This window comes from Scyliorhinus torazame, chromosome 5 (assembly GCF_047496885.1).
Source record: "Scyliorhinus torazame isolate Kashiwa2021f chromosome 5, sScyTor2.1, whole genome shotgun sequence".
Classification (NCBI taxonomy): Eukaryota; Metazoa; Chordata; class Chondrichthyes; order Carcharhiniformes; family Scyliorhinidae; genus Scyliorhinus; species Scyliorhinus torazame.
In genome coordinates, this window is record NC_092711.1 from 13,125,819 (window position 1) to 13,188,178 (window position 62,360).

The 62,360-nt window shown below is 54.9% G+C and overlaps 1 protein-coding gene across 2 annotated transcripts; it reads right to left on the bottom strand.

Moving 5' to 3' along the window:
• Positions 1 to 25,721: 25,721 nt before the first annotated feature.
• On the bottom strand, positions 25,722 to 37,340 carry LOC140422632 (large ribosomal subunit protein mL52-like). 2 transcript variants are annotated; one of them, XM_072507635.1, is made up of 5 exons: positions 37,173 to 37,337; positions 36,982 to 37,075; positions 32,843 to 32,910; positions 26,100 to 26,164; positions 25,722 to 25,923 (listed from the first exon to the last, which is right to left on the bottom strand). In XM_072507635.1, exons 1-5 carry the CDS (start codon positions 37,180 to 37,182, stop codon positions 25,753 to 25,755), a joined length of 408 nt encoding a protein of 135 aa, XP_072363736.1. In that variant the 5' UTR covers positions 37,183 to 37,337; the 3' UTR covers positions 25,722 to 25,752. The 2 variants fall into 2 exon arrangements, with proteins under 2 accessions (XP_072363736.1, XP_072363737.1); XM_072507636.1 differs by having other exon boundaries at positions 25,866 to 25,923; positions 26,100 to 26,198; positions 37,173 to 37,340.
• Positions 37,341 to 62,360: the final 25,020 nt, after the last annotated feature.

Consider the following 62,360-nt stretch of genomic DNA (forward strand, 5'->3'; position numbering starts at 1 on the left):
AGCGGCGCACTGTCAGAGGGTCAGTAGTGAGGGAGTGCCGCACTGTCAGAGGGTCAGTACTGAGGGAGCGCCGCACTGTCTGAGGGTCAGTACTGAGGGAGCGCTGCACTGTCAGAGGGTCAGTACTGAGGGAGCGCTGCACTGTCAGAGGGTCAGTACTGAAGGAGTGCTGCACTGTCATGGGGTCAGTACTGAGGGAGTGCCGCACTGTCAGAGGGTCAGTACTGAGGGTGTGCCGCACTGTCAGAGGGTCAGTACTGAGGGAGTGCCGTACTGTCAGAGGGTCAGTACTGAAGGACTACTGCACTGTCAGAAGGTCAGTACCGAGGGAGTGCCGCATTGTCAGAGGGTCTGTACTGAGGGAGTGCTGCACTGTCAGAGGGTCAGTACTGAGGGAGTGCCGCACTGTCAGAGTGTCAGTACTGAGGGAGTTCCGCACTGTCACAGGGTCAGTACTGAGGGAGTGGGGCACTGTCAGAGGGTCAGTACTGAGGGAGTGCTGCACTGTCAGAGGGTCAGTACTGAGGGAGTGCCGCACTGTCACAGGGTCAGTACTGAGGGAGTGCCGCACTGTCACAGGGTCAGTACTGAGGGAGGGCCGCACTGTGAGAGGGTCAGTACTGAGGGAGCGGCGCACTGTGAGAGGGTCAGTACTGAGGGAGTGCCGCACTGTGAGAGGGTCAGTACTGAGGGAGCGGCGCACTGTCAGAGGTTCAGTACTGAGGGAGTGCCGCACTGTCAGATGGTCAGTACTGAGGGAGTGCGGCACTGTCAGAGGGTCAGAACTGAGGGAGTGCTGCACTGTCAGAGGGTCAGTACTGAGGGAGTGCCGCACTGTCAGAGGGTCAGTACTGAGGGAGTGCCGCACTGTCAGAGGGTCAGTACTGAGGGAGTGCCGCACTGTCAGAGGGTCAGTACTGAGGGAGTGCTGATCTGTCAGAGGGTCAGTACTGAAGGAGTGCTGCACTGTCAGAGGGTCAGTACTGAGGGAGCGCCGCACTGTCAGGGGGTCAGTACTGAGGGAGTGCTGATCTGTCAGAGGGTCAGTACTGAAGGAGTGCTGCACTGTCAGAGGGTCAGTACTGAGGGAGCGCCGCACTGTCAGAGAGTCAGTACTGAGGGAGTGCCGCACTGTCAGAGGGTCAGTACTGAAGGAGTGCTGCACTGTCATGGGGTCAGTACTGAGGGAGCACCGCACTGCCAGAGAGTCAGAACTGAGGGAGCACCGCACTGTCAGAGAGTCAGTACTGAGGGAGTGCTGCACTGTCAGAGGGTCAGTACCGAGGGAGTGCCGCACTGTTGGAGGTTCAGTACTGAGGGAGCGCAGCACTGTCAGAGGGTCAGTACTGAGGAAGTGCCGCACTGTCAGAGGGTCTGTACTGAGGGAGTGCCGCACTGTCAGAGGGTCTGTACTGAGGGAGTGCCGCACTGTCAGAGAGTCAGTACTGAGGGAGTGCCGCACTGTCAGAGGGTCAATACTGAAGGAGTGCTGCACTGTCAAGGGGTCAGTACTGAGGGAGCACCGCACTGCCAGAGGGTCAGTACAGAAGGTGCGCCGCACTGTCAGAGGCTCAGTACTGAGGGAGTGTAGCACTGTCAGAGGGTCAGTACTGAGGGAGTGCCGCACTGTCAGAGGGTCAATACTGAGGGAGCGCCGTACTGCCAGAGGGTCAGTACTGAGGAAGCGCCGCACTGTCAGAGGGTCAGTACTGAGGGAGCGCCGCACTGTAGATGGTCAGTACTGAGGGAGTGCCGTACTGTCAGAGGGTCAGTACCGAGGGAGTGCCGCACTGTTGGAGGTTCAGTACTGAGGGAGCGCAGCACTGTCAGAGGGTCAGTACTGAGGGAGTGCCGCACTGTCAGAGGGTCTGTACTGAGGCTGTGCCGCACTTTCAGACGGTCAGTACTGAGGGAGTGCCGCACTCTCAGAGGGTCAGTACTGGGGGCGTGCTGCACTGTCAGAGGGTCAGTACTGAGGGAGCGCCGCAATGTCAGAGGGTCAGTACTGAGGGAGAGCCGCAATGTCTGAGGGTCAGTACTGAGGGAGACCCGCACTGTCAGAGGGTCAGTACTGAGGGAGTGCCGTACTGTCAGAGGCTCAGTACTGAAGGAGTGCTGCACTGTCATGGGGTCAGTACTGAGGGAGTGCAGCACTGTCAGAGAGTCAGTACTGAGGGAGTGCTGCACTGTCAGAGGGTCAGTACTGAGGGCGTGCTGCACTGTCAGAGGGTCAGTACTGAGGGAGAGCCGCAATGTCTGAGGGTCAGTACTGAGGGAGACCCGCACTGTCAGAGGGTCAGTACTGAGGGAGTGCCGTACTGTCAGAGGCTCAGTACTGAAGGAGTGCTGCACTGTCATGGGGTCAGTACTGAGGGAGTGCAGCACTGTCAGAGAGTCAGTACTGAGGGAGTGCTGCACTGTCAGAGGGTCAGTACTGAGGGCGTGCTGCACTGTCAGAGGGTCCGTACTGAGCGAGCGCCGCAATGTCAGAGGGTCAGTACTGAGGGAGAGCCGCAATGTCTGAGGGTCAGTACTGAGGGAGACCCGCTCTGTCAGAGTGTCAGTACTGAGGGAGTGCCGCACTGTGAGAGGGTCAGTACTGAGGGAGCGGCGCACTGTCAGAGGGTCAGTACTGAGGGAGTGCCGCACTGTCAGAGGGTCAGTACTGAGGGAGCGCCGCACTGTCTGAGGGTCAGTACTGAGGGAGCGCTGCACTGTCAGAGGGTCAGTACTGAGGGAGCGCTGCACTGTCATGGGGTCAGTACTGAGGGAGTGCCGCACTGTCAGAGGGTCAGTACTGAGGGTGTGCCGCACTGTCAGAGGGTCAGTACTGAGGGAGTGCCGTACTGTCAGAGGGTCAGTACTGAAGGACTACTGCACTGTCAGAAGGTCAGTACCGAGGGAGTGCCGCATTGTCAGAGGGTCTGTACTGAGGGAGTGCTGCACTGTCAGAGGGTCAGTACTGAGGGAGTGCCGCACTGTCAGAGGGTCAGTACTGAGGGAGTTCCGCACTGTCACAGGGTCAGTACTGAGGGAGTGGGGCACTGTCAGAGGGTCAGTACTGAGGGAGTGCTGCACTGTCAGAGGGTCAGTACTGAGGGAGTGCCGCACTGTCACAGGGTCAGTACTGAGGGAGTGCCGCACTGTCACAGGGTCAGTACTGAGGGAGGGCCGCACTGTGAGAGGGTCAGTACTGAGGGAGCGGCGCACTGTGAGAGGGTCAGAACTGAGGGAGTGCCGCACTGTGAGATGGTCAGTACTGAGGGAGCGGCGCACTGTCAGAGAGTCAGTACTGAGGGAGTGCCGCACTGTCAGAGGGTCAGTACTGAAGGAGTGCTGCACTGTCATGGGGTCAGTACTGAGGGAGCACCGCACTGTCAGAGGGTCAGTACTGAGGGAGCACCGCACTGTCAGAGAGTCAGTCCTGAGGGAGTGCTGCACTGTCAGAGCGTCAGTACTGAGGGAGTTCCGCACTGTCACAGGGTCAGTACTGAGGGAGTGGGGCACTGTCACAGGCCAGTACTGAGGGAGTGCTGCACTGTCACAGGTTCAGTACTGAGGGAGCGGCGCACTGTGAGAGGGTCAGTACTGAGGGAGTGCCGCACTGTGAGAGGGTCAGTACTGAGGGAGCGGCGCACTGTGAGAGGGTCAGTACTGAGGGAGTGCCGCACTGTCAGATGGTCAGTACTGAGGGAGTGCTGCACTGTCAGAGGGTCAGTACTGAGGGAGTGCCGCACTGTCAGAGGGTCAGTACTGAGGAAGCACCGCACTGTCAGTGGGTCAGTAATGAGGGAGCGCCGCACTGTCAGGGGGTCAGTACTGAGGGAGTGCTGATCTGTCAGAGGGTCAGTACTGAAGGAGTGCTGCACTGTCAGAGGGTCAGTACTGAGGGAGCGCCGCACTGTCAGAGAGTCAGTACTGAGGGAGTGCCGCACTGTCAGAGGGTCAGTACTGAAGGAGTGCCGCACTGTCATGGGGTCAGTACTGAGGGAGCACCGCACTGCCAGAGAGTCAGAACTGAGGGAGCACCGCACTGTCAGAGAGTCAGTACTGAGGGTGTGCTGCACTGTCAGAGGGTCAGTACTGAGGGAGTGCCGCACTGTTCGAGGATCAGTACTGAGGGAGCGCCACACTGTCGGAGAGTCAGTACTGAGGGAGTGCCGCACTGTCAGAGAGTCAGTACTGAGGGAGTGCCGCACTGTCAGACGGTCAGTACTGAAGGAGTGCTGCACTGTCAGAGGGTCAGTACTGAGGGAGCGCCGCACTGTCAGAGAGTCAGTACTGAGGGAGTGCCGCACTGTCAGAGGGTCAATACTGAAGGAGTGCTGCACTGTCAAGGGGTCAGTACTGAGGGAGCACCGCACTGCCAGAGGGTCAGTACAGAAGGTGCGCCGCACTGTCAGAGGCTCAGTACTGAGGGAGTGTAGCACTGTCAGAGGGTCAGTACTGAGGGAGTGCGGCACTGTCAGAGGATCAATACTGAGGGACTGCTGCACTGCCAGAGGGTCAGTACTGAGGGCGTGCTGCACTGTCAGAGGGTCAGTACTGAGGGAGTGCCGCACTGTCAGAGGGTCAGTACTGAGGGAGTGCCGCACTGTCAGAGGGTCAGTACTGAGCGAGTGCTGCACTGTCAGAGGCTCAGTACTGAAGGAGTGCTGCACTGTCATGGGGTCAGTACTGAGGGAGTGCAGCACTGTCAGAGAGTCAGTACTGAGGGAGTGCTGCACTGTCAGAGGGTCAGTACTGAGGGCGTGCTGCACTGTCAGAGGGTCAGTACTGAGGGAGCGCCGCAATGTCAGAGGGTCAGTACTGAGGGAGAGCCGCAATGTCTGAGGGTCAGTACTGAGGGAGACCCGCACTGTCAGAGGGTCAGTACTGAGGGAGTGCCGTACTGTCAGAGGCTCAGTACTGAAGGAGTGCTGCACTGTCATGGGGTCAGTACTGAGGGAGTGCAGCACTGTCAGAGAGTCAGTACTGAGGGAGTGCTGCACTGTCAGAGGGTCAGTACTGAGGGCGTGCTGCACTGTCAGAGGGTCAGTACTGAGGGAGTGCTGTACTGTCAGAGGGTCATTACTGAGGGCGTGCTGCACTGTCAGAGGGTCCCTACTGAGCGAGCGCCGCAATGTCAGAGGGTCAGTACTGAGGGAGAGCCGCAATGTCTGAGGGTCAGTACTGAGGGAGACCCGCTCTGTCAGAGTGTCAGTACTGAGGGAGTGCCGCACTGTCAGAGGGTCAGTACTGAGGGAGCGGCGCACTGTCAGAGGGTCAGTACTGAGGGAGTGCCGCACTGTTAGAGGGTCAGTACTGAGGGAGCGCCGCACTGTCTGAGGGTCAGTACTGAGGGAGCGCTGCACTGTCAGAGGGTCAGTACTGAGGGAGCGCTGCACTGTCAGAGGGTCAGTACTGAAGGAGTGCTGCACTGTCATGGGGTCAGTACTGAGGGAGTGCCGCACTGTCAGAGGGTCAGTACTGAGGGTGTGCCGCACTGTCAGAGGGTCAGTACTGAGGGAGTGCCGTACTGTCAGAGGGTCAGTACTGAAGGACTACTGCACTGTCAGAAGGTCAGTACCGAGGGAGTGCCGCATTGTCAGAGGATCTGTACTGAGGGAGTGCTGCACTGTCAGAGGGTCAGTACTGAGGGAGTGCCGCACTGTCAGAGGGTCAGTACTGAGGGAGTTCCGCACTGTCACAGGGTCAGTACTAAGGGAGTGGGGCACTGTCAGAGGGTCAGTACTGAGGGAGTGCTGCACTGTCAGAGGGTCAGTACTGAGGGAGTGCCGCACTGTCACAGGGTCAGTACTGAGGGAGTGCCGCACTGTCACAGGGTCAGTACTGAGGGAGGGCCGCACTGTGAGAGGGTCAGTACTGAGGGAGCGGCGCACTGTGAGAGGGTCAGTACTGAGGGAGTGCCGCACTGTGAGAGGGTCAGTACTGAGGGAGCGGCGCACTGTCAGAGGTTCAGTACTGAGGGAGTGCGGCACTGTCAGAGGGTCAGAACTGAGGGAGTGCTGCACTGTCAGAGGGTCAGTACTGAGGGAGTGCCGCACTGTCAGAGGGTCAATACTGAGGGACTGCTGCACTGCCAGAGGGTCAGTACTGAGGGAGCGCCGTACTGCCAGAGGGTCAGTACTGAGGAAGCGCCGCACTGTCAGAGGGTCAGTACTGAGGGAGTGCAGCACTGTCAGAGAGTCAGTACTGAGGGAGTGCTGCACTGTCAGAGGGTCAGTACTGAGGGCGTGCTGCACTGTCAGAGGGTCAGTACTGAGGGAGCGCCGCAATGTCATAGGGTCAGTACTGAGGGAGAGCCGCAATGTCTGAGGGTCAGTACTGAGGGAGACCCGCACTGTCAGAGGGTCAGTACTGAGGGAGTGCCGTACTGTCAGAGGCTCAGTACTGAAGGAGTGCTGCACTGTCATGGGGTCAGTACTGAGGGAGTGCAGCACTGTCAGAGAGTCAGTACTGAGGGAGTGCTGCACTGTCAGAGGGTCAGTACTGAGGGTGTGCTGCACTGTCAGAGGGTCCGTCCTGAGCGAGCGCCGCAATGTCAGAGGGTCAGTACTGAGGGAGAGCCGCAATGTCTGAGGGTCAGTACTGAGGGAGACCCGCTCTGTCAGAGTGTCAGTACTGAGGGAGTGCCGCACTGTGAGAGGGACAGTACTGAGGGAGCGGCGCACTGTCAGAGGGTCAGTACTGAGGGAGTGCCGCACTGTCAGAGGGTCAGTACTGAGGGAGCGCCGCACTGTCTGAGGGTCAGTACTGAGGGAGCGCTGCACTGTCAGAGGGTCAGTACTGAGGGAGCGCTGCACTGTCATGGGGTCAGTACTGAGGGAGTGCCGCACTGTCAGAGGGTCAGTACTGAGGGTGTGCCGCACTGTCAGAGGGTCAGTACTGAGGGAGTGCCGTACTGTCAGAGGGTCAGTACTGAAGGACTACTGCACTGTCAGAAGGTCAGTACCGAGGGAGTGCCGCATTGTCAGAGGGTCTGTACTGAGGGAGTGCTGCACTGTCAGAGGGTCAGTACTGAGGGAGTGCCGCACTGTCAGAGGGTCAGTACTGAGGGAGTTCCGCACTGTCACAGGGTCAGTACTGAGGGAGTGGGGCACTGTCAGAGGGTCAGTACTGAGGGAGTGCTGCACTGTCAGAGGGTCAGTACTGAGGGAGTGCCGCACTGTCACAGGGTCAGTACTGAGGGAGTGCCGCACTGTCACAGGGTCAGTACTGAGGGAGGGCCGCACTGTCAGAGGGTCTGTACTGAGGCTGTGCCGCACTGTCAGAGGCTCAGTACTGAAGGAGTGCTGCACTGTCATGGGGTCAGTACTGAGGGAGTGCAGCACTGTCAGAGAGTCAGTACTGAGGGAGTGCTGCACTGTCAGAGGGTCAGTACTGAGGGCGTGCTGCACTGTCAGAGGGTCAGTACTGAGGGAGCGCCGCAATGTCAGAGGGTCAGTACTGAGGGAGAGCCGCAATGTCTGAGGGTCAGTACTGAGGGAGACCCGCACTGTCAGAGGGTCAGTACTGAGGGAGTGCCGTACTGTCAGAGGCTCAGTACTGAAGGAGTGCTGCACTGTCATGGGGTCAGTACTGAGGGAGTGCAGCACTGTCAGAGAGTCAGTACTGAGGGAGTGCTGCACTGTCAGAGGGTCAGTACTGAGGGCGTGCTGCACTGTCAGAGGGTCCGTACTGAGCGAGCGCCGCAATGTCAGAGGGTCAGTACTGAGGGAGAGCCGCAATGTCTGAGGGTCAGTACTGAGGGAGACCCGCTCTGTCAGAGTGTCAGTACTGAGGGAGTGCCGCACTGTGAGAGGGACAGTACTGAGGGAGCGGCGCACTGTCAGAGGGTCAGTACTGAGGGAGTGCCGCACTGTCAGAGGGTCAGTACTGAGGGAGCGCCGCACTGTCTGAGGGTCAGTACTGAGGGAGCGCTGCACTGTCAGAGGGTCAGTACTGAGGGAGCGCTGCACTGTCATGGGGTCAGTACTGAGGGAGTGCCGCACTGTCAGAGGGTCAGTACTGAGGGTGTGCCGCACTGTCAGAGGGTCAGTACTGAGGGAGTGCCGTACTGTCAGAGGGTCAGTACTGAAGGACTACTGCACTGTCAGAAGGTCAGTACCGAGGGAGTGCCGCATTGTCAGAGGGTCTGTACTGAGGGAGTGCTGCACTGTCAGAGGGTCAGTACTGAGGGAGTGCCGCACTGTCAGAGGGTCAGTACTGAGGGAGTTCCGCACTGTCACAGGGTCAGTACTGAGGGAGTGGGGCACTGTCAGAGGGTCAGTACTGAGGGAGTGCTGCACTGTCAGAGGGTCAGTACTGAGGGAGTGCCGCACTGTCACAGGGTCAGTACTGAGGGAGTGCCGCACTGTCACAGGGTCAGTACTGAGGGAGGGCCGCACTGTGAGAGGGTCAGTACTGAGGGAGCGGCGCACTGTGAGAGGGTCAGTACTGAGGGAGTGCCGCACTGTGAGATGGTCAGTACTGAGGGAGCGGCGCACTGTCAGAGAGTCAGTACTGAGGGAGTGCCGCACTGTCAGAGAGTCAGTACTGAGGGAGTGCTGCACTGTCATGGGGTCAGTACTGAGGGAGCACCGCACTGTCAGAGAGTCAGTACTGAGGGAGTGCTGCACTGTCAGAGGGTCAGTACTGAGGGAGTTCCGCACTGTCACAGGGTCAGTACTGAGGGAGTGGGGCACTGTCAGAGGGTCAGTACTGAGGGAGTGCCGCACTGTCACAGGGTCAGTACTGAGGGAGTGCCGCACTGTGAGAGGGTCAGTACTGAGGGAGCGGCGCACTGTCAGAGGGTCAGTACTGAGGGAGTGCCGCACTGTCAGATGGTCAGTACTGAGGGAGTGCGGCACTGTCAGAGGGTCAGAACTGAGGGAGTGCTGCACTGTCAGAGGGTCAGTACTGAGGGAGTGCCGCACTGTCAGAGGGTCAGTACTGAGGGAGTGCCGCACTGTCAGAGGGTCAGTACTGAGGGAGTGCCGCACTGTCAGAGGGTCAGTACTGAGGGAGTGCTGATCTGTCAGAGGGTCAGTACTGAAGCAGTGCTGCACTGTCAGAGGGTCAGTACTGAGGGAGCGCCGCACTGTCAGGGGGTCAGTACTGAGGGAGTGCTGATCTGTCAGAGGGTCAGTACTGAAGGAGTGCTGCACTGTCAGAGGGTCAGTACTGAGGGAGCGCCGCACTGTCAGAGAGTCAGTACTGAGGGAGTGCCGCACTGTCAGAGGGTCAGTACTGAAGGAGTGCTGCACTGTCATGGGGTCAGTACTGAGGGAGCACCGCACTGCCAGAGAGTCAGAACTGAGGGAGCACCGCACTGTCAGAGAGTCAGTACTGAGGGAGTGCTGCACTGTCAGAGGGTCAGTACTGAGGGAGTGCCGCACTGTTCGAGGATCAGTACTGAGGGAGCGCCACACTGTCGGAGAGTCAGTACTGAGGGAGTGCCGCACTGTCAGAGAGTCAGTACTGAGGGAGTGCCGCACTGTCAGACGGTCAGTACTGAAGGAGTGCTGCACTGTCAGAGGGTCAGTACTGAGGGAGCGCCGCACTGTCAGAGAGTCAGTACTGAGGGAGTGCCGCACTGTCAGAGGGTCAATACTGAAGGAGTGCTGCACTGTCAAGGGGTCAGTACTGAGGGAGCACCGCACTGCCAGAGGGTCAGTACAGAAGGTGCGCCGCACTGTCAGAGGCTCAGTACTGAGGGAGTGTAGCACTGTCAGAGGGTCAGTACTGAGGGAGTGCGGCACTGTCAGAGGGTCAATACTGAGGGACTGCTGCACTGCCAGAGGGTCAGTACTGAGGGAGCGCCGTACTGCCAGAGGGTCAGTACTGAGGAAGCGCCGCACTGTCAGAGGGTCAGTACTGAGGGAGCGCCGCACTGTAGAGGGTCAGTACTGAGGGAGTGCCGTACTGTCAGAGGGTCAGTACCGAGGGAGTGCCGCACTGTTGGAGGTTCAGTACTGAGGGAGCGCAGCACTGTCAGAGGGTCAGTACTGAGGGAGACCCGCTCTGTCAGAGTGTCAGTACTGAGGGAGTGCCGCACTGTGAGAGTGTCAGTACTGAGGGAGCGGCGCACTGTCAGAGGGTCAGTACTGAGGGAGTGCCGCACTGTCAGAGGGTCAGTACTGAGGGAGCGCCGCACTGTCTGAGGGTCAGTACTGAGGGAGCGCTGCACTGTCAGAGGGTCAGTACTGAGGGAGCGCTGCACTGTCATGGGGTCAGTACTGAGGGAGTGCCGCACTGTCAGAGGGTCAGTACTGAGGGTGTGCCGCACTGTCAGAGGGTCAGTACTGAGGGAGTGCCGTACTGTCAGAGGGTCAGTACTGAAGGACTACTGCACTGTCAGAAGGTCAGTACCGAGGGAGTGCCGCATTGTCAGAGGGTCTGTACTGAGGGAGTGCTGCACTGTCAGAGGGTCAGTACTGAGGGAGTGCCGCACTGTCAGAGGGTCAGTACTGAGGGAGTTCCGCACTGTCACAGGGTCAGTACTGAGGGAGTGGGGCACTGTCAGAGGGTCAGTACTGAGGGAGTGCTGCACTGTCAGAGGGTCAGTACTGAGGGAGTGCCGCACTGTCACAGGGTCAGTACTGAGGGAGTGCCGCACTGTCACAGGGTCAGTACTGAGGGAGGGCCGCACTGTGAGAGGGTCAGTACTGATGGAGCGGCGCACTGTGAGAGGGTCAGTACTGAGGGAGTGCCGCACTGTGAGAGGGTCAGTACTGAGGGAGCGGCGCACTGTCAGAGAGTCAGTACTGAGGGAGTGCCGCACTGTCAGAGGGTCAGTACTGAAGGAGTGCTGCACTGTCATGGGGTCAGTACTGAGGGAGCACCGCACTGCCAGAGAGTCAGAACTGAGGAAGCACCGCACTGTCAGAGAGTCAGTACTGAGGGAGTGCTGCACTGTCAGAGTGTCAGTACTGAGGGAGTTCCGCACTGTCACAGGGTCAGTACTGAGGGAGTGGGGCACTGTCAGAGGGTCAGTACTGAGGGAGTGCCGCACTGTCACAGGGTCAGTACTGAGGGAGCGGCGCACTGTGAGAGGGTCAGTACTGAGGGAGTGCCGCACTGTGAGAGGGTCAGTGCTGAGGGAGCGGCGCACTGTCAGAGGGTCAGTACTGAGGGAGCGGCGCACTGTCAGAGGGTCAGTACTGAGGGAGTGCCGCACTGTCAGATGGTCAGTACTGAGGGAGTGCCGCACTGTCAGAGGGTCAGTACTGAGGGAGTGCCGCACTGTCAGATGGTCAGTACTGAGGGAGTGCGGCACTGTCAGAGGGTCAGAACTGAGGGAGTGCTGCACTGTCAGAGGGTCAGTACTGAGGGAGTGCCGCACTGTCAGAGGGTCAGTACTGAGGGAGTGCCGCACTGTCAGAGGGTCAGTACTGAGGGAGTGCCGCACTGTCAGAGGGTCAGTACTGAGGGAGTGCTGATCTGTCAGAGGGTCAGTACTGAAGGAGTGCTGCACTGTCAGAGGGTCAGTACTGAGGGAGCGCCGCACTGTCAGGGGGTCAGTACTGAGGGAGTGCTGATCTGTCAGAGGGTCAGTACTGAAGGAGTGCTGCACTGTCAGAGGGTCAGTACTGAGGGAGCGCCGCACTGTCAGAGAGTCAGTACTGAGGGAGTGCCGCACTGTCAGAGGGTCAGTACTGAAGGAGTGCTGCACTGTCATGGGGTCAGTACTGAGGGAGCACCGCACTGCCAGAGAGTCAGAACTGAGGGAGCACCGCACTGTCAGAGAGTCAGTACTGAGGGAGTGCTGCACTGTCAGAGGGTCAGTACTGAGGGAGTGCCGCACTGTTCGAGGATCAGTACTGAGGGAGCGCCACACTGTCGGAGAGTCAGTACTGAGGGAGTGCCGCACTGTCAGAGAGTCAGTACTGAGGGAGTGCCGCACTGTCAGACGGTCAGTACTGAAGGAGTGCTGCACTGTCAGAGGGTCAGTACTGAGGGAGCGCCGCACTGTCAGAGAGTCAGTACTGAGGGAGTGCCGCACTGTCAGAGGGTCAATACTGAAGGAGTGCTGCACTGTCAAGGGGTCAGTACTGAGGGAGCACCGCACTGCCAGAGGGTCAGTACAGAAGGTGCGCCGCACTGTCAGAGGCTCAGTACTGAGGGAGTGTAGCACTGTCAGAGGGTCAGTACTGAGGGAGTGCGGCACTGTCAGAGGGTCAATACTGAGGGACTGCTGCACTGCCAGAGGGTCAGTACTGAGGGAGCGCCGTACTGCCAGAGGGTCAGTACTGAGGAAGCGCCGCACTGTCAGAGGGTCAGTACTGAGGGAGCGCCGCACTGTAGAGGGTCAGTACTGAGGGAGTGCCGTACTGTCAGAGGGTCAGTACCGAGGGAGTGCAGCACTGTTGGAGGTTCAGTACTGAGGGAGCGCAGCACTGTCAGAGGGTCAGTACTGAGGGAGTGCCGCACTGTCAGAGGGTCTGTACTGAGGGAGTGCCGCACTGTCAGAGGGTCTGTACTGAGGGAGTGCCGCACTGTCAGAGAGTCAGTACTGAGGGAGTGCCGCACTGTCAGAGGGTCAATACTGAAGGAGTGCTGCACTGTCAAGGGGTCAGTACTGAGGGAGCACCGCACTGCCAGAGGGTCAGTACAGAAGGTGCGCCGCACTGTCAGAGGCTCAGTACTGAGGGAGTGTAGCACTGTCAGAGGGTCAGTACTGAGGGAGTGCCGCACTGTCAGAGGGTCAATACTGAGGGACTGCTGCACTGCCAGAGGGTCAGTACTGAGGGAGCGCCGTACTGCCAGAGGGTCAGTACTGAGGAAGCGCCGCACTGTCAGAGGGTCAGTACTGAGGGAGCGCCGCACTGTACAGGGTCAGTACTGAGGGAGTGCCGTACTGTCAGAGGGTCAGTACCGAGGGAGTGCCGCACTGTTGGAGGTTCAGTACTGAGGGAGTGCCGCACTGTCAGAGGGTCTGTACTGAGGGAGTGCCGCACTGTCAGAGGGTCTGTACTGAGGGACTGCCGCACTGTCAGAGGGTCTGTACTGAGGGAGTGCCGCACTGTCAGAATGTCAGTACTGAGGGAGTGCTGCACTGTCAGAGGGTCAGTACTGAGGGAGTGTAGCACTGTCAGAGGGTCAGTACTGAGGGAGTGCCGCACTGTCAGAGGGTCAATACTGAGGGAGCGCCGTACTGCCAGAGGGTCAGTACTGAGGAAGCGCCGCACTGTCAGAGGGTCAGTACTGAGGGAGCGCCGCACTGTAGATGGTCAGTACTGAGGGAGTGCCGTACTGTCAGAGGGTCAGTACCGAGGGAGTGCCGCACTGTTGGAGGTTCAGTACTGAGGGAGCGCAGCACTGTCAGAGGGTCAGTACTGAGGGAGTGCCGCACTGTCAGAGGGTCTGTACTGAGGCTGTGCCGCACTTTCAGACGGTCAGTACTGAGGGAGTGCCGCACTCTCAGAGGGTCAGTACTGGGGGCGTGCTGCACTGTCAGAGGGTCAGTACTGAGAGAGCGCCGCAATGTCAGAGGGTCAGTACTGAGGGAGAGCCGCAATGTCTGAGGGTCAGTACTGAGGGAGACCCGCACTGTCAGAGGGTCAGTACTGAGGGAGTGCCGTACTGTCAGAGGCTCAGTACTGAAGGAGTGCTGCACTGTCATGGGGTCAGTACTGAGGGAGTGCAGCACTGTCAGAGAGTCAGTACTGAGGGAGTGCTGCACTGTCAGAGGGTCAGTACTGAGGGCGTGCTGCACTGTCAGAGGGTCAGTACTGAGGGAGAGCCGCAATGTCTGAGGGTCAGTACTGAGGGAGACCCGCACTGTCAGAGGGTCAGTACTGAGGGAGTGCCGTACTGTCAGAGGCTCAGTACTGAAGGAGTGCTGCACTGTCATGGGGTCAGTACTGAGGGAGTGCAGCACTGTCAGAGAGTCAGTACTGAGGGAGTGCTGCACTGTCAGAGGGTCAGTACTGAGGGCGTGCTGCACTGTCAGAGGGTCCGTACTGAGCGAGCGCCGCAATGTCAGAGGGTCAGTACTGAGGGAGAGCCGCAATGTCTGAGGGTCAGTACTGAGGGAGACCCGCTCTGTCAGAGTGTCAGTACTGAGGGAGTGCCGCACTGTGAGAGGGTCAGTACTGAGGGAGCGGCGCACTGTCAGAGGGTCAGTACTGAGGGAGTGCCGCACTGTCAGAGGGTCAGTACTGAGGGAGCGCCGCACTGTCTGAGGGTCAGTACTGAGGGAGCGCTGCACTGTCAGAGGGTCAGTACTGAGGGAGCGCTGCACTGTCATGGGGTCAGTACTGAGGGAGTGCCGCACTGTCAGAGGGTCAGTACTGAGGGTGTGCCGCACTGTCAGAGGGTCAGTACTGAGGGAGTGCCGTACTGTCAGAGGGTCAGTACTGAAGGACTACTGCACTGTCAGAAGGTCAGTACCGAGGGAGTGCCGCATTGTCAGAGGGTCTGTACTGAGGGAGTGCTGCACTGTCAGAGGGTCAGTACTGAGGGAGTGCCGCACTGTCAGAGGGTCAGTACTGAGGGAGTTCCGCACTGTCACAGGGTCAGTACTGAGGGAGTGGGGCACTGTCAGAGGGTCAGTACTGAGGGAGTGCTGCACTGTCAGAGGGTCAGTACTGAGGGAGTGCCGCACTGTCACAGGGTCAGTACTGAGGGAGTGCCGCACTGTCACAGGGTCAGTACTGAGGGAGGGCCGCACTGTGAGAGGGTCAGTACTGAGGGAGCGGCGCACTGTGAGAGGGTCAGAACTGAGGGAGTGCCGCACTGTGAGATGGTCAGTACTGAGGGAGCGGCGCACTGTCAGAGAGTCAGTACTGAGGGAGTGCCGCACTGTCAGAGGGTCAGTACTGAAGGAGTGCTGCACTGTCATGGGGTCAGTACTGAGGGAGCACCGCACTGTCAGAGGGTCAGTACTGAGGGAGCACCGCACTGTCAGAGAGTCAGTCCTGAGGGAGTGCTGCACTGTCAGAGCGTCAGTACTGAGGGAGTTCCGCACTGTCACAGGGTCAGTACTGAGGGAGTGGGGCACTGTCACAGGCCAGTACTGAGGGAGTGCTGCACTGTCACAGGTTCAGTACTGAGGGAGCGGCGCACTGTGAGAGGGTCAGTACTGAGGGAGTGCCGCACTGTGAGAGGGTCAGTACTGAGGGAGCGGCGCACTGTGAGAGGGTCAGTACTGAGGGAGTGCCGCACTGTCAGATGGTCAGTACTGAGGGAGTGCTGCACTGTCAGAGGGTCAGTACTGAGGGAGTGCCGCACTGTCAGAGGGTCAGTACTGAGGAAGCACCGCACTGTCAGTGGGTCAGTAATGAGGGAGCGCCGCACTGTCAGGGGGTCAGTACTGAGGGAGTGCTGATCTGTCAGAGGGTCAGTACTGAAGGAGTGCTGCACTGTCAGAGGGTCAGTACTGAGGGAGCGCCGCACTGTCAGAGAGTCAGTACTGAGGGAGTGCCGCACTGTCAGAGGGTCAGTACTGAAGGAGTGCCGCACTGTCATGGGGTCAGTACTGAGGGAGCACCGCACTGCCAGAGAGTCAGAACTGAGGGAGCACCGCACTGTCAGAGAGTCAGTACTGAGGGTGTGCTGCACTGTCAGAGGGTCAGTACTGAGGGAGTGCCGCACTGTTCGAGGATCAGTACTGAGGGAGCGCCACACTGTCGGAGAGTCAGTACTGAGGGAGTGCCGCACTGTCAGAGAGTCAGTACTGAGGGAGTGCCGCACTGTCAGACGGTCAGTACTGAAGGAGTGCTGCACTGTCAGAGGGTCAGTACTGAGGGAGCGCCGCACTGTCAGAGAGTCAGTACTGAGGGAGTGCCGCACTGTCAGAGGGTCAATACTGAAGGAGTGCTGCACTGTCAAGGGGTCAGTACTGAGGGAGCACCGCACTGCCAGAGGGTCAGTACAGAAGGTGCGCCGCACTGTCAGAGGCTCAGTACTGAGGGAGTGTAGCACTGTCAGAGGGTCAGTACTGAGGGAGTGCGGCACTGTCAGAGGATCAATACTGAGGGACTGCTGCACTGCCAGAGGGTCAGTACTGAGGGCGTGCTGCACTGTCAGAGGGTCAGTACTGAGGGAGTGCCGCACTGTCAGAGGGTCAGTACTGAGGGAGTGCCGCACTGTCAGAGGGTCAGTACTGAGCGAGTGCTGCACTGTCAGAGGCTCAGTACTGAAGGAGTGCTGCACTGTCATGGGGTCAGTACTGAGGGAGTGCAGCACTGTCAGAGAGTCAGTACTGAGGGAGTGCTGCACTGTCAGAGGGTCAGTACTGAGGGCGTGCTGCACTGTCAGAGGGTCAGTACTGAGGGAGCGCCGCAATGTCAGAGGGTCAGTACTGAGGGAGAGCCGCAATGTCTGAGGGTCAGTACTGAGGGAGACCCGCACTGTCAGAGGGTCAGTACTGAGGGAGTGCCGTACTGTCAGAGGCTCAGTACTGAAGGAGTGCTGCACTGTCATGGGGTCAGTACTGAGGGAGTGCAGCACTGTCAGAGAGTCAGTACTGAGGGAGTGCTGCACTGTCAGAGGGTCAGTACTGAGGGCGTGCTGCACTGTCAGAGGGTCAGTACTGAGGGAGTGCTGTACTGTCAGAGGGTCATTACTGAGGGCGTGCTGCACTGTCAGAGGGTCCCTACTGAGCGAGCGCCGCAATGTCAGAGGGTCAGTACTGAGGGAGAGCCGCAATGTCTGAGGGTCAGTACTGAGGGAGACCCGCTCTGTCAGAGTGTCAGTACTGAGGGAGTGCCGCACTGTCAGAGGGTCAGTACTGAGGGAGCGGCGCACTGTCAGAGGGTCAGTACTGAGGGAGTGCCGCACTGTTAGAGGGTCAGTACTGAGGGAGCGCCGCACTGTCTGAGGGTCAGTACTGAGGGAGCGCTGCACTGTCAGAGGGTCAGTACTGAGGGAGCGCTGCACTGTCAGAGGGTCAGTACTGAAGGAGTGCTGCACTGTCATGGGGTCAGTACTGAGGGAGTGCCGCACTGTCAGAGGGTCAGTACTGAGGGTGTGCCGCACTGTCAGAGGGTCAGTACTGAGGGAGTGCCGTACTGTCAGAGGGTCAGTACTGAAGGACTACTGCACTGTCAGAAGGTCAGTACCGAGGGAGTGCCGCATTGTCAGAGGATCTGTACTGAGGGAGTGCTGCACTGTCAGAGGGTCAGTACTGAGGGAGTGCCGCACTGTCAGAGGGTCAGTACTGAGGGAGTTCCGCACTGTCACAGGGTCAGTACTAAGGGAGTGGGGCACTGTCAGAGGGTCAGTACTGAGGGAGTGCTGCACTGTCAGAGGGTCAGTACTGAGGGAGTGCCGCACTGTCACAGGGTCAGTACTGAGGGAGTGCCGCACTGTCACAGGGTCAGTACTGAGGGAGGGCCGCACTGTGAGAGGGTCAGTACTGAGGGAGCGGCGCACTGTGAGAGGGTCAGTACTGAGGGAGTGCCGCACTGTGAGAGGGTCAGTACTGAGGGAGCGGCGCACTGTCAGAGGTTCAGTACTGAGGGAGTGCGGCACTGTCAGAGGGTCAGAACTGAGGGAGTGCTGCACTGTCAGAGGGTCAGTACTGAGGGAGTGCCGCACTGTCAGAGGGTCAATACTGAGGGACTGCTGCACTGCCAGAGGGTCAGTACTGAGGGAGCGCCGTACTGCCAGAGGGTCAGTACTGAGGAAGCGCCGCACTGTCAGAGGGTCAGTACTGAGGGAGTGCAGCACTGTCAGAGAGTCAGTACTGAGGGAGTGCTGCACTGTCAGAGGGTCAGTACTGAGGGCGTGCTGCACTGTCAGAGGGTCAGTACTGAGGGAGCGCCGCAATGTCATAGGGTCAGTACTGAGGGAGAGCCGCAATGTCTGAGGGTCAGTACTGAGGGAGACCCGCACTGTCAGAGGGTCAGTACTGAGGGAGTGCCGTACTGTCAGAGGCTCAGTACTGAAGGAGTGCTGCACTGTCATGGGGTCAGTACTGAGGGAGTGCAGCACTGTCAGAGAGTCAGTACTGAGGGAGTGCTGCACTGTCAGAGGGTCAGTACTGAGGGTGTGCTGCACTGTCAGAGGGTCCGTCCTGAGCGAGCGCCGCAATGTCAGAGGGTCAGTACTGAGGGAGAGCCGCAATGTCTGAGGGTCAGTACTGAGGGAGACCCGCTCTGTCAGAGTGTCAGTACTGAGGGAGTGCCGCACTGTGAGAGGGACAGTACTGAGGGAGCGGCGCACTGTCAGAGGGTCAGTACTGAGGGAGTGCCGCACTGTCAGAGGGTCAGTACTGAGGGAGCGCCGCACTGTCTGAGGGTCAGTACTGAGGGAGCGCTGCACTGTCAGAGGGTCAGTACTGAGGGAGCGCTGCACTGTCATGGGGTCAGTACTGAGGGAGTGCCGCACTGTCAGAGGGTCAGTACTGAGGGTGTGCCGCACTGTCAGAGGGTCAGTACTGAGGGAGTGCCGTACTGTCAGAGGGTCAGTACTGAAGGACTACTGCACTGTCAGAAGGTCAGTACCGAGGGAGTGCCGCATTGTCAGAGGGTCTGTACTGAGGGAGTGCTGCACTGTCAGAGGGTCAGTACTGAGGGAGTGCCGCACTGTCAGAGGGTCAGTACTGAGGGAGTTCCGCACTGTCACAGGGTCAGTACTGAGGGAGTGGGGCACTGTCAGAGGGTCAGTACTGAGGGAGTGCTGCACTGTCAGAGGGTCAGTACTGAGGGAGTGCCGCACTGTCACAGGGTCAGTACTGAGGGAGTGCCGCACTGTCACAGGGTCAGTACTGAGGGAGGGCCGCACTGTCAGAGGGTCTGTACTGAGGCTGTGCCGCACTGTCAGAGGCTCAGTACTGAAGGAGTGCTGCACTGTCATGGGGTCAGTACTGAGGGAGTGCAGCACTGTCAGAGAGTCAGTACTGAGGGAGTGCTGCACTGTCAGAGGGTCAGTACTGAGGGCGTGCTGCACTGTCAGAGGGTCAGTACTGAGGGAGCGCCGCAATGTCAGAGGGTCAGTACTGAGGGAGAGCCGCAATGTCTGAGGGTCAGTACTGAGGGAGACCCGCACTGTCAGAGGGTCAGTACTGAGGGAGTGCCGTACTGTCAGAGGCTCAGTACTGAAGGAGTGCTGCACTGTCATGGGGTCAGTACTGAGGGAGTGCAGCACTGTCAGAGAGTCAGTACTGAGGGAGTGCTGCACTGTCAGAGGGTCAGTACTGAGGGCGTGCTGCACTGTCAGAGGGTCCGTACTGAGCGAGCGCCGCAATGTCAGAGGGTCAGTACTGAGGGAGAGCCGCAATGTCTGAGGGTCAGTACTGAGGGAGACCCGCTCTGTCAGAGTGTCAGTACTGAGGGAGTGCCGCACTGTGAGAGGGACAGTACTGAGGGAGCGGCGCACTGTCAGAGGGTCAGTACTGAGGGAGTGCCGCACTGTCAGAGGGTCAGTACTGAGGGAGCGCCGCACTGTCTGAGGGTCAGTACTGAGGGAGCGCTGCACTGTCAGAGGGTCAGTACTGAGGGAGCGCTGCACTGTCATGGGGTCAGTACTGAGGGAGTGCCGCACTGTCAGAGGGTCAGTACTGAGGGTGTGCCGCACTGTCAGAGGGTCAGTACTGAGGGAGTGCCGTACTGTCAGAGGGTCAGTACTGAAGGACTACTGCACTGTCAGAAGGTCAGTACCGAGGGAGTGCCGCATTGTCAGAGGGTCTGTACTGAGGGAGTGCTGCACTGTCAGAGGGTCAGTACTGAGGGAGTGCCGCACTGTCAGAGGGTCAGTACTGAGGGAGTTCCGCACTGTCACAGGGTCAGTACTGAGGGAGTGGGGCACTGTCAGAGGGTCAGTACTGAGGGAGTGCTGCACTGTCAGAGGGTCAGTACTGAGGGAGTGCCGCACTGTCACAGGGTCAGTACTGAGGGAGTGCCGCACTGTCACAGGGTCAGTACTGAGGGAGGGCCGCACTGTGAGAGGGTCAGTACTGAGGGAGCGGCGCACTGTGAGAGGGTCAGTACTGAGGGAGTGCCGCACTGTGAGATGGTCAGTACTGAGGGAGCGGCGCACTGTCAGAGAGTCAGTACTGAGGGAGTGCCGCACTGTCAGAGAGTCAGTACTGAGGGAGTGCTGCACTGTCATGGGGTCAGTACTGAGGGAGCACCGCACTGTCAGAGAGTCAGTACTGAGGGAGTGCTGCACTGTCAGAGGGTCAGTACTGAGGGAGTTCCGCACTGTCACAGGGTCAGTACTGAGGGAGTGGGGCACTGTCAGAGGGTCAGTACTGAGGGAGTGCCGCACTGTCACAGGGTCAGTACTGAGGGAGTGCCGCACTGTGAGAGGGTCAGTACTGAGGGAGCGGCGCACTGTCAGAGGGTCAGTACTGAGGGAGTGCCGCACTGTCAGATGGTCAGTACTGAGGGAGTGCGGCACTGTCAGAGGGTCAGAACTGAGGGAGTGCTGCACTGTCAGAGGGTCAGTACTGAGGGAGTGCCGCACTGTCAGAGGGTCAGTACTGAGGGAGTGCCGCACTGTCAGAGGGTCAGTACTGAGGGAGTGCCGCACTGTCAGAGGGTCAGTACTGAGGGAGTGCTGATCTGTCAGAGGGTCAGTACTGAAGCAGTGCTGCACTGTCAGAGGGTCAGTACTGAGGGAGCGCCGCACTGTCAGGGGGTCAGTACTGAGGGAGTGCTGATCTGTCAGAGGGTCAGTACTGAAGGAGTGCTGCACTGTCAGAGGGTCAGTACTGAGGGAGCGCCGCACTGTCAGAGAGTCAGTACTGAGGGAGTGCCGCACTGTCAGAGGGTCAGTACTGAAGGAGTGCTGCACTGTCATGGGGTCAGTACTGAGGGAGCACCGCACTGCCAGAGAGTCAGAACTGAGGGAGCACCGCACTGTCAGAGAGTCAGTACTGAGGGAGTGCTGCACTGTCAGAGGGTCAGTACTGAGGGAGTGCCGCACTGTTCGAGGATCAGTACTGAGGGAGCGCCACACTGTCGGAGAGTCAGTACTGAGGGAGTGCCGCACTGTCAGAGAGTCAGTACTGAGGGAGTGCCGCACTGTCAGACGGTCAGTACTGAAGGAGTGCTGCACTGTCAGAGGGTCAGTACTGAGGGAGCGCCGCACTGTCAGAGAGTCAGTACTGAGGGAGTGTCGCACTGTCAGAGGGTCAATACTGAAGGAGTGCTGCACTGTCAAGGGGTCAGTACTGAGGGAGCACCGCACTGCCAGAGGGTCAGTACAGAAGGTGCGCCGCACTGTCAGAGGCTCAGTACTGAGGGAGTGTAGCACTGTCAGAGGGTCAGTACTGAGGGAGTGCGGCACTGTCAGAGGGTCAATACTGAGGGACTGCTGCACTGCCAGAGGGTCAGTACTGAGGGAGCGCCGTACTGCCAGAGGGTCAGTACTGAGGAAGCGCCGCACTGTCAGAGGGTCAGTACTGAGGGAGCGCCGCACTGTAGAGGGTCAGTACTGAGGGAGTGCCGTACTGTCAGAGGGTCAGTACCGAGGGAGTGCCGCACTGTTGGAGGTTCAGTACTGAGGGAGCGCAGCACTGTCAGAGGGTCAGTACTGAGGGAGACCCGCTCTGTCAGAGTGTCAGTACTGAGGGAGTGCCGCACTGTGAGAGTGTCAGTACTGAGGGAGCGGCGCACTGTCAGAGGGTCAGTACTGAGGGAGTGCCGCACTGTCAGAGGGTCAGTACTGAGGGAGCGCCGCACTGTCTGAGGGTCAGTACTGAGGGAGCGCTGCACTGTCAGAGGGTCAGTACTGAGGGAGCGCTGCACTGTCATGGGGTCAGTACTGAGGGAGTGCCGCACTGTCAGAGGGTCAGTACTGAGGGTGTGCCGCACTGTCAGAGGGTCAGTACTGAGGGAGTGCCGTACTGTCAGAGGGTCAGTACTGAAGGACTACTGCACTGTCAGAAGGTCAGTACCGAGGGAGTGCCGCATTGTCAGAGGGTCTGTACTGAGGGAGTGCTGCACTGTCAGAGGGTCAGTACTGAGGGAGTGCCGCACTGTCAGAGGGTCAGTACTGAGGGAGTTCCGCACTGTCACAGGGTCAGTACTGAGGGAGTGGGGCACTGTCAGAGGGTCAGTACTGAGGGAGTGCTGCACTGTCAGAGGGTCAGTACTGAGGGAGTGCCGCACTGTCACAGGGTCAGTACTGAGGGAGTGCCGCACTGTCACAGGGTCAGTACTGAGGGAGGGCCGCACTGTGAGAGGGTCAGTACTGAGGGAGCGGCGCACTGTGAGAGGGTCAGTACTGAGGGAGTGCCGCACTGTGAGAGGGTCAGTACTGAGGGAGCGGCGCACTGTCAGAGAGTCAGTACTGAGGGAGTGCCGCACTGTCAGAGGGTCAGTACTGAAGGAGTGCTGCACTGTCATGGGGTCAGTACTGAGGGAGCACCGCACTGCCAGAGAGTCAGAACTGAGGAAGCACCGCACTGTCAGAGAGTCAGTACTGAGGGAGTGCTGCACTGTCAGAGTGTCAGTACTGAGGGAGTTCCGCACTGTCACAGGGTCAGTACTGAGGGAGTGGGGCACTGTCAGAGGGTCAGTACTGAGGGAGTGCCGCACTGTCACAGGGTCAGTACTGAGGGAGCGGCGCACTGTGAGAGGGTCAGTACTGAGGGAGTGCCGCACTGTGAGAGGGTCAGTGCTGAGGGAGCGGCGCACTGTCAGAGGGTCAGTACTGAGGGAGCGGCGCACTGTCAGAGGGTCAGTACTGAGGGAGTGCCGCACTGTCAGATGGTCAGTACTGAGGGAGTGCCGCACTGTCAGAGGGTCAGTACTGAGGGAGTGCCGCACTGTCAGATGGTCAGTACTGAGGGAGTGCGGCACTGTCAGAGGGTCAGAACTGAGGGAGTGCTGCACTGTCAGAGGGTCAGTACTGAGGGAGTGCCGCACTGTCAGAGGGTCAGTACTGAGGGAGTGCCGCACTGTCAGAGGGTCAGTACTGAGGGAGTGCCGCACTGTCAGAGGGTCAGTACTGAGGGAGTGCTGATCTGTCAGAGGGTCAGTACTGAAGGAGTGCTGCACTGTCAGAGGGTCAGTACTGAGGGAGCGCCGCACTGTCAGGGGGTCAGTACTGAGGGAGTGCTGATCTGTCAGAGGGTCAGTACTGAAGGAGTGCTGCACTGTCAGAGGGTCAGTACTGAGGGAGCGCCGCACTGTCAGAGAGTCAGTACTGAGGGAGTGCCGCACTGTCAGAGGGTCAGTACTGAAGGAGTGCTGCACTGTCATGGGGTCAGTACTGAGGGAGCACCGCACTGCCAGAGAGTCAGAACTGAGGGAGCACCGCACTGTCAGAGAGTCAGTACTGAGGGAGTGCTGCACTGTCAGAGGGTCAGTACTGAGGGAGTGCCGCACTGTTCGAGGATCAGTACTGAGGGAGCGCCACACTGTCGGAGAGTCAGTACTGAGGGAGTGCCGCACTGTCAGAGAGTCAGTACTGAGGGAGTGCCGCACTGTCAGACGGTCAGTACTGAAGGAGTGCTGCACTGTCAGAGGGTCAGTACTGAGGGAGCGCCGCACTGTCAGAGAGTCAGTACTGAGGGAGTGCCGCACTGTCAGAGGGTCAATACTGAAGGAGTGCTGCACTGTCAAGGGGTCAGTACTGAGGGAGCACCGCACTGCCAGAGGGTCAGTACAGAAGGTGCGCCGCACTGTCAGAGGCTCAGTACTGAGGGAGTGTAGCACTGTCAGAGGGTCAGTACTGAGGGAGTGCGGCACTGTCAGAGGGTCAATACTGAGGGACTGCTGCACTGCCAGAGGGTCAGTACTGAGGGAGCGCCGTACTGCCAGAGGGTCAGTACTGAGGAAGCGCCGCACTGTCAGAGGGTCAGTACTGAGGGAGCGCCGCACTGTAGAGGGTCAGTACTGAGGGAGTGCCGTACTGTCAGAGGGTCAGTACCGAGGGAGTGCCGCACTGTTGGAGGTTCAGTACTGAGGGAGCGCAGCACTGTCAGAGGGTCAGTACTGAGGGAGTGCCGCACTGTCAGAGGGTCTGTACTGAGGGAGTGCCGCACTGTCAGAGGGTCTGTACTGAGGGAGTGCCGCACTGTCAGAGAGTCAGTACTGAGGGAGTGCCGCACTGTCAGAGGGTCAATACTGAAGGAGTGCTGCACTGTCAAGGGGTCAGTACTGAGGGAGCACCGCACTGCCAGAGGGTCAGTACAGAAGGTGCGCCGCACTGTCAGAGGCTCAGTACTGAGGGAGTGTAGCACTGTCAGAGGGTCAGTACTGAGGGAGTGCCGCACTGTCAGAGGGTCAATACTGAGGGACTGCTGCACTGCCAGAGGGTCAGTACTGAGGGAGCGCCGTACTGCCAGAGGGTCAGTACTGAGGAAGCGCCGCACTGTCAGAGGGTCAGTACTGAGGGAGCGCCGCACTGTACAGGGTCAGTACTGAGGGAGTGCCGTACTGTCAGAGGGTCAGTACCGAGGGAGTGCCGCACTGTTGGAGGTTCAGTACTGAGGGAGTGCCGCACTGTCAGAGGGTCTGTACTGAGGGAGTGCCGCACTGTCAGAGGGTCTGTACTGAGGGACTGCCGCACTGTCAGAGGGTCTGTACTGAGGGAGTGCCGCACTGTCAGAATGTCAGTACTGAGGGAGTGCTGCACTGTCAGAGGGTCAGTACTGAGGGAGTGCTGCACTGTCAGAGGGTCTGTACTGAGGGAGTGCCGCACTGTCAGAGGGTCAGTACTGAGGGAGTGCTGCACTGTCAGAGGGTCTGTACTGAGGGAGTGCCGCACTGTCAGAGGGTCAGTACTGAGGGAGTGCCGCACTGTGAGAGGGTCAGTGCTGAGGGAGTGCCGCACTGTTGGAGGTTCAGTACTGAGGGAGCGCAGCACTGTCAGAGGGTCAGTACTGAGGGAGTGCCGCACTATCAGAGGGTCAGTGCTGAGGGAGTGCTGCACTGTCAGAGGGTCTGTACTGAGGGAGTGCCGCACTGTGAGAGGGTCAGTACTGAGGGAGCGCCGCACTGTCAGAGGGTCTGTACTGAGGGAGTGCCGCACTGTGAGAGGGTCAGTACTGAGGGAGCGCCGCACTGTCAGAGGGTCTGTACTGAGGGAGTGCCGCACTGTGAGAGGGTCAGTACTGAGGGAGTGCTGCACTGTCATGGGGTCAGTACTGAGGGAGTGCCGCTCTGTCAGAGGGTCAGTACTGAGGGAGTGCTGCACTGTCAGAGGGTCAGTACTGAGGGAGTGCCGCACTGTCAGAGGGTCAGTACTGAGGGAGTGCCGCACTGTCAGAGGGTCAGTAATGAGGAAGTGCTGCACTGTCAGAGGGTCAGTACTGAGGGAGTGCCGCACTGTGAGAGGGTCAGTACTGAGGGAGTGCCGCACTGTGAGAGGGTCAGTACTGAGGGAGTTCCGCACTGTCAGAGGGTCAGTACTGAAGGAGTGCTGCACTGTCAGAGGGTCAGTACTGAGGGAGTGCCGCACTGTCAGAGGGTCAGTACTGAGGGAGTGCCGCACTGTGAGAGGCTCAGTACTGAGGGAGTGCCGCACTGTCAGAGGGTCAGTACTGAGGGAGTGCGGCACTGTCAGAGGGTCAGTACTGAGGGAGTGCCGCACTGTCAGAGGGTCAGTACTGAGGGAGCGCCGCACTGTCAGAGGGTCAGTACTGAGGGAGTGCTGCACTGTCAGAGGGTCAGTACTGAGGGAGTGCCGCACTGTCAGAGGGTCAGTACTGAGGGAGCGCCGCACTGTCAGAGGGTCAGTACTGAGGGAGTGCTGCACTGTCAGAGTGTCTGTACAGAGGGAGCGCCAGTAACGAGCGGGCCCATCCCAGGCTGAAACAATAAACTCGACACATATCATGGGGGTTCCTGACTGATTTTATTTTGTATTTCATGCTGCACTTTTCGTGGGGCTCTTTGCTCGGAGACTCCCTCCTTTCCATCCTTTGGGGATGGGCAGGTTGAGCTGTCGTTCCTCTTCTTGGCGTTGGAGACGCTCCTGTTGTTCCGTCCACCTCTCCTTCCCCCGTTCCATCTCATTGGTCAGCATCACAATCCGCCTCTGTCACAGAGAGAGAGAGGCAGGGCATCAGAGAGAGAGACAAGTGGGGAGAGACTCGGGGGCGGGAGAGGAGGGAGGGGATGGGCGAGGTGGGGGACTCAGGGCGGGTGAGACAGGGCAGGAGTGAAGTGAAGGAACGACCGGGTAAACGCTGAATGAGAGAAGCTGGGACTCACCGCCATTTTCTCTGACTCCATCCGCCTTCGAATCTGTCCCTTCAATGGAGGAGCCGGTGTTCCATCTGAGCAACAAGAGGAATGGGAACACGAGAGTTGCTGCACAGGGCAAGCAGAAAAACACAGCAAGGGCCAATCGCCAAATCGTAAACAATACGAAGTAAGGAGCTCGAGACTGGAATCTAATCGAGGGGTTCAGGATAGTTTATATATAGAATAACAGATACCCAGGAGTGAGTGACAGACTGGAATCTAATCGAGGGGTTCAGGGTGGTTTATATATAGAATAACAGATACCCGGGAGTGAGTTACAGACTGGAATCTAATCGAGGGGTTCGGGATGGGTTATATATAGAATAACAGATACCCGGGAGTGAGTTACAGAGTGGAATCTAATCGAGGGGAACAGGATAGTTTATATATAGAATAACAGATACCCGGGAGTGAGTTACAGACTGGAATCTAAACGAGGCGTTCAGGGTGGTTTATATATAGAATAACAGATACCCGGGAGTGAGTTACAGACTGGAATCTAATCGAGGGGTTCAGGATGGTTTATATATAGAATAACAGATACCCGGGAGTGAGTTACAGACTGGAATCTAATCGAGGGGTTCGGGGTGGTTTATATACAGAATAACAGATACCCGGGAGTGAGTTACAGACTGGAATCTAATCGAGGCGTTCGGGGTGGTTTATATATAGAATAACAGATACCCGGGAGTGAGTTACAGACTGGAATCTAATCGAAGGGTTCGGGATGGGTTATATATAGAATAACAGATACCCGGGAGTGAGTTACAGAGTGGAATCTAATCGAGGGGAACAGGATAGTTTATATATGGAATAACAGATACCCTGGAGTGAGTTACAGACTGGAATCTAATCGAGGGGTTCGGGGTGGTTTATATACAGAATAACAGATACCCGGGAGTGAGTTACAGACTGGAATCTAATCGAGGCGTTCGGGGTGGTTTATATACAGAATAACAGATACCCGGGAGTGAGTTACAGACTGGAATCTAATCGAGGCGTTCGGGGTGGTTTATATATAGAATAACAGATACCCAGGAGTGAGTGACAGACTGGAATCTAATCGAGGGGTTCAGGGTGGTTTATATATAGAATAACAGATACCCGGGAGTGAGTTACAGACTGGAATCTAATCGAGGGGTTCGGGATGGGTTATATATAGAATAACAGATACCCGGGAGTGAGTTACAGACTGGAATCTAATCGAGGGGTTCAGGATGGTTTATATATAGAATAACAGATACCCGGGAGTGAGTTACAGACTGGAATCTAATCGAGGGGTTCGGGGTGGTTTATATACAGAATAACAGATACCCGGGAGTGAGTTACAGACTGGAATCTAATCGAGGCGTTCGGGGTGGTTTATATATAGAATAACAGATACCCGGGAGTGAGTTACAGACTGGGATCTAATCGAAGGGTTCGGGATGGGTTATATATAGAATAACAGATACCCGGGAGTGAGTTACAGAGTGGAATCTAATCGAGGGGAACAGGATAGTTTATATATGGAATAACAGATACCCTGGAGTGAGTTACAGACTGGAATCTAATCGAGGGGTTCGGGGTGGTTTATATACAGAATAACAGATACCCGGGAGTGAGTTACAGACTGGAATCTAATCGAGGCGTTCGGGGTGGTTTATATATAGAATAACAGATACCCGGGAGTGAGTTACAGACTGGAATCTAATCGAGGGGTTCGGGGTGGTTTATATACAGAATAACAGATACCCGGGAGTGAGTTACAGACTGGAATCTAATCGAGGGGTTCGGGATAGTTTATATATAGAATAACAGATACCCGGGAGTGAGTTACAGACTGGAATCTAATCGAGGGGTTCAGGGTGGTTTATATATAGAATAACAGATACCCGGGAGTGAGTTACAGACTTGAATCTAATCGAGGGGTTCGGGGTGGTTTATATATAGAATAACAGGTAACCGGGAGTGAGTTACAGACTGGAATCTAATCGAGGGGTTCAGGGTGGTTTATATATAGAATAACAGATGCCCGGGAGTGAGTTACAGACTGGAATCTAATCGAGGGGTTTGGGGTGGTTTATATATAGAACAGATACCCGGGAGTGAGTTACAGACTGGAATCTAATCGAGGGGTTCTTGATGGGGTATATATAGAATAACAGATACCTGTGAGTGAGTTCCAGACTGGAATCTAATCGAGGGGTTCTGGGTGGTTGATATATAGAATAACAGTTATCCGGGATGCGTTACAGAGTGGAATCTAATCGAGGGGTTCGGGGTGGTTTATATATAGAATAACAGATACCCGGGAGTGAGTTACAGACTGGAATCTAATCAAGGGGTTCAGGGTGGATTAAATACAGAATAACAGATACCGGGGAGTGAGTTACAGACTGGAATCTAATCGAGGGGTTCAGGGTGGTTTATATATAGAATAACAGATACCCAGGAGTGAGTTACAGACTGGAATCTAATCGAGGTGTTCAGGATAGTTTATATATATAGAATAACAGAGACCCGGGAGTGAGTTACAGACTGGAATCTAATCGAGCGGTTCGGAGTGGTTTATATATAGAACAACAGATACCCGGGAGTGAGTTACAGACTGGAATCTAATCGAGGGGTTCAGGGTGGTTTATATATAGAATAACAGGGTACCCGGGAGTGAGTTACAGACTGGAATCTAATCGAGGGATTCAGAATGGCTTATATATAGAATAACAGATACCCGGGAGTGAGTTACAGACTGGAATCTAATGAGGGTTTCGGGTGGTTTATATACAGAATAACAGATACCCGGGAGTGAGTTACAGAGTGGAATCTAATCGAGGCGTTCGGGGTGGTTTATATACAGAACAGATACCCGGGAGTGAGTTACAGACTGGAATCGAATCGAGGGGTTCGGGGTGGTTTATATATAGAATAACAGATACCCGGGAGTTAGTTACAGACTGGAATCTAATCGAGGGGTTCGGGGTGGTTTATAGATAGAATAACAGATACCCGGGAGTGAGTTACAGACTGCAATCTAATTGAGGGGTTCAGGGTGGTTTATATACAGAATAACAGATACCCGGGAGTGAGTTACAGACTGAAATCTGATTGGGGTTCGGGGTGGTTATTAGATAGAATAACAGATACCCGGGAGTGAGTTACAGACTGGAATATAATCGAGGGGTACAGGATAGTTTCTATATAGAATAACAGATACCCGGGAGTGAGTTACAGACTGGAATCTAATCGAGGGGTTTGGGGGGGGGTTTATACATAGAATAACAGATACCCGGGAGTGAGTTACAGACTGGAATCTAATCGAGGGGGTCGGGGTGGTTTATATATAGAATAACAGATACCCGGGAGTGAGTTACAGACTGCAATCTAATTGAGGGGTTCGGGGTGGTTTATATATAGAATAACAGATACCCGGGAGTGAGTTACAGACTGGAATCTAATCGAGGGGTTCGGGGTGGTTTATATATAGAATAACAGATACCCGGGAGTGAGTTACAGACTGGAATCTAATCGAGGGGTTCGGGGTGGTTTATATATAGAATAACAGATACCCGGGAGTGAGTTACAGACTGGAATCTAATCGAGGGGTTCGGGGTGGTTTATATATAGAATAACAGATACCCGGGAGTGAGTTACAGACTGGAATCTAATCGAGGGGTTCGGGGTGGTTTATATATAGAATAACAGATGCCCGGGAGTGAGTTGCAGACTGGAATCTAATCAAGGGGTTCAGGATAGTTTATAGAGAGAATAACAGATACCCGGGAGTGAGTAACAGACTGGAATCTAATCGAGGGGTTCAGGATGGTTTAGATATAGAATCATGTGGAGATGCCGGCGTTGGACTGGGGTGAGCATAGTAAGAAGTCTTACAACACCAGGTTAAAGTTTCGATGTCACTAGCTTTCGGAGCGCTGCTCCTTCCCCAGGTGAATGAAGAGGTATGTTCCAGAAACACATATATAGACAGATTCAAAGATGCCAAACAATGCTTGGAATAGGATTGGATTGGATTTGTTTATTGTCACGTGCACCGAGGTACAGTGAAAAGTATTTTTCTGCGAGCAGCTCAACAGATCATTAAGTACATGGGAAGAAAAGGGAATAAAAGAAAATACATAATAGGGCAACACAACATATACAATGTAACTACAAAAGCACTGGCATCGGATGAAGCATACAGGGTGTAGTGTTAATGAGGTCAGTCCATAAGAGGGTCATTTAGGAGTCTGGTGACAGTGGGGAAGAAGCTGTTTTTGAGTCTGTTCGTGCGTGTTCTCAGACTTCTGTATCTCCTGCCCGATGGAAGAAGTTGGAAGAGTGAGTAAGCCGGGCGGGAGGGATCTTTGAATATGCTGCCCGCTTTCCCCAGGCAGCGGGAGGTGTAGATGGAGTCAATGGATGGGAGGTTTGTGTGATGGAGTGGGCGGTGTTCACGACTCTCTGAAGTTTCTTGCGGAGAAGTTTCTTGCGAGCATTAATACGACCATTAGCAGGTGATTAAATCTTTACAGATCCAGAGATGGGGTAACCCCAGGTTAAAGAGGTGTGAATTGCATCAAGCCAGGACAGTTGGTCGGATTTCGCAGGCCAGATGGTGGGGGATGAATGTAATGCGACATGAATCCCAGGTCCCGGTTGAGGCCGCCCTCATGTGTGCGGAACTTGGCTATACATTTCTGCTCGGCGATTCTGCGTTGTCGCGCGTCCTGAAGGCCGCCTTGGAGAACGCTTACCCCGAGATCAGAGGCTGAATGCCCTTGGTTGCTGAAGTGTTCCCCGACTGGAAGGGAACATTCCTGCCTGGTGATTGTTGCGCGATGTCCGTTCATTCGTTGTTGCAGCGTCTGCATGGTCTCGCCAATGTACCACGCTTCGGGACATCCTTTCCTGCAGCGTATGAGGTAGACAACGTTGGCCGAGTCGCACGAGTATGTACCGCGTACCTGGTGGGTGGTGTTCTCACGTGTAATAGTGGTATCCATGTCGATGATCTGGCACGTCTTGCAGAGATTGCCATGGCAGGGTTGTGTGGTGTTGTGGTCACTGTTCTGAAGACTGGGTAGTTTGCTGCACACAATGGTTCGTTTGAGGGTGCGCGGTTGTTTGAAGGCAAGTAGTGGGGGTGTGGGGATGACCTTGGCAAGATGTTCATCTTCATCGATGAAGTGTTGAAGGCTGTGAAGAAGATGTCGTAGTTTCTCCGCTCCGGGAAAGTACTGGACGGTTGTGTCCCATGTTTGTCTTCTGAGGAGGTCGGTGCGGTTTTTGCTGTGGCGCTTTGGAACTGTCGATCGATGAGTCGAGCGCCATATCCCGTTCGTACGAGGGCATCTTTCAACGTCTGTAGATGTCTGTTACGCTCCTCCTCGTCTGAGCAGATCCTGTGTATACGGACAGCTTGTCCATAGGGGATGGCTTCTTTAATGTGTTTAGGGTGGAAGCTGGAGAAGTGGAGCATCATGAGGTTATCCGTGGGTTTGCGGTAAAGCGAAGTGCTGAGGTGACCGTCCTTGATGGAGACGAGTGTGTCCAAGAATGCAACTGATTTTGGAGAGTAGTCCATGGCGAGTCTGATAGTTGGATGGAACTTATTAAAGTCATCGTGTAGTCGTTTCAGTGATTCTTCACTGTGGGTCCAAAGGAAAAAAATGTCATCGATGTATCTGGTGTATAACGTCGGTTGAAGGTCCTGTGCGGTGAGTAGGTCCTGTTCAAACTTGTGCATGAAGATGTTGGCGTATTGGGGTGCGAATTTGGTCTCCATGGCTGTTCCGCGCGTCTGGATGAAGAACTTGTTGTCGAAGGTGAAGATGTTGTGATCCAGAATGAAGCGGATGAGTTGCAGAATTGCGTCTGGAGATTGGAGGCTGTCGGTGTTGAGTACTGACTCGGCCAATGTTGTCTACCTCATACGCTGAAAGAAAGGATGTCCCGAAGCGTGGTACATTGGCGAGACCATGCAGACGCTGCGACAACGAATGAACGGACATCGCGCGACAATCACCAGGCAGGAATGTTTGCCTCCAGTCGGGGAACACTTCAGCAGTCAAGGGCATTCAGCCTCTGATCTCCGGGTAAGCGTTCTCCAAGGCGGCCTTCAGGACCCGCGACAACGCAGAATCGCCGAGCAGAAACTGATAGCCAAGTTCCGCACACATGAGTGCGGCCTCAACCGGGACCTGGGATTCATGTCGCGTTACATTCATCCCCCACCATCTGGCCTGCGAAATCCTACCAACTGTCCTGGCTTGACACAATTCACACCTCTTTAACCTGGGGTTACCCCATCTCTGGATCTGTAAAGATTTAATCACCTGCTAATGCTCGCATTCCAAGCATTGGCTGGCATCTTTGAATTTGTCTAAATATGTGTTTCTGGGACATACCTCTTCATTCACCTGAGGAAGGAGCAGCGCTCCGAAAGCTAGTGACATCGAAACAAACCTGTTGGACTTTAACCTGGTGTTGTAAGACTTCTTGCTGTGCTCACCCCAGTCCAACGCCGGCATCTCCACATCTTATATATAGAATAACAGATACCCGGGAGTGAGGGGGTGGGGGTGCAGACGAGGCTGATGTGTGTATTAGGGTATGAGTAATCTGGATGGAGAGGTTTTGTTTAAAAGGTTGGTAGTTCTGATGCCGTCTTGCCGATGGAGATGAACAAGAACTCCTCCAATGATTATATCACATGATTTTTAGCTACTGACCTGCGAAAGACCAGTCTGGTCGGTCTGTTAGGGGTCCGTATCCACTTCCACTCTTCGACAGACCTACCCTGTGAAAGGGAGGGAGATGATCAGACTGTGAGTACAGAGAGGTACAGCACCAACACAGCCTGCTCCTGAGCCCAGGCGACGTGTCCTGCACCACGACACAGGGTGATGTCCTGCCCAGGGCTGTGGTCGGTCACAATGGGACGGCTGCCTGGGCAGCGACCGGCACGCCACAACAAAAGCAAATAGGTCATAGGGGCTGGAGGAGGTTACAGAGAGAGGGAGGGTTGTAGGGGGCTGGAAGAGGTTACAGAGATAGGGCGAGGTGCAGGGACTGGAGGAGGTTACAGAGATAGGGAGGGGTGTAGGGGACTGGAGGAGGTTACAGAGATAGGGAGGGTTGTAGGGGGCTGGAGGAGGTTACAGAGATAGGGAGGGGTGTAGGGGCTGGAGGAGGTTACAGAGATAGGGAGGGTGTAGGGACTGGAGGAGGTTACAGAGATAGGGAGGGTTGTAGGGGCTGGAGGAGGTTACAGAGATAGGGAGGGTTGTAGGGGCTGGAGGAGGTTACAGAGATAGGGAGGGTTGTAGGGGGCTGGAGGAGGTTACAGAGATAGGGAGGGTTGTAGGGGCTGGAGGAGGTTACAGAGATAGGGAGGGGTGCAGGGACTGGAGGAGGTTACAGAGATAGGGAGGGTTGTAGGGGGCTGGAGGAGGTTACAGAGATAGGGAGGGGTGTAGGGGCTGGAGGAGGTTACAGAGATAGGGAGGGTTGTAGGGGGCTGGAGGAGGTTACAGAGATAGGGAGGGGTGTAGGGGCTGGAGGAGGTTACAGAGATAGGGAGGGGTGTAGGGGCTGGAGGAGGTTACAGAGATAGGGAGGGGTGTAGGGGCTGGAGGAGGTTACAGAGATAGGGAGGGTTGTAGGGGATGGAGGAGGTTACAGAGATAGGGAGGGGTGTAGGGGCTGAAGGTGGTTACAGAGATAGGGAGGGGTGTAGGGGGCTGGGGGAGGTCACAGAGATAGGGAGGGGTGTAGGGGCTGGAGGAGGTTACAGAGAGAGGGAGGGGTGTAGGGGGCTGGAGGAGGTTACAGAGATAGGGAGGGTTGTAGGGGCTGGAGGAGGTTACAGAATAGGGAGGGTTGTAGGGACTGGAGGAGGTTACAGAGATAGGGAGGGTTGTAGGGGCTGGAGGGGGTTACAGAGATAGGGAGGGTTGTAGGGGCTGGAGGAGGTTACAGAGATAGGGAGGGGTGTAGGGGCTGGAGGAGGTTACAGAGAGAGGGAGGGGTGTAGGGGCTGGAGGAGGTTACAGAGATAGGGAGGGTTGTAGGGGCTGGAGGAGGTTACAGAGATAGGGAGGGGTGTAGGGGGCTGGAGGAGGTTACAGAGATAGGGAGGGTTGTAGGGGCTGGAGGAGGTTACAGAGATAGGGAGGGGTGTAGGGGCTGGAGGAGGTTACAGAGAGAGGGAGGGGTGTAGGGGGCTGGAGGAGGTTACAGAGAGAGGGAGGGGTGCAGGGGGCTGGAGGAGGTTACAGAGATAGGGAGGGGTGTAGGGGCTGGAGGAGGTTACAGAGAGAGGGAGGGGTGTAGGGGGCTGGAGGAGGTTACAGAGATAGGGAGGGTTGTAGGGGCTGGAGGAGGTTACAGAATAGGGAGGGTTGTAGGGACTGGAGGAGGTTACAGAGATAGGGAGGGTTGTAGGGGCTGGAGGGGGTTACAGAGATAGGGAAGGTTGTAGGGGCTGGAGGAGGTTACAGAGATAGGGAGGGGTGTAGGGGCTGGAGGAGGTTACAGAGAGAGGGAGGGGTGTTGGGGCTGGAGGAGGTTACAGAGATAGGGAGGGTTATAGGGGCTGGAGGACGTCACAGAGATAGGGAGGGGTGTAGAGGGCTGGAGGAGGTTACAGAGATAGGGAGGGTTGTAGGGGCTGGAGGAGGTTACAGAGATAGGGAGGGTTGTAGGGGCTGGAGGAGGTTACAGAGATAGGGAGGGTTGTAGGGGGCTGGAGGAGGTTACAGAGATAGGGAGGGGTGCAGGGACTGGAGGAGGTTACAGAGATAGGGAGGGGTGTAGGGGGCTGGAGGAGGTTACAGAGATAGGGAGGGTTGTAGGGGGCTGGAGGAGGTTACAGAGATAGGGAGGGGTGTAGGGACTGGAGGAGGTTACAGAGATAGGGAGGATCTCGGGGTGCTAGAGAGGGATGATGTCCTTGGGGCATTTGACCAGGAAGGCAGCAGTTATTAACCTGACCGAACAGTCGCTGATGTTCACCAAATTGGGTTGACAGAGAACAGGCCTGATCCCGTTCCGGCTGCAGAGTATATTACAGTCACAGAGTTTACAGCACAGAAAGAGGCTCTTCGGCCCATCCATTCCGCGACGGCAATCAAGCCCCTATCCACTCTAATCCCATTGTCCAGCAGTGGGTCCGTGGCCTTGTACGCTATTTCAAATGCTCATCCCAACACTTCTTAATAGTTGTGAGTTCCTGGCCCCACCATCCTCTCAGGCAGCGAGTTCCCGATTCGCAGCTTTTCCTCAAATCCCGAGATTGATTCTGTCTACACCTCCCGGTGCCTCAGGAAGGCAGTCAGCATTATCAGAGACCCCTCCCACCCAGGCATTGCCTTCTTCCAGACTCTTCCATCAGGCAGAACGTACAGAAGTCTGAAGACCCGCACATCCAGACATCGGAACAGCTTCTTCCCCTCAGCTACAAGACTCCTCAACGACTCCCACTCGGACTGATCTGTTCCCTGTCAGAACACTATTCACGACGCCCTATGCTGCTCTTGCTCATGTATTTGCTTTGTTTGGCCCCTTGTTCCGCACTGTAACCAATCACGGTTTGTCGATGTACCATTTGTCAACATTCTCTGTCGATTATTCTTTTGTCTACTATGTACGTACTGTGTACGTTCCCTCGGCCGCAGAAAAATACTTTCCACTGTACTTCGGTACATGTGACAATAAATCAAATCAATCAGGGGCTGTTTAGCACAGGGCTAATTCGCTGGCTTTGAAAGCAGACCAAGGCAGGCCAGCAGCACGGTTCAATTCCCGTACCAGCCTCCCCGAACAGGTGCTGGAATGTGGCGACTAGGGGCTTTTCACAGTAACTTCATTTGAAGCCTACTTGTGACAATGAGTGATTTTCATTTCATTTCAATGAATGAAAAGCACACGTGGCTAGCACTGTGGCTTCACAGCACCAGGGTCCCAGGTTCGATTCCCCGCCGGGCCACTGTCTGCACGTTCTCCCTGTGTCTGCGTGGGTTTCCTCCGTGCAGGGTTAGGTGGGTTGGCCATGATAAAATTGCCCTTAGTGACCAAAGAGGTTAAGGGTTATTAGGTTATAGAATTTCATAGAGTTTACAGTGCAGAAGGAGGCCATTCAGCCCATCGAGTCTGCACTGGCTCTTGGAAAGAGCACCCTACCCAAGATCCACACCTCCACCCTATCCCCGTAACCCAGTAAACCCACCCAACACTAAGGGCAATTTTGGACACTTGGCAATTTAGAATGGCCAATCCACCTAACCTGCACATCTTTGGACTGTGGGAGGAAACCGGAGCACCCGGAGGAAACCCACGCACACACGGGGAGGATGTGCAGACTCCGCACAGACAGTGACCCAAGGCGGAATCGAACCTGGGACCCTGGAGCTGTGAAGCAATTGTGCTATCCACAATGCTACCGTGCTGCCCACAAATTATGGAGAGAGGGTGGGAAGTGAGGGCTTAAGTGGGTCGGTGCAGACTCGATGGGCCGAATGGCCTCCTTCTGCACTGTTTGTTCTATGTTCCCCACAGCTACCAGACTCCTCAACGACTCCCCCTCGGACTGATCTGCTCCCTGTGAGAACACTATTCACGGCGCCCTAGGCTGCTCTTGTTTGGCCCCTCGTTCCGCACTGTAACCAATCACGGTTTGTCGATGTACTATTTGTCGATGATCTCTGTCGATTATTCTTTTTGTCCACGACGTACGTTCCCTCGGCAGCCGAGCAATACCTTTAGCTGTGCTTCGGTACATGGGACAATACATCAATTGATGAATGAATCAATAACCCTCCTGTCCCATCCGTTGTTTCGACAGACACCGGAGAAATCTTGCCATGCTCACCCGAGGCGCCATTTACTCCCCGCGCGGGATACAGCTCCCGAGGACAGGAACCTCACCCCACACATCAGGGGGACAGACAGGAACCGCAGCGGACCTAAAGACAGAGGACAGAGTTATCATTGAGAATGCTTCAACAAATTTCCACCTCCCAGGACGGAGTTAGATACAGAGTAAAGCTCCCTCTCACACACCCATCATCATCCTCCTCTTCCTCCTGCAGGCCTCACTCCAGCCTCAGGCTTCAGACAGGGGTGTAGGCCCCGCGCAGGCGCACTGGGTCATTCCCGCAGCTCAGCGGCCGCACTGCGCATGCTCGGGTTCACTGCTGGTCCTCCCAGCGGGTAATGAGGGGGCGGGCCTGGTCGACCTCGCGGTGGGAGTGAATGAGGGGGCGGGGCCGGAGGAACAGGCGGCAGCGGTTGGTCATCCCAGCAGTGGGAGTGACGGAAGGGGCGGGGCTGGAGGTCTGGGCGGTAGCGGCTGGTCCTCCCAGCAATAAGAGTGACGTTGGGGGCGTGGCTGGAGGTCTGGGCGGCAGCGGTTGGTCATCCCAGCAGTGGGAGTGACGGAAGGGGCGGGACTGGAGATATGGGCGGCAGCGGCTGGTTCTCCCAGCAGTGGGAGTGACAGATGGGGCGTGGCTGGAGGTCTGGGCGGCAGCGGCTGGTCCTTCCAACAGTGGGAGTGACGGCTGGGGCGTGGCTGGAGGTCTGGGCGGCAGTGGCTGGTCCTCCCAGCAATAGGAGTGACGTAGGGGGCGTGGCTGGAGGTCTGGGCGGCAGTGGCTGGTCCTCCCAGCAGTGGGAGAGACGGAAGGGGCGGGACTGGAGGTCTGGGCGGCAGCGGCTGGTCCTCCCAGCAATAGGAGTGACGTAGGGGGCGTGGCTGGAGGTCTGGGCGGCAGTGGCTGGTCCTCCCAGCAGTGGGTGTGACGGAAGGGGCGGAGCTGGAGGTCTGGACGGCAGCGGCTGGTCCTCCCAGCAGTGGGAGTTAATGAGGGGGCGGGCAGGATGTGGGGGCTAAAGGGGCGGAGCTGGTGGACCGGCGGCAGCGGCTGGTCCTCCCAGCAGTGGAGTGAATCAGGGGGCGGGGCTGGAGGACCGGCGGCAGCGGCTGGTCCTCCCAGCAGTGGGTGTGACGGAAGGGGCGGAGCTGGTGGACCGGCGGCAGCGGCTGGTCCTCCCAGCAGTGGAGTGAATCAGGGGGCGGGGCTGGAGGACCGGCGGCAGCGGCTGGTCCTCCCAGCGTTGGGAGTGAATCAGGGGGCGGGGCTGGAGGATCCGGCAGCAGCGGCTGGTCCTCCCAGCGTTGGGAGTGAATCAGGGGGCGAGGCTGGAGGATCCGGCAGCAGCGGCTGGTCCTCCCAGCGTTGGGAGTGAATCAGGGGGCGGAGCTGGAGGATCTGGCAGCAGCGGCTGGTCCTCCCAGCAGTGGAGTGAATCAGGGGGCGGGTCTGGAGGACCGGCGGCAGCGGCTGGGCCTCCCAGCAGTGGAGTGAATCAGGGGGCGGGGCTGGAGGACCGGCGGCAGCGGCTGGGCCTCCCAGCAGTGGAGTGATTCAGGGGGCGGGGCTGGAGGACCGGCGGCAGCGGCTGGGCCTCCCAGCAGTGGATTGAATCAGGGGGCGGGGCTGGAGGACCGGCGGCAGCTGCTGGGCCTCCCAGCAGTGGAGTGAATCAGGGGGCGGGACTGGAGGACCGGCGGCAGCGGCTGGGCCTCCCAGCAGTGGGAGTGAAGGATGGGGCGGGGCTGGATGGGGGCGGGGTTAGAGGGGGGCGGAGCGGGAGGGCGGGCAGCAGCGGCTGGTCCTCCCAGCGTTGGCAGTGAATGAGGAGGCGGGGCTGGAGGACCGGCAGCAGCGGCTGGTCCTCCCAGCGTTGGCAGTGAATGAGGAGGCGGGCCTGGAGGACCGGCAGCAGCGGCTGGTCCTCCCAGCGTTGGCAGTGAATGAGGAGGCGGGACTGGAGGACCGGCAGCAGCGGCTGGTCCTCCCAGCGTTGGGAGTGAATGAGGGGGCGGGGCTGGAGGACCGGCAGCAGCGGCTGGTCCTCCCAGCGTTGGCAGTGAATGAGGGGGCGGGGCTGGAGGACCGGCAGCAGTGGCTGGTCCTCCCAGCGTTGGCAGTGAATGAGGGGGCAGGGCTGGAGGACCAGAAGCAGCGGCTGGTCCTCCCAGCAGTGGGTGTGACGGAAGGGGCGGAGCTGGTGGACCGGCGGCAGCGGCTGGTCCTCCCAGCAGTGGAGTGAATCAGGGGGCGGGGCTGGAGGACCGGCGGCAGCGGCTGGTCCTCCCAGCGTTGGGAGTGAATCAGGGGGCGAGGCTGGAGGATCCGGCAGCAGCGGCTGGTCCTCCCAGCGTTGGGAGTGAATCAGGGGGCGGGGCTGGAGGATCCGGCAGCAGCGGCTGGTCCTCCCAGCGTTGGGAGTGAATCAGGGGGCGAGGCTGGAGGATCCGGCAGCAGCGGCTGGTCCTCCCAGCGTTGGGAGTGAATCAGGGGGCGGAGCTGGAGGATCTGGCAGCAGCGGCTGGTCCTCCCAGCAGTGGAGTGAATCAGGGGGCGGGTCTGGAGGACCGGCGGCAGCGGCTGGGCCTCCCAGCAGTGGAGTGAATCAGGGGGCGGGGCTGGAGGACCGGCGGCAGCGGCTGGGCCTCCCAGCAGTGGAGTGATTCAGGGGGCGGGGCTGGAGGACCGGCGGCAGCTGCTGGGCCTCCCAGCAGTGGAGTGAATCAGGGGGCGGGACTGGAGGACCGGCGGCAGCGGCTGGGCCTCCCAGCAGTGGAGTGAATCAGGGGGCGGGGCTGGAGGACCGGCGGCAGCTGCTGGGCCTCCCAGCAGTGGAGTGAATCAGGGGGCGGGACTGGAGGACCGGCGGCAGCGGCTGGGCCTCCCAGCAGTGGGAGTGAAGGATGGGGCGGGGCTGGATGGGGGCGGGGTTAGAGGGGGGCGGAGCGGGAGGGCGGGCAGCAGCGGCTGGTCCTCCCAGCGTTGGCAGTGAATGAGGAGGCGGGGCTGGAGGACCGGCAGCAGCGGCTGGTCCTCCCAGCGTTGGCAGTGAATGAGGGGGCGGGGCTGGAGGACCGGCAGCACCGGCTGGTCCTCCCAGCGTTGGGAGTGAATGAGGGGGCGGGGCTGGAGGACCGGCAGCAGCGGCTGGTCCTCCCAGCGTTGGCAGTGAATGAGGGGGCGGGGCTGGAGGACCGGAAGCAGCGGCTGGTCCTCCCAGCACCATTGCCCCGCCGCAGGCAGCGAGCATGCTCCGAACAGAGAAGGAGGTGAATTGGAGGGAGGGGAAAGAAATAGGAGGAGGTGCAAAGTGAGGGAGTGGAGGGCAGCAGGAGGGGAAGTGAGAGGAGGGAAAGGAAATAGGAGGAGGTGCAAAGTGAGGGGGTGGAGAGGAAGAGGGGCAAAGTGAGGGAGTGGAGGTGGAGAGGAGGAGGGGTAGTGAGGGAGTGGAGGGAAATGAGTAGGAGGTGCAAAGTGGGAGTGGTGGTAGATCGGAGGAGGGGTAGCGAGGGAGAGGTAGGAAATAGGAGGAGTTGCAGAGTGAGGGAGTGGAGGGCAGTAAGAGGAGGGGGAAAGTGGGAGGAGGGAAATGAGGGGGGATTGAGGGAGTGGATTGAAAGAGGAGAGGGGAGAGAAGGGCAAGAGGGAGGGGAGGGAATTATGCGCAGCACAGCGAGCGAGTGGAGGAGGATAGGAGGGCGGGGCGTGCGGGAGGGGAGGGAAATGAAGAATGAGAAAGTGAGTGGAGGGAATGAGGAGAAAAATGAGGGAGGGAAATAGGAGGAGGTAGATAATGAGGGAGTGGCTGGAAATATGTGGAAGGAAACTAGGGAGGGGGAGGGAAATCTATTTTAGACGTGAGGGGATCCCAAAACCAGGTGGGTAATTTCAAAGTGAATGGCAGAACCCTCAAGAGTATTGACAGTCAGAGAGATCTAGGTGCACAGATCCACAGGTCATTGAAAGGGGCAACACAGGTGGAGAAGGTAGTCAAGGAGGCATACGGCATGCTTGCCTTCATTGGCCGGGGCATTGAGTATAAGAATTGGCAAGTCATGTTGCAGCTGTGTAGAACCTTAGTTAGGCCACACTTGGAGTATAGTGTTCAATTCTGGTCGCCACACTACCAGAAGGATGTGGAGGCTTTAGAGAGAGTGCAGAAGAGATTTACCAGAATGTTGCCTGGTATGGAGGGCATTAGCTATGAGGAGCGGTTGAATAAACTCGGTTTGTTCTCACTGGAACGATGGAGGTTGAGGGGTGACCTGATAGATGTCTACAAAATTATGAGGGGCATAGACAGAGTGGATAGTCAGAGGCTTTTCCCCAGGGTAGAGGAGTCAATTACGAGGGGGAAGAGGTCTAAGGTGAGAGGGGCAAGGTTTAGAGGAGATGTACGAGGTAAGTTTTTTTTACACAGGGTAGTGGATGCCTGGAACTCGCTACCGGAGGAGGTGGTGGAAGCAGGGACGATAGTGACGTTTAAGGGGCATCTTGATAAATACATGAATAGGATGGGAATAGAGGGATACGGACCCAGGAAGTGTAGAAGATTTTAGTTTAGACGGGCAGCATGGTCGGCACAGGCTTGGAGGGCCGAAGGGCCTGTTCCTGTGCTGTACTTTTCTTTGTTCTTTGAATGTCGATTCGTGAGGGTCCGTTTTTTCCAATTTGGGATAATGTATGGATAGATCTGCAAAGCAGCATTGCTGAAGAAATGGCCCCGTCTAGAAGCACACCGCTCGAATAAAAGAATGTGTATTAATATGTCAAACACTCACCAAGAAAGGTCAACTTAACTAGTACAGTGAGGGAAAATTCAGAATGTCCAATTCACCGAACAAGCACGTCTTTCGGGACTTGTGGGAGGAAACCGGAGCACCCAGAGGAAATACACGCAGACACGGGGAGAACGTGCAGACTCCGCACCGACAGTGACCCAAGCCAGGAAGCAAACCCGGGACCCTGGCGCTGTGAAGCAACAGTGCTAACCACTGTGCCACCTTGCCGCTTGTGCGCACACATTATATTCAGTAAGTAACCTCGCTTCCATCTGGATTGCTAAAACCTGCAAAATGTCCCTCGTCCCAAAGCCATTATCCCACTCTGAGCTGACGATGTTGTGCCGAACCTTTGTCCTAGATTAATCATAGATTATCATTGAATTTACAGTGCAGAAGGAGGCCATTCGGCCCCCCCCCCCCCCCGAGTCTGCACCGGCCCCCGGAAAGAGCACCCCACCCAAATTCAACACCTCCACCCAACACCAAGGGCAATTTGGACATTAAGGGCAATTTATCATTGGCCAATTCACCTAACCCGCACATCTTTGGACTGTGGGAGGAAACCGGAGCACCCGGAGGAAACCCACGCAGACACGGGGAGGACGTGCAGACTCCGCACAGACAGTGACCCAAGCCGGAATCGAACCTGGGACCCTGGAGCTGTGAAGCATTGTGCTATCCACAATGGTACCGTGCTGCCCTTAAGAACAAACAAATCTACACTATATCATTTAACCGTAATCCATGTACCTATCCAATAGCTGCTTGAAGGTCCCTAATGTTTCCGACTCAACTACTTCCACAGGCAGTGCATTCCATGCCCCCACTACTCTCTGGGTAAAGAACCTACCTCTGATATCCCTCCTATATCTTTCACCTTTCACCTTAAATTTATGTCCCCTTGTAATGGTTTGTTCCACCCGGGGAAAAAGTCTCTGACTGTCTACTCTATCTATTCCCCTGATCATCTTATAAACCTCTATCAAGTCGCCCCTCATCCTTCTCCGTTCTAATGAGAAAAGGCCTAGCACCCTCAACCTTTCCTCGTAAGACCTACTCTCCATTCCAGGCAACATCCTGGTAAATCTTCTTTGCACCTTTTCCAAAGCTTCCACATCCTTCCTAAAATGAGGCGACCAGAACTGTATACAGTACTCCAAATATGGCCTTACCAAAGTTTTGTACAACTGCATCATCACCTCATGGCTCTTAAATTCAATCCCTCTGTTAATGAACGCCAGCACACCATAGGCCTTCTTCACAGCTCTATCCACTTGAGTGGCAACTTTCAAAGATGTATGAACATAGACCCCAAGATCTCTCTGCTCCTCCACATTGCCAAGAACTCTACCGTTAACCCTGTATTCCGCATTCATATTTGTCCTTCCAAAATGGACAACCTCACACTTTTCAGGGTTAAACTCCATCTGCCACTTCTCAGCCCAGCTCTGCATCCTATCTATGTCTCTTTGCAGCCGACAACAGCCCTCCTCACTATCCACAACTCCACCAATCTTCGTATCGTCTGCAAATTTACTGACCCACCCTTCAGCTCCCTCATCCAAGTCATTAATGAAAATCACAAACAGCAGAGGACCCAGAACTGATCCCTGCGGTACGCCACTGGTAACTGGGATCCAGGCTGAATATTTACCATCCACCACCACTCTCTGACTTCTATCGGTTAGCCAGTTCGTTATCCAACTGGCCAAATTTCCCACTGTCCCATGCCTCCTTACTTTCTGCATAAGCCTACCATGGGGAACCTTATCAAATGCCTTACTAAAATCCATGTACACTACATCCACTGCTTTACCTTCATCCACATGCTTTGTCACCTCCTCAAATAATTCAATAAGACTTGTAAGGCAAGACCTACCCCTCACAAATCCGTGCTGACTATCCCTAATCAAGCAGTGTCTTTCCAGATGCTCAGAAATCCTATCCTTCAGTACCCTTTCCATTACTTTGCCTACCACCGAAGTAAGACTAACTGGCCTGTAATTCCCAGGGTTATCCCTAGTCCCTTTTTTGAACAGGGGCACGACATTCGCCACTCTCCAATCCCCTGGTACCACCCCTGTTGACAGTGAGGACGAAAAGATCATTGCCAACGGCTCTGCAATTTCATCTCTTGCTTCCCATAGAATCCTTGGATATATGCTGTCATGCCCGGGGGACTTGTCTATCCTCAAGTTTTTCAAAATGCCCAACACATCTTCCTTCCTAACAAGTATTTCCTCGAGCTTACCAATCTGTTTCACACTGTCCTCTCCAACAATATCGCCCCTCTCATTTGTAAATACAGAAGAAAAGTACTCGTTCAAGACCTCTCCTATCTCTTCAGACTCAATACACAATCTCCCGCTACTGTCCTTGATCGGACCTACCCTCGCTCTTTTCATTCTCATATTTCTCACATATGTGTAAAAGGCCTTGGGGTTTTCCTTGATCCTACCCGCCAAAGATTGTTCATGCCCTCTCTTAGCTCTCCTAATCCCTTTCTTCAGTTCCCTCCTGGCTATCTTGTATCCCTCCAACGCCCTGTCTGAACCTTGTTTCCTCAGCCTTACATAAGTCTCCTTTTTCCTCTTAACAAGACATTCAACCTCTCTTGTCAACCATGGCTCCCTCACTCGACCATCTCTTCCCTGCCTGACAGGGACATACATATCAAGGACACGTAGCACCTGTTCCTTGAACAAGTTCCACATTTCACTTGTGTCCTTCCCTGACAGCCTATGTTCCCAACTTATGCACTTCAATTCTTGTCTGACAACATCGTATTTACCCTTCCCCCAATTGTAAACCTTGCCCTGTTGCACGTACCTATCCCTCTCCATTACTAAAGTGAAAGTCACAGAATTGTGGTCACTATCTCCAAAATGCTCCCCCACTAACAAATCTATCACTTGCCCTGGTTCATTACCCAGTACTAAATCCAATATTGCCCCTCCTCTGGTCGGACAATCTACATACTGTGTTAGAAAAGCTTCCTGGACACACTGCACAAACACCACCCCATCCAAACTATTTGATCTAAAGAGTTTCCACTCAATATTTGGGAAGTTAAAGTCACCCATGACTACTACCCTATGACTTCTGCACCTTTCCAAAATCTGTTTCCCAATCTGTTCCTCCACATCTCTGCTACTATTGGGGGGCCTATAGAAAACTCCTAACAAGGTGACTGCTCCTTTCCTATTTCTGACTTCAACCCATACCACTCAATAGGGTGATACTCCTCGAACTGCCTTTCTGCAGCTGTTATACTATCTCTAATTAATAATGCCACCCCCCCACCTCTTTTACCACCCTCCCTAATCTTATTGAAACATCTATAACCAGGGACCTCCAACAACCATTTCTGCCCCTCTTCTATCCAAGTTTCCGTGATGGCCACCACATCGTAGTCCCAAGTACCGATCCATGCCTTAAGTTCACCCACCTTATTCCTGATGCTTCTTGCGTTGAAGTATACACACTTCAACCCATCTCCGTGCCTGCAAGTAATCTCCTTTGTCAGTGTTCCCTTCCCCACTGCCTCACTACATGCTTTGGCGTCCTGAATATCGGCTACCTTAGTTGCTGGACTACAAATCCGGTTCCCATTCCCCTGCCAAATTAGTTTAAACCCTCCCGAAGAGTACTAGCAAACCTCCCTCCCAGGATATTGGTGCCCCTCTGGTTCAGATGCAACCCGTCCTGCTTGTACAGGTCCCACCTTCCCCAGAATGCGCTCCAATTATCCAAATACCTGAAGCCCTCCCTCCTACACCATTCCTGCAGCCACGTGTTCAACTGCACTCTCTCCCTATTCCTAGCCTCGCTATCACGTGGCACCGGCAACAAACCAGAGATGACAACTCTGTCTGGCCTGGCTTTTAACTTCCAGCCTAACTCCCTAAACTTGTTTATTACCTCCACACCCCTTTTCCTACCTATGTCGTTGGTACCAATGTGCACCACGACTTCTGGCTGCTCACCCTCCCCCTTAAGGATCCTGAAGACACGATCCGAGACATCCCTGGCCCTGGCACCCGGGAGGCAACATACCTTCCGGGAGTCTCGCTCGCGACCACAGAATCTCCTATCTATTCCCCTAACCATTGAATCTCCTACAACTATTGCTTTTCTATTCTCCCCCCTTCCCTTCTGAGCCCCAGAGCCAGACTCAGTGCCAGAGACCTGGCCGCTAGGGCCTTCCCCCGGTAGGTCATCCCCCCCAACAGCATCCAAAACGGTATACTTGTTTAAGTACAGGTTGTCTCAGTTGATAGGTGTAGTTTAACCAGTAGTGTTTATGTTGCATGATTAATTGTGTGTAAATAAAGTACCCTTGATCTTGAACTAACTAACTGGTGTTTGGTTCTTTGATCGATAGCCGGTTGAAACTTGTGGTGGTATCATTCGATACCTGGCGACTCTAAGCATTCGGACATAGATAACATAGAAAGGGCAAACGCGCCGATTGCCATAATTGGAACAGAGCCACAGAAAGGACAGAGGAAACGAAAGCACAAGAGTGTTTAGACACACGGTCCACAATAGCCCTTTAACAATGGATCAGCAAAGATGTTCTCCTCCCCAGTCACGCAAACAATTCTCATGTTAAAACGTTGCAGTACCAGACGCCCGGGCTTCCGATTTCGAAATCTCTCCAGAAACCTCAGGGGAATATCTGATTTTTTTTTTTCAAACTATTTCATGTGACCTACTTGGTGGCTGGGTCAGCAGTTATTGCCCGTCCCCGAGTCAGCCAACCAGCTGTGGATCTGGAGTCACATGTAGGCCAGGCCGGGTAAGGACGGCAGATTTCCTTCCCGGAAGGACGTTAGTGAACATGATGGTGTTTTTTTTTGAATAAACAATTTTATTGAGGCATTTTGGCACAGTGAACAGCAACAGTACAAAACAGCGTGCTAAGAACAATCACCGCAGTGCAAAAAACCAGCTCCCCTCCCACAAGGTGCGCCTATCTAAACCCTAATCTACGTTGCCCTAATCACCCCCCCCCCCCCCCCCCGCTGACGATTAATTTTCCGCGGAGAAGTCAAAACAAAGAACAAAGAAATGTACAGCACAGGAACAGGCCCTTCGGCCCTCCAAGCCCGTGCCGACCATGCTGCCTGACTAAACTACAATCTTCTACACTTCCTGGGTCCGTATCTCACCTTAAACCTATGCCCCCTAGTAATTGACCCCTCTACCCCGGGGAAAAGCCTCTGACTATCCACTCTGTCTATGCCCCTCATAATTTTGTATACCTCTATCAGGTCGCCCCTCAACCTCCTTCGTTCCAGTGAGAACAAACCGAGTTTATTCAATCGCTCCTCATAGCTTATGCCCTCCATACCAGGCAACATTCTGGTAAATCTCTTCTGCACCCTCTCTAAAGCCTCCACATCCTTCTGGTAGTGTGGCGACCAGAATTGAACACTATACTCCAAGTGTGGCCTAACTAAGGTTCTATACAGCTGCAACATGACTTGCCAATTCTTATACTCAATGCCCCGGCCAATGAAGGCAAGCATGCCGTATGCCTTCTTGACTACCTTCTCCACCTGTGTTGCCCCTTTCAATGACCTGTGGACCTGTACTCCTAGATCTCTTTGACTTTCAATACTCTTGAGGGTTCTACCATTCACTGTATATTCCCTACCTGCATTAGCCCTTCCAAAATGCATTACCTCACATTTGTCCGGATTAAACTCCATCTGCCATCTCTCCGCCCAAGTCTCCAGACAATCTAAATCCTGCTGTATCCTCAGACAGTCCTCATCGCTATCCGCAATTCGATAAATGGTTGCCACCTCCGGGCGAACCCTGACAGTGACCCTCTCAGAGTGAACTTAATTTTCTCCAGACTGAGGAAGCTCGCCACGTCCGATAGCCAGGCCTCCGACTTCGGGGGCTTTGAGCCCCTCCAGTGTCCTTCTCCGGGGCTACCTGGAAAGCAAAGGCCAGAACGTCTGCCTCTTTCTCCTCCTGGATTCCCGGGTCCTCCAAAACCCCAACAATTGCCACCTCTGGACTCATCGCCACCCCTGTTTTCAGTACCCGGGACATACCGTCCGCGAACCCCTGCCAGTACCCCCTGAGTTTTGGACATGCCCAGAACATGTGGACATGGTTCGCTGGTCCTCCCGCACATCTGGCGCACCTGTCCTCCAGTCCAAAGAATTTACTCATCCGGGCCACTGTCATGTGGGCCCGGTGGATGACCTTGAATTGAATCAGGCTGAGCCTGGCGCATGTTGCGGTCGCGTTAACCATACTCAATGCCTCTGCCCATAAGCCCGCTTCCATCTCACCCCCGAGAACCTCTTCCCACTTAAGCTTCAGCTCCTCGGTCAGCGTCTCCTCTGCCCCATAAGTTCTTTATATATACATATAACCCCGAGACCCTCCCCTCCGCTGATGTTTTTTTTTCACGATATTACATTACTGAGGATACCAGCTGAATCCTTTGAAAAAAATCTCGAGCTTTGTCCATGAACTCGCAGCAGTCATCAAATGCCTTTGACGTTTTGAGGGTTTGGTATTTGGATTTGTTTATTGTCACGTGTACCGAGGTACAGTGAAAAGTATTTTTCTGCGAGCAGCTCAACAGATCATTAAGTACATGGGAAGAAAAGGGAATAAAAGAAAATACATAATAGGGCAACACGAGGTACACAATGTAACTACATAAACACCGGCATCGGATGAAGCATACAGGGTGTAGTGTTAATGAGGTCAGTCCATAAGAGGGTCATTTAGGAGTCTGGTGATAGTGGGGAAGAAGCTGTTTTTGAGTCTGTTCGTGCGTGTTCTCAGACTTCTGTATCTCCTGCCCGATGGAAGAAGTTGGAAGAGTGAGTAAGCCGGGTGGGAGGGATCTTTGATTATGCTGCCCGCTTTCCCCAGGCAGCGGGAGGTGTAGATGGAGTCAATGGATGGGAGGCAGGTTCGTGTGATGGACTGGGCGGTGTTCACGACTCTCTGAAGTTTCTTGCGGTCCTGGGCCGAGCAGTTGCCATACCAGGCTGTGATGCAGCCTGATAGGATGCTTTCTATGGTGCATCTGTAAAAGTTGGTAAGAGTCAATGTGGACATGCCGAATTTCCTTAGTTTCCTGAGGAAGTATAGGCGCTGTTGTACTTTCTTGGTGGTAGCGTCGACGTGGGTGGACCAGGACAGATTTTTTGAGATGTGCATCCCTAGGAATTTGAAACTGCGAACCATCTCCACCTCGGCCCCGTTGATGCTGACAGGGGTGTGTACAGTACTTTGCTTCCTGAAGTCAATTACCAGCTCTTTAGTTTTGCTGGCATTGAGGGAGAGATTGTTGTCGCTACACCACTCCACTAAGTTCTCTATCTCCCTCCTGTATTCGGACTCATCGTTATTCGAGATCCGGCCCACTATGGTCGTATCGTCAACAAACTTGTAGATGGAGTTGGGACCAAGTTTTGCCACGCAGTCGTGTGTGTACAGGGAGTAGAGTAGGGGGCTAAGTACGCAGCCTTGCGGGGCGCCAGTGTTGAGGACTATTGTGGAGGAGGTGTTGTTGTTCATTCTTACTGATTGTGGTCTGTTGGTCAGAAAATCGAGGATCCAGTTGCAGAGTGGGGAGCCAAGTCCTAGGTTTTGGAGCTTTGATATGAGCTTGGCTGGGATTATGGTGTTGAAGGCGGAGCTGTAGTCAATAAATAGGAGTCTAATGTAGGAGCCCTTGTTTGGTGCACTGACACTGGTGGTGTTGTGTTGCTAATTGCTGTTGTCTCTCAATTTGGCTCTGTTTAATCACGTTTGCTCAAGAGTCGCCAGGTATCTTTCGACACAGCCACAAGGTTCAGAACCGAATACTGATCAATGACTCGATACACCAGTTAGTAAGTTCAAAAGCAATGCTCATTTATTTACACACACACTCAAATATACTCGTGCTTAAAACTCTACAAACTAAACAACCACTATTACTAAAGCCTATACTTAGCTTCGGGCGCCCACTCAGTCAGAGGAACAATGGCCGTTGCTCGGTTCTGAGGCTGCTGGGTCGATCTGTTTACAGGGTAACACCTGGGAGCGTCTATCCCGTAGCGTGCGTTGACTTGGAACTTACTTGGTCTGGAGCAGCTTTGGCGGGTCTCTCCTCGCTGAGAGCCAAGGCCAAGAGAGCGATTCTCTCTTGGGGAATCCTTTTTATACTCGAAAGGGCTTCACGCACTTTTGAACGGGCCTTGGACTGGGCCCCAATTAATTGGGCCGTTTCCCAATCGTCCTTATCGATTTTCCTCCAATAGAGGGGTGGGTTCCCCGGTTTCTGGGCGTGTCCTAGGTAGCCGTTGGTCTGCTTTGTTTTAGTCTCCTCTGGTGCCGGGATGTCTGTCTCAGCATTGTTTACCTAAATATTGCCTTTTGTTCCCGAGGATGGCTCATTAGTATGTAGATGGTTCTGTAGTCTCGGTCTTGTCTGGGAGCTATTGCTCCAATCAACAGACAGACCTTGCACCTGCTTGCTTTCTCGGTATTGTCCACTTTTCCCTGCATTCTTTGCAAAGTGTCCATTTTGTAATCGGGACGTGGCCATCCCAGATGGCTACAGTTGTCACCTAGGTTTAAAATGTTGGAATGCAGTTTGGCCATGTAAGGGGAAAATTCGGGACAACGGACCGAGACCATAAATCATGGCTGACACTGTACCAGAAACAGGCAGGCAAAGGGTTAAATCAGATGGGTAGCACAGAAAGACCACACTTAAAAAGCACAGACACAGATCCTATCAGGACAATAAATTATTCCCAATCAATACAAAGCCTGCATTTAACACCTCGTTATGAAACCCAGAACATATCTCAACCGCCACCCAAAAGCCATCGCCATTTGATCTAGTTAAAGGGAGCTCTATTGTGAACCGAAATGAATCCTATGAAAATGCATGGTATTGACATCAGAACCAGGAAGCCCGCGAAAAACTATGAATGAATGAAATCATGAATGAATGGGCTGTGAAGTGGGAACCGGTAAGGGCCCACTGAAACTAACCTACGATAAAACCTTCATGAATAAGCCCGCCAAGAATCATGTCTGCAGGGTAAACCTGTAAATATGCATGAACCCAAAAGCCCACCAAAACTTGTAAGAAATCTGTACTATATAAGATAAAGCCTTTCTGTATGTATTTTGAGTTCAGTGTGGACCGTGCTGTCTTTTAACGCCGGCCCACTGTTCCCCCTGGAGCTTCAGACAATAAACCCTGTCTTGCGATTCAAACTTCTGACTCAGGCTGACTTTCTCCCTGCAACAGCCATCTCCTGTCCGGTCAAATGCCTTACCCTTCAGTGCTGCCCACCACACTCCGAAGTGTCGGCACGAATTTACGATAAAATCCACTCATTCCCAGAATTGGAAAATCCCAAATGGCCCGCATTTCCGTATCTCGGGGAGCCACCTGACCACGTAATTCTCCAGGGCCTTGGTGAGGCCACATCTGGAGTATTGTGTGCAATTTTCATCTCCTTATCTGAGGAAGGATGTTCTTGCTCCCGAGGGAGTGCAGCGAAGGCCGAGCAGCACGGCAGCACTGTGTGGCTTCACAGCGCCAGGGTCCCAGGTTCGATTCCCGGCTTGGGTCACTGTCTGTGCGGAGTCTGCACATTCTCCCCGTGTGTGCGTGGGTTTCCTCCGGGTGCTCCGGTTTCCGACCACAAGTCCCAAAAGACGTGCAGGTTAGGTGGATTGGCCGCGATAAATTGCCCCTTAGTGACCAAAAAGGTTAGGAGGGGTTATTGGGTTACGGGGTGGAAGTGAGGGCTTAAGTGGGTCGGTGCAGTCTCGATGGGCTGAATGGCCTCGTTCTGCACTGTATGTTCTATGAAGGTTTACCAGACTGATTCCTGGGATGGCAGGACTGACGTACGAGGAGAGATTGACTCTCGCTGGAGTTCAGAAGAATGAGGGGGAGAATCTCATAGAGACCTATCAAATTCTAACAGGACTGGACAGGGGAGATGCAGGAAGGATGTTCCCCGATGGTGGGGGGGTGTTCAGAACCAGGGGTCACAGTCTGAGGATACGGGGTAGACAAGTAAGGATAGAGATGAGGAAAAATGTCCTCACAAGAGAGTGGTCGGCCTGTGGAATCCGTTACCACAGGAAGTGGTTAAGCGAATGGGCTAGGCCCTGGCAGGTGGAATACAATGTTGGCAAATGTGAGGTTACCCATTTTGGTCGGAATAACAGCAAAAGGGACTATTATTTAAATGATAAAATATTAAAACATGCTGCTGTGCAGAGAGACCTGGGTGTGCTAGTGCATGAGTCGCAAAAAGTTGGTTTACAGGTGCAGCAGGTGATTAAGAAGGCAAATGGAGTTTTGTCCTTCATTGCTAGAGGGATGGAGTTTAAGACTAGGGAGGTTATGCTGCAATTATATAAGATGTTAGTGAGGCCCCACCTGGAGTATTGTGTTCAGTTTTGGTCTCCTTACTTGAGAAAGGACGTACTGGCACTGGAGGGCGTGCAGAGGAGATTCACCAGGTTAATCCCAGAGCTGAAGGGATTGGATTACGAGGAGAGGTTGAGTAGACTGGGACTGTACTCGTAATTTCGAAGGATGCGGGGGGGGGTGATCTTATAGAAACGTATAAAATTATGAAGGGAATAGATAGGATAGATGCGGGCAGGTTGTTTCCACTGGTCGGGGAAAGCAGAACTAGGGGGCATAGCCTCAAAATAAGGGGAAGTAGATTTAGGACTGAGTTTAGGAGGGACTTCTTCACCCAAAGGATTGTGAATCTGTGGAATTCCTTGCCCAGTGAAGCAGTTGAGGCTCCTTCATGAAATGTTTTTAAGATAAAGATAGTTTTTTGAAGAATAAAGGGATTAAGAGTTATGTTGTTCGGGCCGGAAAGTGGAGCTGAGTCCACAAAAGATCAGCCATGATCTCATTGAATGGTGGAGCAGGCTCGAGGGGCCAGATGGCCTACTCCTGCTCCTCGTTCTTATGTTCTTATGAAGTAGTTGAGGCCTAATCATTGTGTCTTGACAAGATGGTAGCACAGTGGGTTAGCACTGTTGCCTCACAGCGCCAGGGCCCTGGGTTCGATTCTGGCCTGAGGTGATTGTGTGGAGTTCACACACTCTCCCTGCGTGAGTTTCTTCCGGGTGTAATCAAGGCCAAGAAAGGTGCTGATAGTGGGCGGATTAAGAGATTAGAATATGTTAATGGCAGAGCAAAAGTAAGCAGCGTGTCAGAGGACAATAGGGATCAGGGGCGGGATTCTCCGCAATCGGCCGCCGACCGGCGCCAAAAACAGCGCAAATCAGTCCCAAAGGTGCGGAATTCTCCACATCTTGAGGGGCCGAGCCCTCGCCTTGAGGGACTAGGCCCACGCCGGACTGCTTTCCGCCCCGCCAGCTGGCGGGAAAGGCCTTTGGTGCCCCGCCAGCTGGCGCGAAACTGACTTTGCCGTGCAGCGCATGCGCGGGAGCGTCAGCGGCCGCTCACGGCATCCCCGCGCATGCGCAGTGGAGGGGGGTCTCTTCCACCTCCGCCATAGTGGAGACCATGGCGAAGGCGGAAGGAAAAGAGTGCCCCCACGGCACAGGCCCGCCCGCCGATCGGTGGGCCCCGATCGCGGGCCAGGCCACCGTGGGGGCACACCCCACCCCCCCGGGGGCCAGATCCCCCCCCCCCCAGGACCCCGGAGCCCGCCCGCGCCGCCTTGTCCCGCCGGTAAGAGAGGTGGTTTAATCCACGCCGGCGGGACAGACGGCGGGACTTCGGCCCATCGCGGGCCAGAGAATTCGGCAACCGGCGGGGGCGGGATTCACGCCAGCCCCCAGCGATTCTCCGCCCCGGCGGGGGGGGGGGTCGGTGAATCCCGCCCCAGATTGCTCAAGTGGGATGGGATGGGAGCAATGGTGAGGCTAAAACATAGTAATGGAAGTAATGAAAATAAGTTGACGGAAATAAACATGTGGTGAAGGGGGAGGAGGGATTTCACAGCCTGAAGTCGTTGAGCACACTGTTAAAAGTCTGCACGGCTGTACCATGCCTAATCGGAGGGTGAGGGGCTGTTCCTCGGGCTTTGTGCTGGGCTCCAGGGGAACATTGCAGCAGGCCAAGGTCGGGCATGTGGGCCTCAGAGCGGGACAGCGAGTTGAAATAGCACAGCGACGTGAGGGTCTGCCTCCAGCTGGTGGATGGAGCGACGGTGCTCTGCAAAGCGGTCACCCAGCCGCCATTTCGTCCCTCCAATGCAGAGTAGACCGCATCGGGGGCAGCAAATGCAACAGGGCCGATTGCAGGAAGCGCCGGTGAATCGCTGCCTCACTTGCAAAGAGCGTGTGCGGCCTGCGATGATGAGCAGGTAAAGGGGCAGATGTCGCATCTGGTGACTGGGGCTGGAACAGGCGAACAGGCGCCGGAATGTGGCGACTAGGGGCTTTTCACAGTAACTTCATTGAAGTCTACTCGTGACAATAAGCGATTTTCATTCATCTCTTTTTAACCTCAATATCACTCATTATTGGATTGTATTTGTTTATTGTCCCGTGCACCGAGGTACAGTGAAAAGTATTTTTCTGCGAGCAGCTCAACAGATCATTAAGTACATGGGAAGAAAAGAAGTGGCAATTTAGCGTGGCCAATCCACCTCCCCTGCACATCTTTGGGTTGTGGGGGCGAGACCCACGCAGACACAGGGAGAATGTGCAAACTCCACACGGACAGTGACCCAGAGCCGGGATCGAACCCGGGTCCTCGGCGGCGTGAGGCTGCAGTGCTAACCAATGCGCCACCGTGCTGCCTCTAAGGGGGGAGTTTATTAAGAGTGTTACATATATTACTCTAGTTGGGTGGGGTATTTTTGTTGGCAGTTGATAAAAATGCTTGCTGCGTGTGTTTATAGAATTGTTAACTAAATTTCGAGAATAAATCTTTTTGATTGAATGTGCTTGAGGCTGGGAGGGGGTCTGGTGTGAGGTGCTCCGGAGGGTGAAGGCCTCCACCTCGTGCGCGAGGTTGGGGCTGATACAGCTGAAGGTGGTATACAGAGCACACCTCACGAGGGCGAGGATGAGCCGACTCTTTGAAGGAGTAGGAGATGTGTGTGAACGCTGCCGGGGGGGGGATCCCCGCCAATCACGTTCATGTGTTTTGGTCCTGTCCAAAGCTGGAGGATTACTCTGAGGAGGTTTTTAGGGTAATTTCTAAAGTGGTGCGTGTGAAACTGGACCCGGGTCTCCGGGGGGCCATATTCGGGGTGTCGGACCAGCCAGGGTTGGAAATGGGTGCAGAGGCAAATGTTGTAGCCTTCGCCTCGTTGATCGCCCAAAGGCAATCTCTCCACCCTGTGCCCTGGCGTGGCGGGGGGGGGGGGGGGGGGGGGGGGCGGGCTGTTAGAATTCTTGACTCTTGAGAAGGTTAAGTTTGAACTGAGGGGAAGGACGGAGGGGTTCTACATTTCATGGGCATTATTCATCATGCACTTTCAAGAACTGGATAACATCGAACATTAGTTGGGGCGAGTGGGTGGGAGGGTTGGGGGGCTGTGTGTGTTAATGGCGACTATGGGTGATCCCTAATTCCTTTTTGTCATTTGTTTGTGTGAACATGCGGGCTAATGTTTGGAGTTTGGTGTGTACATAGAACATTACAGCGCAGTACAGGCCCTTCAGCCCTCGATGTTGCGCCGACCTGTAGATAGACTAATACACACACGTACTGACACGCAGATACACTAATTCATACTCACAGGCACACACCCATACACAGTAATACACACAAACACTAATGCACACACACACACAGACAGTAACAGACACTCACAGACACACACACACTCACACAGAGACAGTAATACACACACACACACAGTCACACACGCAAACACAAATACACACACTCACAGGCACACAGATATACCCTAATACACACGCTCACTCACACACACAAAGACACCAATGCGCTCAATCTCACACAGATACACATACACATACACTCACAGACCTAAACAGAGACTCTAATACACACACACACACAGACACTGATACACACACACAGATACACTAATGCACACACTCACAGTCAAACACACAGACAGCAATACGCACACTCACACACACAAACACTAATACACACACTCACACAAAACAGACACACACAGGGACACTAATTCACACTCACAGACACTAAGAGACACAAATACACACACACTCACACAGAGACAATAATACACACACTCACAGACACAAACACAGACATTAATACACACACTCACACACACAGCCAGTAATACACACACACAAAGGCAGAGGCACGAATACACAAACGCATAAACACACACAGCCACACACAGATACACTAATGCACACACACAGACATACACAGACATTAATACACACACTCAACGACACACAGAGGCACTAATACGGTCTCTCTCTCTCTCTCTCTGTGCCTCTGCAGAGCTGCTTGTCAGAGGCAGAAAAATGCAGCATTTGATCTTCGGAATCTCTTGCCACCGAGTTGTTTATGATTCTGAAATGTGTAAAGGTTTCTGCCGGTAATGTCTGTGGACGGACTAAACATGTAACCCAGACACACACACTCGCCCCCACACACAACAAATAGGTCGGCTTGCAAATGTTAGCTCCATTTGTAAAAGCAATCAGAACTTTTGGAAGAAATTGATTCAAGTGAAAGTCAGCTTTAATGTAATAGTAATCAGCAAATGTGGGTAAGGTACGTGAGAATGTGTGAGTGTGTAAGTCTGTGTAGCCAGTTAAAATGGCTGACTCCCGATTTAGAATGGCCAAACCCCGATTTAAAATGGCGAACGGAAAAGGCTGATGGGAAAATCAGCCAACAGGACTCAAACAGACAGCTGCAGGTAAAACAGTGTATTCGCCTCTGGGGAGGCCAGACAGAATCGATACCTGCAGCCATCAACATAACAACACCCCAGCCATCTGCATATAAATTATAATTGAAGGGCTAAAGGAGGAGCAAAAGACCCAGGAGCAGGAGCTTCGGGTCGTGAAGGCAAAGGCTGCTGAGAATGAGGACGACATACAGGGCCTGGTGGTGAAGACAGAGATGCACGAGGCACAACACAAAAGGTGTGTGGAAAGGCTGGAGGTGCTGGAGAATAATGCGAGGAGGAAGAATTTAAGGATTCTTGGTCTTCCCGAAGGTGCAGAAGGGGTGGACGTCAGGACATATGTGAGCACGATGCTGCACTCGTTAATGGGATCGGAGGCCCCGATGGGCCCGTTGGAGGTGGAGGGAGCTTATCGAGTTATGGCGCGAAGACCGAGGGGTGGGGAAATTCCTCGAGCTATAGTGGTGAGATTCCTCCGCTATAATGACAGAGAGATGGTCCTCAGATGGGCGAAGAAAACTCGGAGCAGTAGGTGGGAGAACGCAGTGATCCGCGTATATCAAGATTGGAGTGCGGAGGTGGCGAGAAGGAGGGCAAGTTTTAATCGGGCTAAGGCGGTGCTTCACAAAAAGAAGGTCAAATTCGGAATGTTGCAGCCGGCAAGATTGTGGGTCACACACCAAGGGAAGCACCACTACTTTGAGACGGCAGAAGAGGCGTGGGCATTTATTGTGGACGAGAAGCTGGAATAGGCGGGCAAGAAAAAGAACGTTTGGGACAAAGTGGTGGGGTGATTACGCGGGGTGAAGGGGGGAAAAGGGGGAGGGGATGATTTTTCAAGTTGTCAATCTTGCGACCCTGTAAATTGTCTCTCTTCCCTATGTTGTGGGGGAGGGAGGATGAGGAACTGTGGGTGCCGGTCATTAGGGGCGGGGCCAAGTGGCTTTGTTCCCGCGCTATGGTAATCATGGCGGGAACAGGGAAGCAGGAAGGAGGGGGCCTCGCACAGTGGGGGCCGAGGTCACGGGGGGAAGCCGAGGTCAGCCAGAGTTTGCTGACTTCTGGGAGCAACAGGGGGGGTGCAATTACGCTAGAAAGGGATCTAGCGGGGGGGGGGGCTGTTAACTGGGTTGCTGCTGCTGGGGAGAGGGGGGAGCTGGTACGGGGTGGGGTGGTCGAGGCGGGAGGGCGCCGTCGGGGGGGGATATACGGGTATGTGGGAACCGGGTGAGGAGCTGGATTAAAAAAGGGGATAGCTAGTCGACAAGGGGGGGGGGGTAAAGAGCCCCCCAACCCGGCTGATCACGTGGAATGTGAGAGGGCTGAACGGGCCGATTAAAAGGGCACGGGTATTCGCACACCTAAAGAAATTAAAGGCAGATGTGGTTATGTTGCAGGAGACGCATTTGAAACTGATAGACCAGGTCAGACTACGCAAAGGATGGGTGGGGCAGGTGTTTCATTCGGGTTTAGATGCGAAGAACAGGGGGGTGGCTATTTTAGTGGGGAAACGGGTACTGTTTGAGGCAAAGACCATAGTGGCGGATAGCGGGGGTAGATACGTGATGGTGAGTGGCAGATTGCAAGGGGAGGCGGTGGTTCTGGTGAACGTATACGCCCCGAACTGGGATGATGCAAATTTTATGAGGCGTATGTTGGGACGTATCCCGGACCTAGAGGCGGGAAAGTTGGTAATGGGGGGAGACTTCAATACGGTGCTGGACCCAGGGCTGGACAGATTGAGGTCCAGGACCGGGAGGAGGCCGGCTGCAGCTAGGGTGCTCAAGGACTTTATGGAGCTGATGGGAGGAGTAGATCCCTGGAGATTTAGCAGGCCTAGGAGTAAGGAGTTCTCGTTTTTCTCCTATGTTCATAAAGTATATTCACGGATAGACTTTTTTGTTTTGGGAAGGGCACTGATCCCGAAGGTGACGGGGATGGAGTACACGGCTATAGCTATCTCGGACCACGCTCCACATTGGGTGGACCTGGAGATAGGGGAGGAAAAGGAACAGCTCCCACCCTGGAGAATGGACATGGGATTATTGGCAGATGAGGGTGTGTGTTTAAGGGTGAGGGGGTGTATTGAAAGGTACTTGGAGCTTAATGACAATGGGGAGGTTCAGGTGGGAGTGGTCTGGGAGGCGTTGAAGGCAGTGGTTAGAGGGGAGCTGATATCTATCAGGGCACATAAAGGAAAGCAGGAGGGTAGGGAAAGGGAACGGTTGTTGAAAGAACTTTTGAGGGTGGACAGACAATATGCGGAGGCACCGTAGGAGGGACTGTACAGGGAAAGGCAAAGGCTACATGTAGAATTTGACTTGTTGACCACGGGTAATGCAGAGGCACAATGGAGGAGGACACAGGGTGTACAGTACGAATACGGGGAGAAGGCGAGCCGGTTGCTGGCCCACCAACTGAGGAAGAGGGGAGCAGCGAGGGAGATGGGGGGGGGGTGAGAGACGAGGAGGGAGAGATGGAGCGGGGAGCGGAGAGAGTGAATGGGGTGTTCAAGGCATTCTACGAAAGATTATATAAAGCTCAGCCCCCGGAAGGGAAGGAGAGAATGACGTGCTTTCTGGATCAGCTGGAATTCCTTAAGGTGGAGGAACAGGAGAGGGTGGGACTGGGAGCACAGATTGAGATGGAGGAGGTAGTGAAAGGGATTGGGAGCATGCAGGCGGGGAAGGCCCCGGGACCAGACGGATTCCCGGTGGAATTTTATAGGAAGTATATGGACTTGCTGGCCCCGCTTTTGACGAGAACCTTTAATGAGGCGAGGGAGAGGGGGCAGCTGCCCCCGACTTTGTCAGAGGCAACGATATCGCTCCTCTTAAAGAAGGAAAAAGACCCGCTGCAATGCGGGTCCTATAGGCCCATTTCCCTTTTAAACGTGGATGCTAAGATTCTGGCCAAGGTGATGGCGACGAGGATAGAGGACTGTGTCCCGGGGGTGGTCCATGAGGACCAAACCGGGTTTGTGAAGGGGAGACAGCTGAACACGAACATACGAAGGTTACTAGGGGTAATGATGATGCCCCCGCCAGAGGGGGAAGCGGAGATAGTGGTGGCGATGGATGCCGAGAAAGCATTCGACAGAGTGGAGTGGGATTATCTGTGGGAGGTGCTGAGGAGATTTGGCTTTGGAGATGGGTATATCTGATGGGTACAGTTGTTATATAGGGCCCCGATGGCGAATGTGGTCACGAATGGACGGGGGTCTGATTATTTCCGGCTTTACAGAGGGACGAGGCAGGGGTGTCCCCTGTCTCCGTTATTGTTTGCATTGGCGATTGAGCCCCTGGCCATAGCACTGAGGGGTTCCAGGAAGTGGAGGGGAGTACTTAGGGGGGGAGAAGAACACCGGGTATCTTTGTATGCGGACGATTTGTTGTTGAATGTTGCGGACCCGGTGGAGGGGATGCCAGAGATAATGCGGATACTTGGGGAGTTTGGGGAGTTTTTGGGGTACAAATTGAACATGGGGAAAAGTGAGTTGTTTGTGGTGCATCCGGGGGAGCAGAGCAGGGAAATAGAGGATTTACCGCTGAGGAAGGTAACAAGAGACTTCCGGTACTTAGGGATTCAGATAGCCAAGAATTGGGGAACCTTACACGGGATTAATTTAACACGATTGGTGGAACAGATGGAGGAGGACTTTAAGAGATGAGATATGGTGTCCCTGTCACTGGCGGGTAGGTTGCAGGCGGTTAAAATGGTGGTCCTCCCGAGATTCCTCTTTGTGTTTCAGTGCCTCCCGGTGGTGATCACGAAGGCTTTTTTTAAGAGAATTGAGAAAAGTATTATGAGTTTTGTGTGGGCCGGGAAGACCCCGAGAGTGAGGAGGGGGTTCTTGCAGCATAGTAGAGATAGGGGGTGGCTGGCACTACCGAGCCTAAACGATTATTACTGGGCCGCCAATATCTCAATGGTGTGTAAGTGGATGGGAGAAGGGGAGGGAGCGGCGTGGATGAGATTGGAGAGGGCGTCCTGCAGGGGGACTAGCCTACAAGCAATGGTGACGGCACCGTTGCCGTTCTCACCGAAGAAATACACCACAAGCCCAGTGGTGGTGGCAACACTAAAAATTTGGGGGCAGTGGAGACGGCATAGGGGAAGGACGGGAGCCTCGGTGCGGTCCCCGATAAGAAATAACCATAGGTTTGTTCCGGGGAGAATGGATGGGGGATTTGGAGTATGGCAAATAGCTGGGGTAGTACAACTGAGAGATCTGTTCCTGGATGGGACGTTTGCAAGTATGGGAGCGCTGACGGAAAAGTATGGGTTGCCCCAAGGGAATGCATTTAGGTATATGCAACTGAGGGCGTTTGCGAGGCAACAGGTGAGGGAATTCCCGCAGCTTCCGACGCAGGAGGTGCAAGATAGAGTGATCTCAGAGACATGGGTGGGGGACGGTAAGGTGTTGGATATATATAGGGAAATGAGGGACGAGGGGGAGATCATGATAGATGAGCTGAAAGGGAAATGGGAGGAAGAGTTGGGGGAAGAGATCGAAGAGGGGCTATGGGCTGATGCCCTACGTAGGGTAAACTCGTCGTCCTCGTGTGCCAGGCTAAGCTTGATACAATTTAAGGTTTTACACAGGGCGCATATGACTGGAGCACGGCTCCTTTATCTAAACCTGTCGCCTATTTTCCAAGGATCTACTTCCCTCTGTTCCCCGCCCGTTCATATATCTGTCGAGATGCATCTTAAACGATGCTATCGTGCCCGCCTCTACCACCTCCGCTTGCAAAGCGTTCCAGGCACCCACCACCCTCTGCGTAAAAAACTTTCCACGCACATCTCCCTTAAACTTTCCCCCTCTCACCTTGAAATTGTGACCCCTTGTAATTGACACCCCCACTCTTGGAAAAGGCTTGTTGCTATCCACCCTGTCCACACCTCTCATAATTTTGTAGACCTCAATCAGATCCCCCCTCAACCTCCGTCTTTCCAACGAAAACAATCCTAATCTACTCAACCTTTCTTCATAGCTAGCGCCCTCCATACCAGGCAACATCCTGATGAACCTCCTCTGCACCCTCTCTAAAGCATCCACATCCTTCTGGTAATGTGGCGACCAGAACTGCACGCAGTAAGGTAGGAGAGTCTGCTGGTGCCTTTGTTGCTGAACTGCGTTAGCTGTGTGAGCACTGTGCGTTTGGGGCACTGTTAGAGGATATGCTCCGGGACCGATTGATCTGCGACAGCACTGGGGGAAGCCACACTAGCTGTCAAGGAAACTTTGGACGTTTCTCAGGGAATGGAGATGGATGCCATCAATGGAAAGGGCGTTCAGAGTGCAGCACAGGTGGGTGCAGTGGTTCCAGTGTGAAAAGCGCCTGCAGACTCAAATGTGCGTGCGGTGGAATGTTTGAGATAAGGAGATGCGTACTGTTATGGGCCAGGGATTAGAGAACCCCAAAGTGTATCATGGAGTTCACCTGACCCACAACTGTTAATAGATTGTGGTATGGGGAGCACACGGCCCACTCTACAGGTGCGGGACAGCAGAAATGGAAAAGTATTTTTTAAAGCAAAACAATGTTTATTCTATGAACTCAAGTTAACCTTTTTAAAACATACAGTGAACATCTTAGCAACCATCAAATACAACCCCCAAAGAATACAACACTAAGTAATGCTTAATAACTTCCCAAACAACATCCAGAAGACCGAAGAAGCACCTTTTAACAGAAGCACATCAGGTTTACATTC

Bases quoted from the DNA above. Each gene is read 5' to 3' on its own strand.
- LOC140422632 (XM_072507635.1), bottom strand. The intron at 32,911-36,981 runs GTGAGCATGGCA...TCCCTTTCACAG, and splicing joins GGGAGTAAATGGCGCCTCGG to GGTAGGTCTGTCGAAGAGTG. The intron at 25,924-26,099 runs GTGAGTCCCAGC...TCTCTGTGACAG, and splicing joins TGGAGTCAGAGAAAATGGCG to AGGCGGATTGTGATGCTGAC.